The sequence below is a fragment of the Ursus maritimus genome, unplaced genomic scaffold (genome assembly GCF_017311325.1).
Source record: "Ursus maritimus isolate PB19 unplaced genomic scaffold, ASM1731132v1 scaffold_10, whole genome shotgun sequence".
Lineage (NCBI taxonomy): Eukaryota > Metazoa > Chordata > Mammalia > Carnivora > Ursidae > Ursus > Ursus maritimus.
In genome coordinates, this window is record NW_024423344.1 from 2,947,010 (window position 1) to 2,999,375 (window position 52,366).

General features: G+C 39.7%; 3 protein-coding genes across 6 annotated transcripts; 2 read left to right on the top strand and 1 right to left on the bottom strand.

Annotated features, from left to right (window-relative positions):
- The first annotated feature begins 18,818 nt into the window (after positions 1–18,818).
- SAP18 (Sin3A associated protein 18) lies at positions 18,819–26,065 on the top strand. 3 transcript variants are annotated; one of them, XM_040621332.1, is made up of 4 exons: positions 18,819–19,067; positions 19,231–19,340; positions 25,273–25,395; positions 25,652–26,065. In XM_040621332.1, exons 1-4 carry the CDS (start codon positions 18,846–18,848, stop codon positions 25,806–25,808), a joined length of 612 nt encoding a protein of 203 aa, XP_040477266.1. In that variant the 5' UTR covers positions 18,819–18,845; the 3' UTR covers positions 25,809–26,065. The 3 variants fall into 3 exon arrangements, with proteins under 3 accessions (XP_040477266.1, XP_040477270.1, XP_008690349.1); XM_040621336.1 differs by having other exon boundaries at positions 18,819–19,061; XM_008692127.2 differs by having other exon boundaries at positions 18,882–19,042.
- A 6,270-nt stretch (positions 26,066–32,335) lies between these two features.
- On the bottom strand, positions 32,336–50,867 carry SKA3 (spindle and kinetochore associated complex subunit 3). The gene is made up of 9 exons (XM_008692128.2): positions 50,640–50,867; positions 47,665–47,726; positions 47,388–47,553; positions 43,821–44,232; positions 40,539–40,618; positions 36,057–36,142; positions 34,476–34,679; positions 33,032–33,162; positions 32,336–32,477 (listed from the first exon to the last, which is right to left on the bottom strand). The coding sequence occupies exons 1-8, from the start codon at positions 50,740–50,742 to the stop codon at positions 33,034–33,036; spliced, it is 1,242 nt and encodes a 413-aa protein (XP_008690350.1). The 5' UTR covers positions 50,743–50,867; the 3' UTR covers positions 32,336–32,477; positions 33,032–33,033.
- A 1-nt stretch (position 50,868) lies between these two features.
- Positions 50,869–51,989, top strand: MRPL57 (mitochondrial ribosomal protein L57). 2 transcript variants are annotated; one of them, XM_008692129.2, is made up of 2 exons: positions 50,869–50,985; positions 51,185–51,989. In XM_008692129.2, exon 2 carries the CDS (start codon positions 51,193–51,195, stop codon positions 51,499–51,501), a length of 309 nt encoding a protein of 102 aa, XP_008690351.2. In that variant the 5' UTR covers positions 50,869–50,985; positions 51,185–51,192; the 3' UTR covers positions 51,502–51,989. The 2 variants fall into 2 exon arrangements, with proteins under 2 accessions (XP_008690351.2, XP_008690352.2); XM_008692130.2 differs by having other exon boundaries at positions 50,884–50,985; positions 51,188–51,989.
- The last annotated feature ends 377 nt before the right edge of the window (positions 51,990–52,366 follow it).

The following is a 52,366-nucleotide window of genomic DNA, read 5'->3' on the forward strand; positions in this document are numbered from 1 at the left end:
TGATAAACAATTGAGCTAAATCCCAAGTAAAGTCTCAGTTTACTCAGTGAGCCTTGTTTTGCTTGTTTATCTAAAAATTTATTTATTTCTTGAGTGGTTAATGATTCGTGTTAACAGGAGTTTGGAAGAGATTGGTTCCCACCCTCACGGAGGATTTGGAGGGGTCCAGGGCATCAGTAAAGGTGATCACTGCAGGGGTGGAGAAAATAGCAAGAGAACTGGGGTTAGAAGTGGGGCGAGACGATGGGACCTCAGTGCTGTGATCTCATGATCAGACTTGAACGATGCGGAGCTGCTTCTCGTGGATGAGCAAAGAAAACGGTTTCTTGAGATGGAATCCGCTCCTGGTGAAGATGCCGTGAGGATTATTGCAATGACCACAAAGGATTTAGAATCTTACATCAACTTAGCTGATAAAGCAGCAGCAGGGTTTGAGAGGCCTGACTCCAGTTTCGAAAGACGTTCTACTGTGGGTAAAATGCTATCAAACAGCATCGCACGGTACAGAGAAATCATTCATGAAAGGAAGAGTCACTCGGTGTGGCAAACTTCATTGTTCTCTTACCACAAGAAACTGGCGCAGCCACCCCCGCCTTCAGAGCCACCACCCTGCTCAGTCAGTAGCCACCGACACAGAGACAGGGAGGCTGGACCCTCCATCAGCAAAAAGATGTCAGCTTGCAGAAAACTCCTATGATACTTAGCATTTAATAATACAGTATTTTAAAATTAAGGTGCATACATTGTTTTTTATACATAATGCTATTGCACACTTAACAGACTACAATATAGTATAAACATAACTTATATGCACTGGGAAACCAAAAAACACCAAACATTTGACCCAAGTTACTGTGATATTTGCTTTATTGTAGTGGTCTGGAACTGAACCTATAATATCTCTGATGTCTACCTCTATATTTACTTGTTTGTCACCATTTCTTCCTTCAAAAGACCATAAGCTTCACTGGGACAGACTTTTTTTCCTGGTTTATTGAACACGCTCAGTCTATACAGAGCCTGAAACACAGTAAATGTTCATTAATGTTTATTGAATAGATGAACTTAATTTTTGTTTTCTATCAGAATTTTCTTATGAATTCTTCACATAGTTAAGATATTAACCCTTTGTCAATATGCTATAAATATTTTCTTAGAATATTTGTCTCCAGTTTTCTTTATGCATTTTCTTACACTATTGATAATATATTTTGCATACTATATTATAGACTTTTCTAGCTAATCATGACCATAGACGTTTTCCCATATCTTTAAAAGATCCTTTGAAATCAGGGCTCCCAGTTCATAGAAGCAGAAATCTGCTATGTCTGGGCGTGTCTTGTGACCCAGAAGAATGTGCTGGCAGATATGTATGAGAGAATGGGAACTTCCTGGGAAACAAGGAATTCTGGGGGCGCCTGGCTGGCTCAGTCGGTGGAGTGTGCAACTCTTGATCTCAGGGTTGTGAGTTTGAGCCCCACGTTGGGCATAGAGATTGTTTAAATAAATACAACTTCAAAACAAAACAAAACAAGGAATTCTGAATAGAGGAGCCAGGTCCAAGGAGCTTGATTTACTATTTTCCACCCATTCTAAGACATGTTTCTTTTCTTTCATTTTAACACTCTGGATCAGGATGTATCTTATAATTGCTGACATCTTACAATTACAGTTGGCAATGTTTTCTCCCTTTTAGTGGCACATAGAATAACAATGTTCCTCATACCGGGTGAGTATTAGGTTTGACGAAATACAAAAGGAAGTCCGGGTCACCTAAGGAGAGTGAGATTGACACCAGGGCAAGCAGTTCACCCCTCCCCCTAGCTGTCTCTTAGCTCAGTGCCCCTGGAATCATTTTTATTTTATTTTATTTTATTTTATTATTTTATTTTTTAAAAATATTTTATTTATTTATTTGACAGAGAGACAGCCAGCGAGAGAGGGAACATAAGCAGGGGGAGTGGGAGAGAAAGAAGCAGGCTCCCAGTGGAGGAGCCTGATGTGGGGCTCAATCCCAGGACTCTGGGATCACACCCTGAGCCAAAGGCAGACGCTTAACGATGGAGCCACCCAGGCACCCCCCTGGAATCATTTTTTAATTCAATGGTGAGCAGGGAGTGGGGATTAAGAAGTTAAAATGAAGGAAGTGTTCCAAGTACAAGGAAACGACTGGCGCACAAGAGGGACTGGATTCCCTTATACTATGGCGTGACATCTGGGGGGCGGGGGGCAGGCTGCACCTTGGCCTGGAACCTTCCTACACCTTGGCCTACAGGTGGTCAGGGGCATTGGTGATGCTTGGCCAAGCAGACCTGCTTACGAGAGTGTTGGAGACCTTCTCTGGAAGGACTTGGGAGATTGTAAATGGTACCAGGTTCCCACCACCATCTTGTTGTCCCCTCAGTGAATAGATCTCTCTCCTTCCCTGGGTCAGATTTGAACCTGATCCATGGAGGCTGCTGACTTTGATTACAGTCTGGAGAAAATGAGGAGATGGGTTAGATCTTGAGGAGAACCAACATTCCCTTAAAATGTATTAGCTTGAGAAGAGATTATTCAGAGCTTCAAGCAAGGTGAGGTGAGTCTCCTCAGACATATAGGAAGGCTGCTTCTCCTGGCAAGAAATAACCAGTGGGTTGAGAGGTTCAGAGCATTCACAGCCATCCAAGTGCACCCAATGCCCTCATTACAATGCACGGGATACCTCCCTTTTCCCATCAAGTCCCGCAAATTTATAGACCATCTAGCAAGGCTATGGATTCAACGTGTGTTGTAATTCTGCAATCCACAGGTTTGACCTTTGGGCCTTTTGGGGGCAGTTTATTGGCCCTGCAGCCATAAAAAACAAGAGTTTCTTTTAGAGCAGTTATTGAAAATCTCTGGTTTCCTAACTGTGTCTTCAGTTGAAAACATAAGTCCTAAACATGAAGTTTGAAGTTTTATTTATTTATTTGAGAAAAAGAGAGAGAGAGAAAGGTTGGGTGGGGAGAGGTAGAGGGTAGAGGGAGAGAGAGAGAGTCTTAAGCAGACTCCCCCGAGCACAGAACCCGACTCCGGGCTCAATCCCATGACCTGAGCTGAAATCAAGAGTCAGTTGCTTAACCGACTGAGCCTCCCAGGCACCCCTGAAGTTTTCTTTTTATAAGCATTCCATGAAGCCACTCTGCAGTCCTTGCAAGCACCATTCTCATCACTGTGCCTCTCGCAGTGGCCACGGGCACTCAAACCATCACCTTCATTCCTGACACCTGTGTTTACTGACTGAAATACCCCCTGCAGGTGCAGAGCACCCGTGACCGATGAAATGAGGCTGTCACTGGCTTCCAACTCACCTAGCTTGGACAATGAATCCCAGATCCCCACCTTTGAGGGTCATTTCCTGGAGCCACCTCTGGCACCAAATACTTCATCAGCCAGTGTTCTATCGAAAAACAGAACTATTTCAGATATTTTTTGAAAGAGTTATTTATTTATTTGAGAGAGAGAGAGAGAGTGCACACAAGCATACATGAACGGGTGGGGGAGGGACAGGAGAGGCAGAGGGAGAGAATCTCAAGCAGACCCCCCACCGAGCATGGAGTCCAATGCGGAGTTCCATCACACAGCCCTGAGATCACGACCTGAGCGGAAATCAAGAGTCAGGTGCTTAACCGAATGAGCCACCCAGGCGCCCCCATTCCAGACATTTTAAGCAGAAAGGGATTTAATTTATGGAATCAGATACTAAAAAAACTGATGGAAGTTCTAAAAGGGAAAAAGTCAAGGGAAACAGACATTCGTTTCCAGATTCATCATGCCAGCTGTGGGGCAGAGACTTGGGAATCTGTCACTATTTGTTCCTGATTAGGAAACTCCACCGAAGGTGAGGCTGGACACCTAGCAGCAGGAGGGGACCTTGCAAAGGAGCCTGGTAGCTATGCAGCACCCTGGCTGTTCCATGGTCCACACATCAGCCCACTGCTTCTGGGTCCCTTTGCCTTTCAAATAATGCATGTGTGCCTGTTGTGGGGAGAATGTAAATCCTAGAACCCAGAAGGCCAGGGTTTCTGGGAAATACAGTTCCCAGGCTTCCATGGAAGGCGGTGGCAATAAACTGGGTTAAAGATAAAAAGAGGGAGAGAAAGCCTCAGAACTCACTGACCATGTGTCCATCCAGGTCCCAAGAGCACTCTGCTTACCCAGAGTGGGCACAGGCTCTGTCCAGAGTGGCAACTTGTGTTGTCAGAAGCAGGTGGGGACAGTCCACCCACTGGAGGCATCCTAGGCTGGCCCAGCCTCCCCCTAAGCCCCAGGGCGTGTGTCTGAGTACAAAACAGGAAGTTCCCTTTGTCCTGAAGAATGATAAGTAGTCCACTGTAGCGTTCCAATTGCTACCCAATCACACCCAACCCACATCCTCAGTAGAAATGATAAATTTACAGCTCCTTACCTTTATACCTTAGCAGAGAATAAAATTATGCTGAATTATAAAGCAGATGGATATTAAAATTCTAAAGATGATGGATATGAAGACAAATATATCATTATAAATACTCAAGACTTAACCATTTTTTCTTTTAAGCACAGGCAAAAATTTAAGTCTGTAAAGAACAACAACAACAAAAACAGAGGCAAGTTATCTTGTCCACCAAAGTAGATGGAGCAAAGATTGTATCTGGGACTATGTCTTAAAAGTTCTTTGAATTTAGAACTGTATACATAACAAAGAGGATCTGAGATGCTGGTGGCCTTGCACAGAAATTCCCCAGCCTCTTGAACTTCAGAGCTTGTGCTTTCCAAGTCTTCCAAGAAGCATGAAGCTTGAGTAGTGATTCCCAATCCTGGCTGCACATCGCAATCCCCTGGGGAGGTGGTAGAGGTACTGAGGCCCAGGACTTTCCCTGGAGATTGTGATTTCAGTGTGTGTGTGTGTGTGTTGGGCTTTTTGTTTTTTTGTTTTGTTTTGTTTTAAGTCTCCAAAGTGATTCTAATGTGTAGCCAGGATTGGAAACTTCCGGTTTAGAGGTTTTAAAAATACCACCTACATGTCACATGCTTGTCACCACTGTTGCAATGATACGGAGTCTCAATTGTTTTCATGGTACTACTCCACCGTTAAAGCACGGCCAGGAACTTTCTGCTATTTCCGGTCCTACAACGGTATTGCCCTGGACGGATGCCAGTGAAAGTTGTCTTCACCTGGCCTGTCACCAACTCCCTGTTTGCCTCCTTTCGGAAGCCTGGGATTATGGCTGATCCTTGTTCCTGAAAGGCAGTGACTTGCCCTGGACAAACCCACGTGTGCACACTCCTTCCTGTCTTCTCTCTTGGCCAGTCATTTTGAAATACCTTCTGCATGCAAGACGAGCTTACCCCTTTGCTTTTTCTCTCTTTTCCTTGCTCAGAATTTAGGATTTTGAAAGAAAGTAAAATATATATTCTCAGGAACTTGAATTGGTTGCCAAGAATGTGAGTCACACCCGCCATGAGAAGGATTCTCAGCAGTGAAAATTTTCCTCCTTCATGGTGACTTCCTTTAACAGAAAACATTACCATTGCAATAGGTAAGCAAATGCTTCTATTTTGAATTTATGCCTCAATCCCGTGACATCTCATACTTTATAGTATGTCATAACATTTAGTCTTGGAATAAGACAATGTTATAACCATCAGTGTGATATTTGTGATGTGGGTATGAACAAGAACACCCAAAGCTGTTTTCTTTCTTGTTCAGAAGAAGGAATACGAAGTGGATAATTAACTCAGGTGGTCAGTGAGTAATGCCTGGCCTAGTGCAGTTGTTGTCAACGCTTAAAATGCCCCAGGAGTTCATTCGTGCAGACACCACATTTTTGGCAACCCTATGTTTGGAGCCTCTTTCTATATTCCCTCCATCACAGGCTACCAGGACCCATTTAGAGGCACTGCCCTGGACACCAGTCTGGGGCTGCAGGTGGTGTGGAGGCAAGCCTGCTGGGCCCACTCTGGTGGCAGCAGCCATGGTCCTCCGCACTAGTTCTAGGAGATGGTCCTGCCTATTCTGCCCACCTGCTCGCCTCACTGAGCAGTTGCCCATTTTCCAAACCTGACTCATCAGGCTTCTTGGTGGTCCTGTGAGATTTCCAACTTCTTTTCAGTCAATTCCTTTTCTTCAGTTGGCTGGAGTCTTTTTTTTTTTTAGTTGCATAAGACTCCCAACCACTATGGTTTCCCATTCCAATTAAAATAAATTCAAACTCTTGTGGTGGCCTCCAACAGGTGACTCGGCTCCTGCCTATCTCCTTGGCCTCGTCTGATTCCTTTCTCTGCTCTGTCCTCCCTGCTGCAGCCATCCTCGCTTCTTTTCGGTCTCAGCCCCATCCCAGAGCTCATCTGCCTGGAACCCCATTTTCCAGACCTTCATCTGGCTGCTCCCTTTGCCTCAATCAGTGGAACTTCACAACACATTGCCCTATGTATTTCTCTGTGAAGGCGTGTGTGTGAGTGTGTGTGCGTGCTCGCGTGTGAATGTGTGGCGTCTCTGTTGGTATTCATTTATTTTCAGTCTTCTCTACCCTAGGGTCCCTGTTCACGAAAGCAGGGAAGTTGTCCTTCTTCACCACTGTGTGCTCAGCACCTAGGAGAGTGGTAAGCATGTCAAGCGGGGAGTGCTCAGTAAATAGCTGTTTACATAAGTGAATTGGTTTCCAGTGTCGCACTACTTTTATTTGATTTTCACAATAATTCTGTGAAGCAAATGCGTGTCCTAGTGTATCCACTGTTCAGGGAGGCCATGAGCCTTGCAACAATCAGCAACTAAAAGGGGGGACGACTGGGCTCCTATTTGTTTCGATTTCATTACTTTTTAATACCCTTATGGAAAACATCTGATATTCTTTACACCATACCATACTTTACAAACATCTTTAAAACCCAGTGAAAAGATATTACTCTTTCTTTCAAAATGCAAACTTCTTAGTAAAATACCTAAGCACCAAATCCACTCATCCCAATGTCTATAAAAACAATGCCAATTGTACAAGCCATATGTTTTGGGACCTGCCCGATCATTAGATTAAAATAACGACAGCAGATATGGAAAGAAGTAAAAGGATTTGAAAACGAAGGGCAGGACCAACATGGCTTGCTGATAGGTTGCACACAGAAGATGAAAGAGAGGCATCCAGGCGATCCTAACTAGGGAGAGTTAGTATCTGTTCCTTGGCAGTAATTTGGGACTTTGGTCTGAATCATGACTTGGCAGACTCCTGGTGTTTGTTTGTTTGTTTTTTCATGACAGTAGATAAACTCTCAGCTCTGCCCTTGTGATCCTAATATTTGCAGTGTAGGAGAGATCTCATATCAAATGCTTAGTTGCAAAAACAGGTAAGTGGAGGCTTTATATTAAAGCAAAGAAATAGTTTTGCCTAATGACTTCAGATTTTAATGGTGGTGGTAGTATTGACTTCATTTTAAATTGAGTGTCATTTAATAAAATGCAGATACTGGCATTATGATTATATAGGAGAGAAAATAAATTCTGAGATACTTACAACATTTTAAAAATACATGTAAATCACAGCAAACATGCATGACTTTCTTACTGTACAACTCTTGTCTGAAAACCAAAAATGGAATTGTGACAAGTGCTAGCAGTTAAATTTCACAATTATTTAATGAAATTCGCAATATAAATTGTACTTCATGTAATATTTAGTAAAGAAATTTGATTCAGAACATATACTGGTGAATAACCTGAATGTTTATGATTTCTTACCCCTTATAAGATTGAAACTGCTTGGAAAGATATAAAACGAGCAGTTTCTGTTTCAGTACTTTTTATATGCTTTATAAAAAATTTCAGAAATTTTCTGCCCTTGGGGCACCTGGCATGCGACTCTTGATCTCAGAATTGTCCATGGATTACCTAAGAATAGCTGCAACACTCAAGCAGGTGTGTTTTTATAGAGAAAATGACAATCCACATCAGTGAATTCCAGTTGCAAATTCTGGCCACCGTTCTTAAGTTTATAACTTTGTAATTCTTGGTTTGTCAGCCTACTGGGAAAAAGCACTCACTAGTTTGCCTGATCATGTGATTTTAAGGTATGATATTGAGTCTGCCTTTAGTGGACTTTGAGGCTCTGTATCAGGTTCTCCATGAGTGAAGAAGGCAGTTAGTGCCATGACTCCTTTAAGCTATTGGAGACTATTTAGGAACCAGTTAGTAAACTGTATAGGCTGAAACATTGAGATGTTTGCCTAGACATCTAACTAATTACCAGGATCTAGATCAGACATCAAGTAGAGCTTAGTTAACTTAGGGTGTTTGAAAGTAGAACAAAATAAAACTAAAAATTAGAGATTTACTTTTTTAAAATAATAATTACAATTTTTTGTTAATCGATTTTCTTTTTTTCCAGGGAGTTGAAAACTCTTTATCTGAATGGAATAGCTATATTAATTTAAGAAACAATTAACGACCAAAAATATAATTTCCTACAAGTGGTCCTCACCAGTTTGCAGGCTGCTTTACCATTAGTGAAATTATCAGGGTAAGATCTGAGATGTTCCACATTAGAATGGTGAAAAATGGGAAAAATATTGAGATATGAAAATTATCAAATATACACGATGATGGACATATAAATGAAAATAAAACTTCAAGGGAATAATGTAAATACTAACTTTTCACCCAATGATGAGATTCATGACTTTGAAAACCTCACTAAATATTTTTAGTAGACTTTATTTTTTAGAGCAGTTTTAGGTTCACTGCAAAATTGAGCAGAAAATACAGTTTCCATATTTCCCCATCCCCACCTACGCATAACCTCCTCCACGGTCAACACCTCCCACCAGAGTGGTACGTTTGTTACAACCGATGAAACTACATTGACATAACATTTTCACCCAAAGTTTATAGGTTACATGTGGGTTCACTCTTGGGTGTTGTACATTCTATGGGTTCAGACAAATTTATAATAGAATATATCCACCACTATAGCATCATACAAAATAGTCTCGTTGCCCTAAATATCTTCGTGATCTGCCTATTCATTACTTCCCCTCCCAACCCCTGCCAACCATTGACTTTTTTCTGTCTCCCTAGTCTTGCCTTTTCTAGAATGTCATATAGGTGACATCATATAATATGTAGCTTTTCCAGATTGGCTTCTTTCACTTTGTAATATGCATTTAAGTTTCCTCCATGGCTTTTCATGGCTTGATAGCTCTTTTTTTTTTTCACTGAATAATAGTTCATCATCTGGATTTACCCATTCATCTACTGAAGGATATCATGGTTGTTTCCAAGTTTTGGCGATTATGAATAAAACTGCTATAAACATCCATGAGTAGGTTTGTGTGTGGACATAAGTTCTCAACTCCTTTGATAAATACCTATGAGCATGATTGCTGGATCCTATGGAAAGAATATGTTTCATTTTGTAAGAAACTTCCAAACTGTCTTTCAAAGTGGCTGTACCATTTTGATTTCCCACCAGCAGGAATGAGAATTCTCGTTGCTCCACATCCTTGTCAGCATATGGTATTGTCAGTATTTTGGATTTATCTACATAATCAATTATGTCATCTATGAACTAAAACAGTTCTATTTCTTCCAACCCCATCTGCACTTCTATAACTTCCTTTTCTTGTCTTGTTGCGTTAGCTAGGACTTCCAGTATGAAATTGAGTAAGAGTGGTGAGAGGGGACAAGCTTGGCTTATTCCTGATCTTAGTAGAAAAGATTTTATTTTCTCACATTAAGTATAATATGAGCTGTAAGTTTTTTGTAGATGGTCTTTATCAAATTCAGAAGTTCCCCTCTAATCTAGCTTGCTAAAGGTCTTTAACCTGGTAAAGACACATGACCCAGCCAACAGCCAGCACCATCACCTACAGAGGAGGTGAGGTCCTCTTAGAGCATCTTACCCTCTTACCTCCAAGTCGAGTGATCAGATAACTACAGTTGCTTGAAGGAAGCCAGGTGAGACCCAAGAAACTGCCCAGCTGAGCGCAGCCCAAATAAAAGGGCTGATGTCTTAAGCTTCTTTGTTTTCAGCCGGTTGTTACATGGCACTAAAAAGATAACATACAGTGATCAATAAATATGAACTGATATTATTACCTTCTGAATCTAAAAGGTGAGAATATGATACTGAGATAGTTACCTAAGCACTTTACAATGTATTTAATCATGTAATACATTTTTAGTGTTCGATATATATAAAGGAGGGCCTTAAATTTTATTTATGCTATGATGGTATCAATACCACAAAGACATCTATTGAATGCATTTCCTAATGCCAAAGAACTAGTAAGTTATTGAAGATCCTTCTTCATGTACAACCTTGGAATCAGGGCAAGAAGAGCCACCTCAAGTCTCCCAAAAATACTACTCCTTCCAGATTTGATAGTTAAATACCTAAGCCAAATACCTTCCATAGCTCCTTTTTTTTTTTTCCAGGTGAATAAACATGCTCTCAGTATTTTGCAGCAATCGAAGATTAGTACATATCTATTTGAATGTACATGATGAGTTGGCAGAAATTTATAATTAATCATGACAACAATGCTATTTTTTAATCGAAATTTTCATGGAATCAGCTATTCTTCAACAATAGAGGGAATTGACATGGAATTAGCCTCTTAATTTTCTCCCTTGCCTCCTCACAAAAGGAGGTGCAGTCTACGTGATGATGATTAAAATTTGTTGAGTGTTTAGTATACAGCAGACACTGTGCCAACTATTTTAGATGGATTTATTCCTCATAAGGGGCTGTTTGGTTTTTTATTATCCTAATTTATGGATCAGGAATCTTAACTGTCTCAGAACAGTTAAGTGATTCAAGATTAACCAGCTAGCAAGTGACGAAGCTAATTTAAATTTAAGATGTATCTAAATTCAAAGCCTAAGATTTTTCAACCATTAATTAAGGTTTTAGTTGCCCTCTACAACTTGCTTCTGGGGAATATGTTGTTGACACTGCAGACTCTTGAGGAAGAGGATGTCTGTTTAAAAACCATTATCAATCTAATCATTCAAATTAAAATAGGGGTTAAAGTGAGAGATATTTCAATGCTGAAAAGCCAGTGGGCTCTTATTCTGTTCCAATGGCTTAAAAAGTACTGTAAATGAGATGATACTCAGAACAACCTGAGACGCTGGTTAAAAAGTGGATTCCTTCTCGTGTATTGAGTTTGGGAAGTTCTTTATAAATCTTGGATACCAGTCTTTTATCTGTAGTGTCATTTGCAAATATCTTCTCCCATTCCGTGGGCTGCCTCTTAGTTGTTTTGACTGTTTCTTTGGCTGTGCAGAAGCTTTTTATCTTGATGAAGTTCCACAATTTCATTTTATCTTTTTTTCTCTTGCCTTTGGAGATGTGTCATGAAAGAAGTTGCTGTGGCCAAGGTCAAAGAGGTTACAGCCTATGTTCTCCTCTATGATTTTGATGGATTTCTCTCTCACATCGAGGTTCTTTCATCCATTTGGAGTTTATCTTTGTGTGTGGTGCAAGAGAGTGGTCAAGTTTCATTCTTTTACATATAGCTGTCCAATTTTCCCAGCACCATTTATTGAAGAGACTGTCTTCTTTCCACTGGATGTTTTTTCCTGCTTTATCAAAGCTTAGTTGCCCAAACAGCTGAGGATCCCTTTCTGGGCTCTCTATTCTGTTCCATTGGTCTATGTGTCTGTTTTTGTGCCAGGACCATACTGTCTTGGCGATCACAGCTTTGTAGTATAGCTTGAAATTCGGCAACGTGATGTCCCCAGCTTTGTTTTTCCTTTTCAACATTTCCTTGGCGATTTGGGGCCTTTTCTGGTTCCACACAAATTTAAGGGCTGTTTGTTCCAGCTCTTTGAAAAATATCATTGGTATTTTGATCGGGATGGCATTGAAAGTGCAGATTGCTCTGGGTAGCATAGACATTTTAACAATGTTTATTCTTCTGATCCATGAGCATGGAATGTTTTTCCATCTTTTTGTGTCTTCTTCAATGTCTTTCAAGAGTGATCTGCAGTTTCTAGAATATAGATCCTTTACCTCTCTGGTTAAGTTAATTCCGAGATTTTGAGTGCTATTGTAAATGGAGTGGATTCCCTAATTTCTCTTTCTTCAGTCTCATTGTTCGTGTATAGAAATGCAACTGATTTCTGAGCATTGATTTTGTATCCTGCCACATTACTGAATTGTTTATAATTTCTAGTAATTTGGGGGTGTCTTTTGGGTTTTCCATATAGAGTATCATGTCATCTGTGAAGAGAGACAAATAATCAAATCAAAAAATGGGGAGAAGATATGAACAGACACTTTTCCAATGAAGACATACAAATGGCTAACAGACACATGAAAAAATGTTCAACATCATTAGCCATCAGGGAAATTCAAATCAAAACCACACTGAGATACCACCTTACACCAGTTAGAATGGCAAAAATTAACAAGGCAAGAAACAACAAATGTTGGAGATAATGTGGAGAAAGGGGAACCCTCTTACACTGTTGGTGGGAATGCAAGTTGGTATAGCCACTTTGGAAAACAGTGTGGAGGTCCCTCAAAAAGTTAAAAATTGAGCTACCCTATGATCCAGCCATTGCACTACTGGGTATTTACCCCAAAGATACAGACGTAGTGAAGAGAAGGGCCATATGCACCCCAATGTTCATAGCAGCATTGTCCACAATAGCTAAATTGTGGAAGGAGCTGAGATGCCCTTCAACAGACAAATGGATAAAGAAGATGTGGTCTATATATACGATGGAATATTACTCAGCCATCAGAAAGGACAATTACCCGACATTTGCAGCAGCATGGATGGGACTGGAGGAGATTATGCTAAGTGAAATAAGTCAAGCAGAGAAAGACAGTTATCATGTGGTCTCACTCATTTATGAAATATAAGAAATAGCAGTGAGATCAGTAGAAGGAAGGGAAGAATGAAGGGGGGGTAAGCAGAAAGGGGAATGAACCATGAGAGACTATGGACTCTGGGAAACAAACTGAGGGCTTCAGAGGGGAGGGAGTGGGGGATTGGGAAAGTCCAGTGATGGGTATTAAGGAGGGCACGTATTGCATGGAGCACTGGGTGTTATACGCAAACAATGAATCATGGAACACTACATCAAAAACTAAGGATGTACTGTATGTTGACTAACACAACATAATAAAAAACTTTTAAAAAAAGTGGATTCCTGGGGAGCCTGGGTGGCTCAGTAGTTAAGCATCTGCCTTCAGCTCAGGTCATGATCCCAGGGTCCTGGGATGGAGCCCCGCATGGGGCTCCCTGCTCAGCGGGAAGCCTGTTTCTTTCTCTCCCACTCTCCCTGCTTGTGTTCCCTCTCTCGCTGCTTGTCTCTCTGTCAAATAAATAAATAAAATCTTTAAAAAAAAAAAAGGTGGATTCCTGGGGCACATGGTTGGCTCAGTCGGTGGAACACGCAACTCTTAATCTTGGGGTTGGGAGTTCGAGTCCCATGCTGGGTGTAAAGATCACTTAAAAAAACCTTTAATTTAAAAAAAAAGTGGATTCCCAAAACCCATACCTTAGAGCACATTTTAGTAGGAACGGCCTTTATCTTTTTTTTTTTCATTTTTTTTTTTTAATAATGATTTTTTATTTTATTATGTTAGTCACCATACAGTACATCCCCAGTTTTCGATGTAAGGCTCGATGATTCATTAGTTGTGTATAACACCCAGTGCACCATGCAATATGTGCCCTCCTTACTACCCATCACCGGTCTATCCCATTCCCCCACCCCCCTCCCCTCTGTAGCCCTCAGTTTGTTTCTCATAGTCCATAGTCTCTCATGTTTCATTCCCCCTTCTGATTACCCCCCCTTTCTTTATCCCTTTCTTCCCCTACTGATCATTCTAGTTCTTATGTTCCATAGATGAGAGAAATCATATGATAGTTGTCTTTCTCTGCTTGACTTATTTCACTAAGCATTATCTCCTCCAGTGCCGTCCATGTTGTAGCAAATGTTGAGAACTCATAGGAACGGCCTTTAAAAACACCACTTCTCTGGCTGTAGTGTGAGGAACAGCTGAAAGGGTAACACAAAGAGACCAGTTGGGAGCGTCAGGATTGGTTCATGGCAGCATTGCTTTCAGTGTTAGTGCCAAACAGGCATGTATGCTCCTTTGAAAAAAATACAGTTTTTAGGGTAACACAAAGCAATGTATCTTCTAAGTAGTAATTATATTGCCCTTAGGCTTAATTTTTCTAGGAATGGTTATGGAAATTCACATTTTTCTACTCTTGGTAATAAGCAGATGGTTTTACTGTGAGTATTTACAGACACTTCTTTCTGAAAAAAGAACCCATAAATATTGTGTTATAAATGCCATACACCTAGTCGCCCACAGATGCACCTGAAGGAATTTGAAAAGGTTTAATAACCCCCCACCAAAATATGCAAATTTACAACCCACGACTTTTGTAAAAGGAGTCATAAAATTCTATGAAAAATATATTCCACTTAATCTTTTCCAGAAACGCAATTTGTACACGTTCATGAATATGGTTTCTTGCTATCAGAAAGCTGTCCTTCTGAATCTCAGCAGAAAAAACCATGGACTTGCAGTGGCTAACTGAAGCATATTCTGTAAAACTTCACATTACATATTTCTGATTGTTTAATTAGGGCAATCTACTTTCCCCTGATGCAAAATGCCAGAACATGTTAAAGAGAGAGAAAAGCACAGGTGGAGAAAGTTTGATGACTTATTTTCACAGTTCACATACCGTAAATGTTCATTCATTTAAAAAATGGTTATTGTGGGGACACCTGGGTGGCTCAGTCAGTAAAGCATCTGCCTTCGGCTCAGGTCATGATCCCAGGGTCCTGGGATGGAGCACCGCATCAGGCTGCCTGCTCAGCGGGGAGCCTGCTTCTCCCTCTCCCTGCCCCCACGTGTGCTCTCTTTTGTTCTCTCTCTCCCTCAAATAAATAAATAAATTTAAAATATCTTTTAAAAAATAAAAAAAATAAAAAATGTTTATTGTGGTAAAATATATACAACATGAAATTTATCACTTTAACCACTTTTAAGTGAACAATTCAGTGGCATTAAGTATATTCACAATGTTGTGCAATCATCATTATTCAGTTCCAGAATTTTTTCATTGTCGCAAATAGAAACTCCATATCATTAAACAAAAATTCCCCATTCCTCTCTTCCCCCCAGGCCCAGGTAACCTCTATCCCACTTACTTTCTGTCTCTTTGAATTTGCTATTATAAGTGCTTCATATAAGTGGAATCATACAATGTTTGCTCTGTTGTATCTGGCTTATTTCACTTGGCATAATGTTTTCAAGGTCTATCCTTGTTGGCATGTATCAGTACTTCATTCTTTTTTAAGGCTGAATAATATTTCATTATATGTGTATCAATTCACTGGTTGAGAGACATTGGGGGTTTTCGCTTTTTGACTATTGTGACTAATGCTGTTACGAACATGAGTGTTCAAATACCTGTTGGAGTTCTTGCTTTCAATTCTTTGGGGCCTATACCTAGAAGTGTAATACTCATGTGTGTAAATTCTAAAGAGAAAAAGAAAGGATGCATATACTTAAATATTATGATTTGTGTTCACGGCTGGACCTAGAAGCCCAGACAGATGGACTGAGGGATGCTGAAGATCTTCCTTAAATACATGTGCAGTTCCACTGCCTCAAGGTGTTGGGACATTTCGTTTTCATGAAGGTTTGTCATTTGGAAAGGTCCAAAGGAGAGCTTATGTGTACGAAACGAAACCTCCCCAATAATAGCAATATCACATTGTGGGGTTCTTCATTTTCCCAGTTTCAATGTTGTCCCTTTAATTGATTGATTAGAGTGCCCTCGTGTGTCTGTATTTTTATGCTATGGAAGTTTTGAGAAAGATTCGGATATTAGAATCGTAGAGGGTGAGGATAGGGGAAATAGGTGGTGGGGAGTAAGGAGTGCACTTGTGATGAGCGCCAGGTAATGTATGGAAGTGTTGAATCACTATATTATATACCTGAAACTAATATTTCATTGTATGTTAACTGGAATTAAAATAAAAGCTTAAATTTAAAATAATTTAATTTAATTTAAAATAAAGAATCATAGAACTGGGGAGGAAATTTAAAAAACTGAATATTGACTACATGCAAAGACCCATCTCTAAGCAGTTAAAAAAGTCTTTTTTAACAAAGATCTAAATCATATACACAAGAGTATTTATAATATAAAGCTACAATGTAGCCAATGAAAAACCACACCATCTCTTTACTGAAGTAAAGAGTACTTACTAGTCCCTTAGAAGATCCCTGGATGCCCTTCATAAATTGAATTACCCCAGCTTACTCTCAGAGGTAACACCATTGCCATGCTTCTCTTTATATTTTTATCACTTAGTGTTTGTTTCCCTAAACGGTATTTGGGGGAAGGGGGAGATAAGGTTCTTATTTTTTAACTTTCCATAAATTGAATCCTATTGTATGTATTGTTCTGTGACTTGCTTTTTTAGTCTACCTTTTTTTTTTTAAATTTTATTTATTTATTTGACAGAGAGACAGCCAGCGAGAGAGGGAACACAGGCAGGGGGAGTGGGAGAGGAAGAAGTAGGCTCCCAGCAGAGGAGCCTGATGTGGGCCTCGATCCCAGGACTCTGGGATCATGCCCTGAGCCAAAGGCAGATGCTTAACGACTGAGCCACCCAGGCACCCCTTAGTCTACCTTTTAAAAAGCATATAGATTCATAGTTTCAGATCTTTATGGAATTTCATTTTATGAATATATTCTTGGTAGACATTCAGATTTTTTCTAGTTATTAAGAATAAATGTTTGAACATTGTTCAACATGTTCCTGGTGTTCACGTGTAACAGTTTCTCTGGGTGTACAAATATGAGTGGAATAGCTGGGTCCTAAGGTGTGCACACAGCCAGTCTCTCTAGGTAACACCAATATTTCCACGGTGGATAAGAATGGTCTATAGGAATTCCATTTTTTCCGTACCCTTGCCCATACTTGTTAGATCTATACATTTTGGCCAATCTGAGTGAAATGTTACCTTGTTGTGGTTTAAATGTGCATTTCTATGATTATTCATGTGATTGGACATCTTTTCATATGTTTATAAGTAATTTGTGCTTTCTCTTCTATGAAATGCCTATCATGACTTGTGCCAACTTTTCTATTGGACTGTTTGTATTTTTTTAATCAATTGATAGACATTCTTAGGGAGGGCATTTTTTTAAATAGCAAGATATAGCATTCATACAGAAGAGTATAAAACATAAACATACTGCTTAAAGAATGATTTAAAATAAAACTGTGTAACCACCACAGAGGTAAAAGAATGTTGCCAACACTCCAGAAACACCTCCTCTGTGCTCCCTCACTCTCATCATGGTCTTCTTTTCTCAGAGGTAATTACCAGTCTTACTTCTATGGTAATTACTTCATTACTTTTTTTAATAGTCTTATCACCTGGGAATGCATCCTGAACAGTATAGTTTAGTATTGCCTGCTTTTGAATGTTATAAAAATGGATTCACATATAAAATTCATGTTGTTTCACATAGTTGTAGCTTCATGTAGCTGTAATTTGTTCATTTTTGTTGCTGTATAGTATTCCATTGCTGTTTGGTACTTTTGTTTCCGTATGATACACCACAATTCACTGAACTCTTGTCCTTGTGTTGGATAATTAGGCTTGTTCCGAGGTTTTTGTTCTTACAAACAATACTGCTAAGAACATTCTTGTGATGTCTCTGGATACACTTGAGCAAGATCTTCTCTAAGGTATTTACCAAGCAGTGGGATTGTTAGATCTAAAGTATACATATCTTCAACTTTACTAAATAATCCTAAACTACTTTCCAAAGTGGGTATAACAGTTTACGCATTCACCACGAGTATTAGAAAATTCTCATTAGTCTACCAACAAATGTTGTCAGTTTCTAATTTTTGCTAAGCTAGTGAGTAGTTTGTTACAAACCAATCAATTAAAGCCAATCACTATGGTTTTAATGCATTCCCTGATTAGTAATGAGTTTGAGCACTTTATATGCTTATCGGTCATTTGGATTTCTTCATTTTAGATGCACTTATTTGATTATTTTACCCATTTTCGATTGGGATATCTTTCCTTTTCTTTATATATCCTGGACACTAGCTTTTGTCAATCACATGCATCATAGATATTTTTTCCCACTCTGTGGTTTATGTGTTTCTTTATGATGTAGTTTGAAGGTCAGGTTTTGTGTTTTTGTTATTGTTTGGTTTTTTTTAATCTAGTCAAATTTATTAATCTTTTCTGGTTAGTGCTTTTTATATCACGTATTCCTTTTTTTTTTATCCTGGGATTTGCTTTTTATTTATTTATTTTTTCTTGGTGCTCCAATCCATTGATCATGAAGATCGTTTATGATGTTATATCCACAAAGTTCTAGTTTTGCTGTTCACATTTAGGTCTTTGCTCCACTGTGACGTGGTACGAGTCCAATTCACTTTTTCCCAGTACAGATCAGTAATTATTTCGTGAGCACTTACTGCAAGGCATTCTGTCTTCCCCTCAGCTTTGCAGAGCCTCTTCTGTCTTCACTCAGGGATCCACTTTGCTAATAAAGTCATGTTTTTGCTTCCTCACTTAACTCCTGTACCACTCTTAAGAGTGGTTAACTTATTCAGTACGTGGGAAAAAATGCCACAACAAGCTCATTTGGTCTGTGAACATTTCAGGCCATCATTTCTTAGGCCACCAAAGGCCCACCAAAGACAGCATCCCTCAGAAGCTCCGCCCCGCGGACGCCAACGCCCGCCTTTTTCTGGGGACGCAACACGCAGACGCGGCCGGCCCGGGCTCACGCGCCAGCACAGTAAAGTGCGCCTGCGCCAGCAAATGCCCCGCCCCTCACCCCCGGTCTTCTATAAAGCCTCGAGCTTCTCCTCGCGAGAGACTTCGTTCTCATGCTTGCTGCCGGGGTCGGAGGTCAGAGCGAGCGTCTTGCGGGCCGTAGGAGGAAGATGGCGGTGGAGTCGCGCGTTACCCAGGAGGAAATTAAGAAGGAACCGGAGAAACCGATCGATCGGGAGAAAGTATGGGGTCCGGAAAGAGGTGGAGGTGGGCCCAGCGGGGCGGAGAGCGCGCCATGTGTGCGAAAGGCGGCGGTATTTTCCTCCCCGGGCGGTTCGGAGGCCGCGGCGTCTCCCGAGGGGAAGCGAGCACCGGACTCGCAGCCGCTTTCTTTAACTTCTGCCCTTCCTTTTCCTCCTCTCGGTCTCAGACGTGCCCGCTGCTGCTGCGTGTTTTCACCACCAATAACGGTCGCCACCACCGAATGGACGAGTTTTCCCGCGGAAACGTACCGTCCAGCGAGCTGCAGATCTACACTTGGTGAGAGCGCAGGGGGGCGCGGGGGCGGGTCAGTCGGGAGTGGGGGTGTCACGCCTTAACATTAAGTAATTCCCTCTCCCAGTGTAGACATATCCTTCTTGGTTTTGCTTTCTCTCGGGGTCTTTGGGCCTAGGTCTCAGAAAGTTAGAGGTTTTAGCTGTTAGGTAAAAAGGGATTCGCCCATCTTGTAATACTGTTAGTTTTAACGTTCAAAGTTTTGGGTTGTGAAGAATTGACACACCCAGGATTGCTATCACTGTTGTGGCGGCTTGGTACAAAAATAATATATATATATAAATAAAATGCAGTAGGTGCCATTAAGGGGCTCATTGTCAAATAAATGGTACGAGAATAACGTAGTAAAGGGGAATCATGGGATATTTATCCTCAAGAGCATTTCTGTGTAATATTAAGCCTTGGGTGCTAAAATATTAAAAAATCAAAAAAACCAATTGATTTCTGACCTGGTGCTTAATGGAAAAGCTTTTGATGTGTGTTTCGTGAAGACTGTCCCTGAATGTTTATCTCTTAACGTGTATCTTGTATACCCCCAAGTCTGTATAGAGCCATTACATAGTGCAATTATATCTTTAGAGCTGCGTACATTTCCTTAGTTTGACATCACAATGGCTGTTTAGTAGCAGTGAAAGGTTAATAAGTTTTAAAAAAATGTCTTGTGGTAAAGATATATAAAATGTTACATTTGCTATTGTGATGTCTTAAGTCTGTGATTCAGTTGCATCAATTATATTCACATTGTGCAGCCATTACCTATTACCAAAACTTCCCCCCGCCCGCAAAAGTTCTGTACCCAATACGCAATAACTCCCCATTCCTTTCTTCCCCCGATAGACTCTAATCTAGTTTATCTCTATATGAATTTGCCTATTCTAGATATTTGTGTCCACTCGTGTAGTGGACTCATTACAATATTTGTTGTGTCTGGCTTATTTCACTTAGTATAATATTTACAAGGTTCATCCATGTTGTAGCACGTAACACAACTTCATTCTTTTTTATGGCTGAATTTTCAATGTATCAATACACCACATTTTGTCTATCCACTTTTCTGTTGATAGGTACTTGAGTTTCCGTTTTTTGGCTTTGTGAATAACGCTGCTATGAACCTGGGTATACAAGTTATCTGTTTTGACTCCTTGGTTTCAGTTCTTTTGGGTGTATATCTAGAAGTGGGATTGCTAGATCGTATCGTTGTTATATGTTTAACTTTCTGAGGAACTGCCAAACTGGTTTTCACAGTAGCTGCACCATTTTACAGTCCCAGAAAGGTGTGTAATTTTAAACTGTCAGCCCAGCATAATAGAACTCGATTCTTTAAAGATTGGGACCTTATTTGTCTTTTGTAGGTACTTGTTAAATTTATGTAGTATGATTTTAGTTCAGTATCATTCCAGGATAAAGTTCCAGGAAGGTCGATTTAACTTATGGGGAAGAACTGTTACTCGTGTATTGATGAAAACCTCTGTTTGGAGATTAAAATGTATACTTCTTACAGCAGTAAAAGTTCCTATTTGCCAGGTGCTGTGCTTAGATTCTGAGGGTATGAAGTAAAAAAGGTACTGCAGTAAGCTCAGTCTAATGGAGAAAGCAGATGAATAAGTACTAATTAGGTAAGACTTTAGGGTGAAAATGGCAGAGTGAGATTGTTCCAGAGATCCTCTACTCCTAATCCAGAAAAAAAATTGCAGAAAAATTCTGCCCTAAATTGTCCTATCCCTAAACTACAACCAAATAAGGAAAGACAACCTTATATTATACCTCAAAATGATGGCCAAAGACAAAGATTCTAAAAGACTGAGTGGTTGGTGTGACAGCACAGAGCCCTGCCCCCTTTTCCAGAAGTATTGAAGGAAGATTAGTCAACAAATCTTGGGAATTTTCTGTTTGTAGAAGTAGACTGAGGGACTAAATAGGCAGCCCTAAGATAAGTCAGAAAAAGGAGTGAAGTCCAGAGGACCATAGCAGAAACAAGTTGAGGTTGCCAAAGTTTAGGGCACTGTGTGGAGTTGGGGAAACAAGCCAGACACCACAGGAGTGGTCAGTCTCCTGTGCTTGGGTGGTCATTAAACAGGTTATTGAAAGAGAAGTACCTAGGTAGCTGTATCAGGGTTCAGCTAAAAAAACGGAACCAGTAGATCTATATGAAGAGATTTATTGCAGAGAATTGGCTTACATAATTCTGAGGGCTGCCTAGACACCTTTAAGTCCCTAGTCTATGGGGCGAGCTCTAAGGAAGGGCCAGGCTGGAATTCTTAAGCAAGAGCTAAGACTGCCCACAGCAGCCTGAATTTCTTCTTCAGGGAAGCCTCTGCTCCGCTTGTAAGGCCTTTTCAACTAATTGAATCAGGCCTACTCAAATGGATTGTATGAGGCTTTCTCAGATTATCTGGGATAATTTAAAGTTAACGGGTTATAGACTTTGACTACATACACAAAGTACCTTCTGGTAACACCTTCGTTAGTATGATTGAATAACTGAGTTTGTAGCTTTGCCAAACTGACACACAAAACAGCCTCACAGTCATACAGCAAAGACTTCAGCCACAAGACAGCTCTTGCGTTCCTCATCCATGTACTCAAGTTTTGGACTAGTGGTCAGAATGTAACACTTGGCATTCCCAACTGTTGGTCTAGGGAGATGGTCCTCAGGTTGGAAGCTTGTAGGAGATTCATTGTCAGAACTGATAATAGATGTAAACGAAATTCAGTAAGTTTGTTAGGAACAAGATGACAATATGGAAAGTGTTTTTAGAAAGGAAGAGAGAACCCTTTCTTGTACACATCGTAAGTATGTAAGGTGTACCAGGGAATAACTGATACAGAATAATTAACATCAGGAGATCAGATTAAGAAAAATCAGTGTTGCCTCAGACTTCATGGGGACAGAGTTAAAACAGCCAGGGAAGTGTTGCAGAATAGAATAGGACTCTGACAGAGTAAATAAAAAGTTACAAAATTAGGAGGTGATAAGGGTAACCGAATCTTTATTTGAAATTTTATAATTCCTTCAATCTTGTTTTTTCTTCTGTTAAACTCAAGTAAACGTGAGTTTTATTAAAAATACATATAATATGAAGCATGAATTACAGTTTTGTGTTATAACCTCAGTATGTATAATATGCTTGATAATCTTAAGATTTTTTTTCTGTAGCATCATGTATACAGTAAAAAAAAGATGCCTACAATGATGTTAACATCACTGGTTATTTCTGGTTGTTGAGATTTGAGATGTAATTTATTACATTTTTGCATATGGCTTTTACCCCTCTTTAAATAACATGAACATGTGTCAAGTGGAGAAAGGCAGTCATGTACAGCTTCTCACGCCTTCCTTGCATGGCCACATAAGAGTGACCTGGGGCTAGAAGGGTGTTTTTGGTTTGGTTTGGTTTTTTTTTTTGCAAAGAGATAAAGAGCCCTTGCAGCCTGTGCTGGGCCAGTGTGTTTGGGAGTATCTTTCCCTGTTCTGGGTTTGATGTGTTCTTTGTTCTGCCCGTGTGCCACTGTATGGCACCTGACCTGCAGTGTCTGTTCTCAGGGGTCTTTTACCTGCAGCACAAGAAGGGTGCATGCAGACTATCTGGGCATCAGCTATAGGGTGGCACCTGCTGGCTGTGGGGGACCCACACTCTTAGGAAGCAGGTCTTGTGCTCTTTTCTCAGTGCTAGTAAAGCATTGTTCCCTTTGAGTTGTGTCTGTCTTGGCAACCCCAGCACCTGCAAACTAATGCAGTAGGTTGATATCCTGGGATTGCTGCTTCTGGTGGAAAAGCATTGTGCTCTTTGCTATTTTCCCGGTGCTTGGTCTCCTACCCTGGTGGTGGGAACAGGAGTCGCTTGTGTGACAAAAGTTTTATACAGAAACTTTTAAAAACTGAGATGGAGATGAGTCAAAGGCAGTTAAATGAGGTAGAAATCAGTAATGGTGGGGAATAGAGAAAACAATATGATCTATATTTAGGAGATAGAAACAACAGATGGAGATGGGAAGAACTTAACAGTGCTTTCAGGTTTATGGCCTGAGCAGTGAAGTGGGTGACGGTAGGGTATTTTTTGTTAAATTTTTTAAGTAGGCTTCACACCCAGTGTGGAGCCCAATGCAGAGCTTGAACTCAAGACCCTGAGATCAAGAGTCAGATGCTCAACTGACTGAGGCACCCAGACGCCACAGTGATGGCAGTTTTGGTTGTACTAGGAGAGAGCTAGGGCATGTTTTGGGGGGAATGCTCTTCAAGAGTATCTGGTGTCCCTTATTTTAATTTTATAGCCCCCTGTAGGCAAAGTTGTTTCAGTTCCTCATCATCCATTTCATTCTTCCTGTTGTCATGAAAGAAAAGTATAAAAATTTATACTATTCTAGTTTGTTTCTGTTTCCAAGATGCTAATATTTCGAAAGATTTTTCCAGATTGTGCCATAGTAACTCAAAGGACTGTTTCAAGTTCTGAGTTCACATAAATATTTGCAGGGCAAGAATATGTATTGTGAAAAGAACCTATGCTTAGTCCTAAAGAAAATTTCGTGTTTCATTGGTTTTATGGCTGTATCTACTGTAAAACTCTTAAGATTCCACCTTAGAAAGAAAAAAATACTACATCTTTATGAAAATGCTTTCCTATCATTGATTCTAAGATGCATTCCAACTTTAGACATGATGAAATGTGGAAAAGTACATGCTTTAGAAATAAGGAAGTACAATTATTTTAATTGTTTTGATTAATTTGGGCTAGTTACTCTTAAAGAAGTAAATCACTAGGCCAATAAGATGTTACATAGCAACAAAAGAGAGCAGATGTAATCCCTGAAGTCCCCCCCCCTTTTTTTTTGGATTGGTGTATTTCTTTTTTCTTTTTATTTTTTTAAATTATTGGCATATAATGTATTATTTGTTTCAGGGGTACAGGTCTGTGATTCATCAGTCTTCTACAACACACAGCACTCACCACAGTACATACCCTGCCCAATCACCCAGCTACTCCATCCCCCAACCCCCCTCCCCTCCAGCAACCCTCACTTTGTTTCCTAATATTAAGAGTCTCTTATAGTTTGTCTCCCTCTCTGGTTTCATCTTGTTTCATTTTTTCCTCTCTTCCCCTATGATCCTCTGCCTTGTTTCTTAAATTCTGCATAGCAGTGAGATCATACGATAATTGTCTTTCTCTGATTGACTTATTTCACTTAGCATAATACCCTCTAGGCCATCCACGTTGTTGCAGATGGCAAGATTTCGCCTTTTTTGATGGCTGCATAATATTCCATTGTGTATGTATACGACATCTTTATCCGTTCATCTGTCAGTGGACACCTGGGCTCTTTCCATAGTTTGGCTATTGTGGACATTGCTGCTGTAAACTTTGGGTGCAGGTGCCCCATCAGATCACTACATCTGTATCTTTGGGGTAATACCCAGTAGTGCAATTGCTGGGTCGTAGAGTAGCTCTGTTTTTAACTTTCAAGCTCCATACTGTTTTCCAGAGTCTCTGCACCAGCTTACATTCCCATCCCTGAAGTCCCTTTTAGCACTAATAATAGCCTGACTTTAATTCATCAACATTTCAATCATTGAGGCTGGTAACGGGAGTTTATGGGGGCAAATAGGATTATTAGCTGCTTTAAAATCAAATATGGGGTGCCTGGCTGGCTCAGGTAGAGCATGCGACTGGACCTTAGTGTTGGGAGTATGAGCCGCATGTTGTGTGTTGGATTACTTTAAAATAAACTCTATAAATAAATAAAATAATAAAATAATAATATAAAATAAAATAACTCAAGTATTAAGACCTTGACAGCCACAGTCATTAACAGGTCACAATTCAGATACACATAATTAACCCATTATATGTCAGTATTCTTGTTATATTATCACTATACTGTTGATTAATCAAATGTAATGTTTTCTTTTAAAAAAATTCAGGATGGATGCAACTTTGAAAGAACTGACTAGTTTAGTAAAAGAAGTCTACCCAGAAGCTAGAAAAAAGGGCACACACTTCAATTTTGCAATTGTTTTTACAGATCCTAAAAGGCCTGGCTATCGGTAGGTAACTTTTAATTTTTAATTCCTATAATCTCTTTGGTTTTTATATGTTTTAATTAATAGGGATAACCCCTTTTAATGAACCTCTTTGGTGGGGGGGAATATAAATTTCATTAGTATCTGGTTTAGCTTAATGTAATTAATTTTTAACTGTGCCGTAAGTTAATGGAGCAAATCCAGTCCCATGTTTACTTTCAGTGCATATTTAGTTTCATTGACTTGTGATCCGTTAACAGTTGGGTCTCCTTTTCTGCAGAGTAAAGGAGATTGGCAGCACCATGTCTGGGAGGAAGGGGACTGATGACTCCATGACCCTGCAGTCGCAGAAGTTCCAAATAGGAGACTATCTGGACATAGCAATCACACCTCCAAATCGGGCACCACCTACTTCAGGGCGCATGAGACCATATTAAATTTTATTTACTATTTCTTGACTTATTTTTCATTCAGTTATGTAAAATAAATTCTTTTTCCTCCCCTCATCATTGCCGTTAAGCCTTTAAAGTCTAAACAAATTGTAACGCGTCTATTTAGGAATTTGATTTGGCTGTGCTATGGTATGGATATTAATAGAAGGTCCGTATGTTTCTGGTCATTCCGTAAAATATGAAGAAAAGTGCTCTTAGCATCCTTTGTAAAACTGTATTGTTAAATATATGTGTGCAATCAACTGGAGTGTGAAAATTCATGAAGGCATGGGAACAGGGTTTAATGTAGTATTTGGGGTTTATGCTGAATAGTGGAGGATGGTGTATTTAAGCCAAAATGGGGCAGAGTGAGAAAGCCCTGGGGTTAAATAGAGGGCGAGTTTGTGGCCTGGACTGTTGCCTGCAGTTAGAACAAGGATGAGGTGGCATTTGGGAATAGCATGAGCTGAGGCAAGTTGAAGAAGCCATGTGTGCTGAGGAGATGGGCCTGCCTAAAGCAAGTTACCACGATGTAAAAAGTTAGAATGGGTGCCACGGTGAGGGCTTTTTATGTTCGAAAAATGGGGAGAATAGGGCATTTTGAAGTGTAGAGGAAACAAGGGTTAGCACTTAGGGTAAAGGTGGAAAGGTTTACCTTGAAAGTCTGAAAATGGAAGGACGAAAGAGGAATTTTAAGACCCAGGAGCAGAGCCAGGGTTGAGGTGAAGTTGAGGAAACAGAGGCTGTTGGCACACAGTGTTACCAGTGCCGGGGACTGGCTCGTGTCTGAGTATCTGGAGAGTCGTAAGCGTCGTGGTTAAGACCAGCTGGGCTAAACAGTTTTGCACCAGGAGCTCTGCAGTCTTGGGCAAGTTACTTGAATCTGTTTGTTTTTATTTGTAAAATGGAGAGGACAGCCCATGGGATTGTGGTGATTAAGTATTTCCAGAGGCCTGACCTATAAGAAACAGTAAATACTAGCTATTAGCCATAAAGTAGTCAAAGCTGGAGCCATATCTTCTGTGGCTCCATTACATTCCCAATTTGAAGTTTCTAGAGTGTGGCCAGTGTGTAGTGAGCCTAAATTACCATAGTCTGGTACAGTAGGAAATGGAAAATGTATTTCAAAATGAAAAACTAGATGCTAGCAGTGATTCAGTCAGATTACAGTCCTTTTATCTTGTACATACAGAAGCAGCCTTTTAAATGAAATGGTTCTGTGGAATTGGTGTCCCTGTTGCAAAGCCCATCACCGGGCCGCAGAGACCAGCCCAGAACCTAGACCTAGTGCCTCTTCTCTGAAGTTTACCCCAAACCCTTAGATTTTTTTTATTTCGGACTAGATAGACTTGAGTTCTGCCAGTCATAAAAGTAATTTAAATCTTTTTTTTTTTTTTTTTTTTGGAGAAGAGGAGCCATGGTTACCTTCCTATTTGTGGGGAAGAAACTGATTTACTATGCGGAGAAGGCGGCAGGAACTAAATACAGGACCTTCGTAAGCCAGTTTTTCATATGGCGTGAACTACGATGAGGGCTCTCCTGTAGTTCCAGGTTATTCTCCCAGTAGTTTTAAAGCTACTGGTTGGTTCCAGGTTGCTTGGTTCCAACATGGCATTTTTCCTTTAAAGATTTTAGTCTTCTACCAAAAGTACAGTTAAAGACTGCCTGATGGATTTATTACTGACTATAATGCTAAGAATCAGACGACTTGTACTTAGTCCTTATTTACCTCTGGCTTTGGTAAGTATGGCTTATGGGTAAGTAACTGAGCTGTTTCCTCAAATATAAAATAGAAATAAATGGTCACCATGACAGTGCCGTGCTCAGTCCTTAGTATCCTGACTGCCTCACTTGCTCCTAAGAATTTCTGGAGTTGAAATTTTCCCTTTGGAATATGTATTCTAGCTCCTGAGTTGCCTATGATTTCCCTGTCTTTTGAGTTTCCTCACTGTGTACGTGAACTTGGTATTTTGAGTTATTTACCAGATTTTCAACAGGGAGTCTCGGTTACGTTTATGTTCAGATATTACAAAACGTGACTGGGACCATTACACCCACAGTAATCACTGGCTCAGGTGATGTTTGAGATAACGGTGGTGTGTGCATGTGTGCGCAAGCGTGGGTATGCATGTGAGGGGGAGAGAGCTATTACACTGTTAGCTTAGGTTTAAAATTCTAAAACTTAAACTGTTATTCTTCAATAAAGACCTGAACTCAGCCTGCCTCTTTCTATTCAATCAAGTTCCAGACTTCAGTACTTCTTAGACTCTGAGAAAGCCACACCCTAAAACAGCTTATCAGAATTACAATAGTGCAGGGCTGTGCTGGCCGGGAGAACTTGACTGTGTATCTCCTCATTGAACCTTCCCAACCGAGCTGCAGAGACTCTTTCCCATTTAGAGTTGATGTTGAAGCTTACTTTAACTAACGGGTCGCAAGTGGGTCACATGAACCTAGGGACCAAACATGTTGAAATATACATTTCCGAAAATAGTGTTCTTTCAGGTTTACTTTATCCTCAACTCTGCACCTTGGCTTCCCCCCACACCACTGGATTACTGTTCGTTCAGGGAAGTTATTCTCCGCAACGGATTTCTGCCAACGTGGTGTAGTCTCGAGTATGGACCGGTTTCAGGTTTGTTTTTTTAAGATTTTATTTATTCTACAGAGAGCAAGTGTGCACAAGCAGGGGGAGGGGGAGAAGCAGGCTTTTATACAAACCAGGAAGCCTATCTTAAATGGTACAGTCCCAGCTTCCATTTGGGGGTTCTGAGCAGCCGAACAAGGACTGTGTGTTCCGAGTTGTGTTCTAGTGATTGGATACACGTGGTTTTGTCGACAGCTGTAATTTCGTGGGAGTCTGCAGTGGAACAAGCCTGAAGGAAGTATGTTTATTCGTGGATTTTCTTACCCCTATAGGAAGAGAATAAGCTAAAGTCTAAAAAGCAATTTTAGTATTAAATACTAAAAGATAATTTTGCTAAGCAAAAATCATTACTGTAGAAAGGTGTTCTCATTACTACCAGCCTGGAAAGCTTGTTGGGAGGAGCCAATGAAATGGTGCTGAGTGTGCTTGAAGGTGAATATTCAGCGAAGAGCCATTTACGAAGAAGAAAAAAAAGGGGGTTGTCCCCTTGCTTTGTGCCTTCGGCTGTCAGAATCTCCTGTCCAGGCTAGCAGTTCCTAAGAAAATTTCAGAGAGGAGTTGATGAGATGAAAGCAATTTCCATTGTGAATGAGGTGAACCTCCTGAGGCATTTTCAAAATGTGTAGAGTGACTATTGGGAGCTGTCAGAATTTGTAGTATTCCTGATTAACTCCTCTCACTTTCCAGTACTGTGCCAGGAGATAAGATACATTTTGAAAGTGCCTACCTGATAGTAGCTGCTGTGAGCCTGGCGGTACACAGATAAATCTGACCCAGATACGGATCCTTCTCGGAAAGGTCTTACAGTCTAGTCATGGAAGTGTAAATACGATGAAAGGTGGAGGGGAAAGTGTCATGACAAAGACAGTCACTACTGAAGATGGCATTTAAGGCTGTCCAACACCTCAGGTTGGAGTTCTACTCCAGATAACTGGATCTAGCGTGAACAAAGGCACGAACATGATAAAGGAACAGTCAATAGAGCACTGAAGTACTGTTGACTGGAGTTCAGGATAAAAAGGAATGTCCGATGCTGCTGCACTAATCTAGGGGAGAACTGCAGTAAGTGGCAGAGGGGACAAGTCCCAGATCTAAGAATTGGTTCACAAATGTATTTAGAACTGTGCCTAGCATAGTGAGATCTCAGTGTTTGTTGTTATCACAAATTCATTCAGGAACTTGAGTTGCTAAGTATCTGCGTAATGAACAAAAGCAAACAAGATCCTTGCCTTTCAGTTTATGGTCCAATAGTAGAGCTAAAAATTAAATCTACACTCAAATATTTTCTTACAAATTACCAAGTACTGTGAAGGATGACAATGGTGCTCAGAACTACAGGAGGACCTTTGGGACTGGGAAGGTAAAATGACATTTAACCTGAGACCTGAAACAGATCAACCGAAACTCAGATAACAAGGAAACTCCAGCCAGCATAGCACAGTTTATGAAGCATTTAACAGAAAAGTCCCGGGCTAGAGCGAGCTGGCTGTGGGCCCAGCTGGATGATGAGGTTCCAAGTTGTCACACCTCTGCTCTCTCTTGCTCGGGCTCCCTTCCTGTCACGGTGAGAAGATGGTGGCCAGGAGTTCCAGGTGTGCGTCTCTGCACATCCAGAAAAGAAGTGTTTCCCAGCAGTTCCCCAAGTCTTAGACTTGGCTCTCGCTGACTTCACAGTTCATATGCCTATCACTGACCACGCCGGTCAGGGATTGTGATACTGCTTGGTTGAAGCTGGAGCTGGACTGTGAGTTCTTCCAGGAAAATCAGAATATTGCTCTCCTTTAAAGGGCCAGTGGTGGTGCACAAACATCAGGCATCTAGGGCAGATGGATGAGAGGGTGTTAGCTAAGCAGAGCGGGTAGGGGAAAGTAGCACTGTGCGTGAGGCCCTGCGGCAGGAAAGAAGAAAAGGAAAGTTGGCCTGTGTGGCTGAGCACAAGTTGCAAGAGAACACGGAGAGTAACCTAAATGTCAGACTACATAGGGTCTTGTAGGCCATATTAAGGATCTTGGATTTCATTTTGAGAGCAATGTGGAGACACTACGAGGGTTTTAAGCAAGGAACAGGCTTGCAAGATGCTGACACTTGAAGCTTGATAATCTGGAAGCATATAGTTCTAAGTCACAGAAACTAGGATCATAGTAGAAAAGCAGGAAGGGTCAGGGAAAGAAAGTTTTGGGGGGCCATCACAAAACAAGTTGGGGATACTAGCAGGCAACCAGAAATGTTTACTACAACAGTCTTTACTTCCCATCTTACAACACCCTTTGCTCCTCACCCCACCTCTCTTCTCTTCAGTGCACTGCAGAGCTCTGTTCCTAGGCCCCCTTCAAAATTAATCAGTGCTGTCAATACCATCAATTTCACCAAGTCCAATGGTCTGTTCTCTTTCCACTTAGATTCTCAGCAATACTGACAGAATCAATCACTCTCTGTGACATATTTTCTTCCTGCTTCACTGGCCTCTTCTCAACCTCCTTTGCTACACTGCTCTGCCTCTTTCCGTCTTCCAAAGTTAGGAGAACTCTAGGGTTCAGTCCCAAATTCACTTTGAATCTACCCCTCCCTCCTCACGCCATCTCATCCACTCTGTGGATCTCTGTGTGTGTAGCTGTGGAAAACAGCCAACAAGAGTTTGACAGCAATTTGGGAGTCGTCGTATATAAAGTTGACCAGAGCTTTACCTTGAAAATAACTTTATACCATCCTTGACAAATATTATAACCACACAGTAATTCCTAGAAGAAGAGTTTTGTTTTAGTGATGATTTTCTGACAAGATGAAAAGAGCACAATGTGACGGGTCTTCACAACGGACTTCTAAGGCGCTAGCATAAAAGAGGGTAGTCTTTACTGCATCAGATTTCCCAAACCTAAGCCTTGGAAGCACCTTGTCATGATACTTGCAAACTGTTTCTTTTCAGACTTTTAACTGGTCTCTCTGCAATAGGCTAGGTCCTTATTTTCCCTTTGGCTGCAATCTGGAGTTCCCCAACATACTTGCATGAATTTAGAACTACTTCGCGCTTATACTTAAATGGGAAGGATCCTGGGCTCGATGGACAGGACAGCCTGAAGCTATCAGAGGGCTCAAGAGGCAAGGGTCGGTCTCCTGCCTCCTGGGCTCTCAGGTGACAGCCCACAGAAGGGCACCGGACCCAGGAAGAGGCATCGGAACCTTCCAGGTAGAGGCTCTGGGTCTGTTGGATGGCCATGCTGGAGAGGACACTTGGAGAGGTCAGCAGCCATGGGGTGGAAAGAGCTGATCTAAGAGGATAAAAGCTGACACGAAGTAAAACGCTGGGAGTAAAAGCAAGAAAAACACACACCCTGACAGGTGAGTCCTGTTTCCAACTGTCTGAGACCTGCTGTACAGCTACCCCGACCTGCAGATTCCTCTTTTCCTCAAGTTATTTAAGCTGTCGTTTGTACACAACAAGAGTCTTAAAAGCACTGCTGACATAAACGGTGTGAAAGGCTCTGGGACAGTTGTGAGAGGAGACAGGACAAGGGCAGAGCCAGAATCAGGGGAGAAGCCCAGCTCCAGCCGACAGCAACGCCACCTCACCATAAGATCAGGGTGGCCTTACTTGAGTAACAAACATTTAAACATTTTAAATTATTTACCGTTTCCTAAACTCAGCCATTCTGTTAGGTTCCGCAGGGTAAATGTGAAATTGGTGAAATAGTAATGGTCTTTAAAAACTAAATAACTGATTAAGACTGAGGTTAAACGAAATCAAATCTTAATAAAAAGCATATTATAACAGGGGCACCTGGCTGGCTTAGTCAGTAGAGCATGCCGCTCTTGTTCTCAGGGTCGTGAGTTCAAGCCCCACAATGGGCATGGAGCATACTTAAAAAAAAAAACAAACAAAACTATGTTGTGACTTCTGTCCGTGTTCATCTTTAATATGGGTTGGTTTTTTAAAAGGGGGAAGATGCAGGGCAATGTGAATAACAAAGTAAGTTCAACTCTGCTTTCATCTTTCTGTTCAGTTTCTACCATGGATGGATCCACTAGAATTTCTGCAAAAAGATAAAAAATTTTTTTAAAAATCAAGCATAATTAATAAACACCAACAAAACAAATGACAGAATACTGTGGCTATAGGGGCGCCTGGGTGGCACAAGTTGTTAAGTGTCTGCCTTCGGCTCAGGGCGTGATCCCGGCGTTCCGGGATCGAGCCCCACATCAGGCTCCTCCGCTGGGAGCCTGCTTCTTCCTCTCCCATTCCCCCTGCTTGTGTTCCCTCTCACTGGCTGTCTATCTGTCACATAAATAAATAAAATCTTAAAAAAATATATATATATTGTGGCTATATATTTTTACAATCATAAAATAATGGGGTATAGATTCCCAACAATGTCATTCAACTTGCTCGTGTGAGAGTCTGAATTCCAGGGATAACAAGCTCTATATCAAAAGAGAGAGAGGCTGTTAACCTAAGCTGGCAAATGTCAATTAATTTTTTACTACCTCCCCCCAAAAAAATTAAAAATTTTTTTACTACTGTATGAACGTTAATTTTTAAATGTTCTCCTCAAATAACACAGGTAATTTCTTTAGATATGTAACATACCTTCACCAGTTTTCTTTGTTTCCAACACCTCGGATGTTTAGTCCTTCGTATTTAGTGAGGAATCCTTTGCTGGGTGGCACGGCTTTCACTGCTACTGGAGTTGCTAGGTTTGAGTTGTATTTTGATAAAATCTGAAACAAAACATTCCTTTTTATCAAGTCATTGGAACAACATAACAAATTTGGAAGGTCTTACAAAACATTCAGGAAAAGCCAAGGAAAATTTAAAGATATGAGTTATTTGAAACAGTAATAATTTTTCAGCAGCACAGACAAACATTCAACAGCAAAGAAAAGATGGAGTTACTAGAAATTGAATTTGGAGACTGATTTCTAAAGCCTTCTAAAATGTACTCTAAGATGAATGGGAATAAGCAGCAACGCATCCCTGAGAGCAAATGAAGCCTTTACAAAGTTGTTAGGGAAAATGTATATAGGAAAGAGGCAAGACACATGCTCAAAAGGGATCATCAGCTATTAAAGATTATAAAAAGAAGAGTCTGAAATATGTTATGATTTTTTTCATATATAGGTGATACATTAAATACAAGGTTTCCCCTCTTTCATGTAGAAATGAAAAGAGAAGGATCAACCACAGCAAAGTGGAAACTCTAGGTAACTCCTATAAAAGACAGAAGATGCTCACTCCACTTCTTATAATGCCCAGGAAAACAAGACAAAAAAGGGTAACAAATACTTTCTTGATTATCACAGGATGAGTCTGCTCTAATGGCATTTAGGTATCCTTCCAAGTAGTTTCACCCTTCGCACAGCTCTCCACAAGCTAGGTCAGTTGCTAGAACGGTTCTTAATTCCACTTGCCTAAGCCATTCCACCGCGCACTCTTCCATTGGGGGGGAGGGTGACTGGTGGTTATTTAGTAGAGCTGGCAGTCGGTATACAGATCAGGAGTAGACCAGAGGTAAATGATGATGTACTAAAAACTCAGGGTGGCCTTGCCTGAGTATTCTAACATTTAAATCAATGTTTCTCCAACCAAGGTCCAAGATGTCTCAGGTTCAAGAAACACTGATCTAAGCTTATTTATGATGCGCTGCCCTGGAGAACTGTAGGGTAAATGACGTTTCTGACTTTGCCAGCCATACCTCCAATGGAACAATGGTCACATGGCAACTGTAGTTGAACAATTATTACAAAATATTCTAAGAATACATTTCAGAACATGAAGTTAAAGGTAAAGAGAAAATGCAGCACAAGGGCATAAAAGTATGATGAAGTCATGAGCTTGTACTCAGCTCAGAAGAGCCTCGGCCAGGTGCTCTCAGAAGGGCCTATGAGCACAGAATTTAGATCTTCTCGGTACACGAACCAGCACATTAGCGCGGTGAGAAACAGGACAGTTTATTTACAGTTTCAGGTCTTTAATATAAATATCTAATTTTGAAAAGAATGTATCAGAGAAAGAACTAGCTTGGAAAAACAACCTGGAGAATGTCTTCTGGAATGGTAGTTACTTCTGGAGGTGTAGGTGTTCTCAGCAGATTCTCATAAGAAGAAATTACAGGAGAAGAGGGATCCGCAAAACTCTCAAAACACTTGTCTGAATTTAAAACTAACGATGTACAGTCTTTCATTTCCAAATCTTTTGATGAACTATGTGTTTTTGATAATGGATAATCTGTGGATCCCTATTGAACAAAAATAAATCATTAAATTATGATGTTATAAAATACAGTGAACAAAAATCATTAGTCAATTTTAGTTCTGTTGCACAAAACCAACCGAGAAGTAGCAAAAAAATGACCTGTTCTTCCTCAACCGATTACTAAAGAAAATTGAGAAAACAAAGAAATGGCATAGGGAGAACGAAATACCATCCTTCATTACTAATGACGGCTGAGCTACAGCTTAATATGAAAACTAAACGGACTTGACTGAACCAGATTTAGATGGATTCACCCATCCAGTTTCAGGCACCACTGAGCTGGGCCTCATGAGAATAACAGCACGGATGAGCACAAGTGCTACCGCACGCCCGCACTCTCAAGACCAGGACAGCCCGTCTGACGTAAGCTCAGCATGCAATTCGTGCTAAACTCACCAACCCAGCAAATGCCCTCATCTCCCTAGGGTCAGAGTTAATAAAGAGGGAGAGTCACATCAGTGCAGTGCCTTCCACACTGGAGCACAAGGAGTGGATTAGTTTTAAGAGGCAAGTCCTAGCAGCCAATAACCCGAGAGATTCTTCAACTGATACCAATCGCACTTTGTTGGTCTAGAGCTACTGTCCAATACAGTAGCAACAAGCCACGTGGGGCTATTGAATTTTAAATTCATATTTTTAAAAATAAAACGTTAGCTCCTCAGATGTACTAGTCACGTTAATGGACAGCCCGGTCTTCTGCACTGGTTGTCTTAAGTGTTCACAGCAACTTTAAAGAAGGGATGATGTATGCTTCTAGTAAATTTGTTGAGAAATATTTGGAAAAATACTAAAAAATCACCCTTAAATCTATCACCTGGAGATAATCACATCTTGGTGTGTTTCTATCCATTCTTTTACTCTTTTTCCTTGAAAAAAGTATATTGTGTGTGTTTGTATATCCATACACATGTGTGTCATTTTCCATCATTAAATATTTCTTGAAAACATTCTTTTTATGTTCTTATCTGTTCTTTAAAGCATATACTTCAGTGTATTTCACTTCTCTGCTACCACTTGACATTCAGATTTTTCCTGTTTTTTTGCTCTTATAAATAATGCTGTTCCTTCTTCTATAACTTCCTTGTTATAATTCTTTGTGCCAATGTACCTTAGAATAAATCCTGAGATATGGTTAAAGAGTATGAAAAATGTTAAAGCTTTTGCTATATGCTGCTAAATTCCCCTCCAGAAATATGTAAAACTACTCTTAAAGGCTGCATTAATCTAAGTGGTTTTTTTAACTGAAGTACAGTTAACATACAATAGTCTTAAGTTTTTAAAACAGAATGTTTGAGTCTTGAAATAGTGTATATGAGTCATCAGGAAAAAGATTAGAGCTTTCAATGTTATGGAAACGTACCAAAGCTGTACTGTTCTTTGTAGAAGGAATTTTCAAACCAGGAGTGCAAAATGTAGGTGCCAAGGGAGAATCTGTAGAGTCGGCATCTAAAAGACACAAACGATGGCATGAAAATATACATTTGAAAATAAAGTTGAAATGTTTCAACTTTTAGGTTATAATCATAGTCAATATAATTTGTGCACTTTATCTTTAATAACTTAAGAAATAGCTATCGTGTGTGCTTGACTAGACAGGAAGAAACAAAACTTTGTATTTGCTTATCTAGTCTCATCGGCACTAATAAAAGCTCACCAAGGCTGCAAGGTATAAGAGCAATATATAAAAATGAATAGTTCTAGCAGAAGAGGAACAAACGATTAAAAGTATAATTTGAGAAAAGATATTTTGGGGGGCATCTGGGTGGCTCAGTCAGTTAAGCATCTGCCTTCAGCTCAGGTCATGATCCCAGGATTCCTGGGGTCCTGGGATCAAGCCCTATATCGGGCTCCCTGCTCAGTGGAGAGCTTGCTTCTCTGGCTCCCTCTGCCCCTCCCCCTGCTTGTGTGCTCACTCTCACTCTCTAATAAATAAATGAAATCTTAAAAAAAAAGATATATGTTTTTACAACAGCAACAAAGAAGACAAGACACCTACATGTCAATCCATTAAAATCTGTACGATCTTTATGGAGAAAATAAAATTTCTGAAGGAGGAGGAGGAGGAGGAAGAAGGCAAGGAGGTTACCTGCCTTCTAAGACATTAGGATTTATTCTAAAGCCATAATTGACTATAGAACTTTTAGAAAGAGATCCCAGAAACAGAATCACTGGTATACAGTCATTTAATACCTCTAACACATAGTATCATGAAAGCAATCTTAAAAAAAAAAAATCAAAGAGGGGCAGCTGGGTGGCTCAGTCGGTTAAGCAGCTGACCCTTGGTTTTGGCTCAGGTCATGATCTCATGGTCATGAGATCAAGCCCCATATCGGACTCTGAACTCAGTGTGGGTAGTCTGCTTGAGATTCTCTCCCTCCGCCCCTCCCCCACTCATACTCTCTCTAAAATAAATGAATAAAACCTTTAAAAAAATGAAAGAGAAAAAAAAATGTTAGAAAAATTATCAGACTGGCAACATTTTATGAAGTCAAAAATCATCAAGTGCTGGAAAAGATGGAGAAACAGGAATGTAAACACTGCTGGAGAGAATCAGGACAGCCACTCTCGGGTGGCAAGTTAGCATTTTCTAGAATACTGGAAGATGTGCATCCCCGCTGATGTAGAAACTCCACTCCTAGATGTGAGTAACATGTGTACAAGGAACAATTTCATTAGAGCACTGCCTGTAATAGTAAAGAACAGCTACTCCTTAATAAGCAAGTGAGTAAATAAAATATGGCTTATTCATACAATGCTTAACAATTAAAATGGATGAACTGGATTTACATGGATTGAGTGAAAAAACCAAGTGGCAGAAGAAAACAAACTGTATGTTGCAACTTAAATGAAATCTTCAAACAACACAACTCTAGAATAATCATCACTTTAGGGGAGGAAGGGAAAGAGAGTAACAGTGGGGATTTAGCTTCATGTATAACATGAAGAGAAAGATCTGGAGCAAATTCAGTAAGATGCTAACATGTACTTAATATGAAATTTCCATGTATACACCCAAACACCTGGGATTCTAGGACAAGCACAGACAGAAGTTAAGGGCACAGGCTCCAACCTAGGAGGCACTGAAACAAAGCGCAGTGCATCAAGCCGAGAGCCTGCAAGAGCAGTGAGGTGTGTGAAGCAGAAACTGGAAAACACCTGCCCACTGGCGCCGGCTCCAGGGGAACGGCTCCTAGTCAGCTAGGCTAAAGGTTAAATCTTCAGAAAAAAACTGAAAATCAAAGTATCAACTCCACACGGTGCAGCGTTGGGGGTTCTGAGTTTACCCTATGAGCCCAGTGTAGGCATCCTGAGTCAAGCAGTTCACTAAAAACCTGTGTGTACTGGTAAACCATGGGGCCTTGGCTGGGGTGAGCATGAAACAGCTCCACAGGACAACCCGTGGCTTCCAGAACTTCCACTGAAAACAGCGTCATCTGAAGAAGAGTTCACAGTTAAAAATTAAAAGTCTGTGAGAAGAAATACCTCCAAGGAAGAGAATCAGAGCAATAAAAAGTATCAATACCTTAACCAGTCTTCCAGACACATATGTTTAAAACGTTCAAAGAGATAAAGGAAGGCACAGAAATCATGGGGCAAGAGAACAGTATTATGGAAGGGAAAAAAAGAACAGTCACACTTGAAAGAAAAATGCATAAAACAGAAAATGTAGTCACTGGAGTAAAAATTCAATAGATTAAAATAATAATTTAGACTCAACGTAAGAGAAAAATAGCAAAGTGGAAGAAAGTTCTAACTAAAGCACGAGGTAGCATAGAGAAAAGGAAGGAAAATATCAAAGGGAAGTTAACCAAGGAGACTGAAGGATAACATCCCAAAATATAGCTTACAGGAATTCCAGGAGACAAAACTTGAGGAATTAGGGAAGGTAATTTTATTAAAGAGATAATCTCAGAGTATTTTCCAAAATTGATGACATGGGTCCTTAGTTTGAAAATCATACCAAATTCTAAACATAATAAATAAAAACAAACATATTTTAAAATTACAGAGAAATGTAGAATATCAAAGATAATAACAAAAATCTTACTGACTACCAGGAAGAAAAGACCAAAAATCTACAAAGGAAAGCAAATCAGACCCACAGCATTCTGCTCATCAGCAATGGACACCAGATGACAATGAAATAATTTCTTTATAAAATATTGAAGAAAGTCATTTATCAACCTATTGTCTATATCCAGTTGAATTATTGTTCAAAAATGAATAAATGAGAAAGAAAGACGTCTTCAGACACAAAACCAGAGAGCACTTCTCACAGACTAGAAATAACATCTCTGAAAGAACTGCTAAAGAATGTGCTTTAACAAGAAGAAAACTAAACCCAGAAGGAATGAGTAGGATAGAAGAAGCAACAGTAAAGAAAATGGTAAACAAGTTACTAAATTTTCCTAAGTATGGACTATAATGATGGTAGTTTGGTGGCATAAGAATAGGGTCAAGCTAAAATACAATAGAAACTCTCTTAACAAGCCCCCACTTGACCAAAGTACTAGTGGATAAACCTGAGCATGCCATTCCTTTCATAAAATACACGGCCTGTGATGTCTACTGAAGGCTTTAAGTCAGAAAGCTCTTCTTTAAAAAATTCATCCCAGTTCAGAAGTTATATATATAGATATTCTCCTCCTTCATCATTTTCTAAAAAGTTTATGCTCCCCCGGGAATTAACTCTGGGTATGTACGATGTGGTGGTCCACTCTCTCCCTCTTTGGCACAGACAGGCTCTTTCCTACAAGCTGAGCTCTACGTTTACCAGAAGTCATTTTTATTTTTTCACTTCTGTTTATGCCAGAAGCAGCTTGATAATTTAATGACATAATTTAATAATATATGTCAGTGAAATTAGTACAAAAGAATTTTTCTGAAAATATGTTCATAAATTTGGAAACAACTGATAGTCTAGTTACTTTAAAAAATATGCCAATAGATTTGATATAGATTAGACAATTATAAATAATTAATCAGAAAAACCCACAAACTCTAGAATTGTTTATATTTTTGTGAAAACTAATGTTTTCATGTTTGGTGGGAGAAACATGAAAACACTACATGAAAATTTTCTTTAAGTTCTTGCAGTATTCTAAAAAAACAGAATTTGAAATGGTAGCTAATGTACTCTGAATGTGGTTTATGTAAGAAAAATAATGTAGAATTCTAATCAATAGGCTGAAGCTAAATTTTAAAAAGGTACTATTGGGGGCGCCTGGGTGGCGCAGTCAGTTAAGCATCAGACTCTTGGTTTTGGCTTAGGTCGTAATCTCAGGGTCATGATCTCAGGGTTGTGAGATCAGGCCCTGAATCTGGCTCTGAACTCTGTGTGGAGTCTACTTAAGTTTCTCTCTCCCTCTCTAGTTGCTCCTCACCTCTAAAATAAATAAATAAATCTTAAAAAAAAAAAAGGTACTATTGGCTCTGTATCAAAAGTCTGGTGACTGAATATATATACATACGTGTATATATATATATACACGTATATATATACGCATATATATATACGCGTATATATATATTTACACGTATATATATACGCGTATATATATATATATATATATATATATGTTTTAAGTTAAAATGTTAAAAACAACAAGCTGACAGATAAGGACTATAATCACGAAAAGTAGGAAAACATACCGGAGAATTATATCCTTCTCTAGTATGAAATCATGCTGCACCTGAATGGGATGGTACTTTATATAATTCAGTGTTATGAACTGAAAAGATGTAGAGGGGCTGTGAGAATGTCTAAGATGACAGAACCATTTTTGTACAAAAATAATCTAGAAAGAGGATAGCCGAGAAGTAATGTGATTATTACACTTACCATTTTTTTTCAACTGCTGGAGGCCAGGAGCGGCAAAGAAATTATCACTGGTCATTGGTTCTGGTTCTATGGCCTCTTCACTGGTGTGATTCATAAGGAAATTATAAGATTTTAAAAAGTTAATATTGAACCTCTGGGAAAAAATTCAATTATATATCATGAAGTCTAGACAAACTTTCAATTCTGTTTTATAGAACAGAAGTCTCATGGAACTAACCTTTTTTTTTTTTTTTTAATGTATACCCATGGCTCAAAAAAGGCTATACACCATTTTGTGTTGACAGGTGACTTAGACGCAAGTTAAGAAGCTCTGACTTAAGGGTAAGCCATAAGTTTAACTCATTAGTTCAAATATAGAAATTATATATCTCATGGTTTCAAAACCATCAAGTGGAATTAATTTGCAACCAGTTTACAGATAGAGATTAAGAACTTGTCATTTTTTTGGACTAGAAAGACTGATCTATCATCTAGTTACTGAGGGTATTCTAGCCAATTACCCAGATGTCTGAAATATAGTTATAAAGAGGAGGGTCATCAAATAACTACAAGCTGGTTCAATTAACCAACTGTCCTAGCATAATTTTTTTTAAAGATTTTATTTATTTATTTGTCAGAGAGAGAGACAGAATAAGCAGGGGGAGTAGCAGGCAGAGGGAAAAGCAGGCTCCCCGCTGAGTACGGAGCCCGACGCGGGGCTCAATCCCAGGACCCGGGGCCTGAGCTGAAGGCAGACACTTAACTGACTGAGCCACCCAGGCGTTCCTGTCCTAGCATAATCTACTGAACATTCTTACTTCAAAAACACCTTCTTATATAAATTAGAGTTGGTTTCTGGGCTATTCTATTCCAGTTATAAATCTATTCTGGGACAGTTTTATACTGTTTTACTTATTGTAGCTTTATATATTTTAATATTAGTAGGTCAAATTCCCTCATTACTGTTATTTTTCATTTTTTTAGCCACTCCTACTTTCTATTTCTATTCCAAATAAATTTTAGGATCATTTTACAAATACCCCTTTCTCCACCATGAAAAAAATTCTATTGAGGCCTTGTAAATGCATGACATCTATAAATTAATTTGTTGTGATTAAACATCTTAGCAATATTCAGTCCATCTATCTGGATAAAGAAAAACATTACATTCCCTAATTTCCCCTTTATGTAATTCAGAAATGTTTTATGGTTTTTATCACATAGACCTTTTACCTATGACTGATGTTGGCATTTTACTTTTTCGTTGCAAATATGAATGGTTTTTTCCACTTTCAGAAATCATTTCATTTATTTTTTAAAGATTTTATTTATTTGAGAGAGAGAGAGAGCACAAGTAGGGGGAGCAGCAGGCAGAGGGAGAGAGGGAGAAGCAGGCTCCCTACCAAGCAGGGAGCCTGATGCAGGGCTCAATCCCAGGACCCTGGGTACGTGACCTGAGCCAAAGGCAGTTTAACCGACTGAGCCACCCAAGGGCCTCTCAGTTTGTGAGTTTTTTAACTGGGATTTTACATCCATGTTCATAAATTAGATCGGCTATAGTTTCCTTTTGTGTGCTTTGTCAGTGCTTATATCAAGGGTATGTCAATCTCATAAACTCAACTGCAGCGTTTCTCTGTCTTATTCTGCTTTTAGAAAAAGAACTTTTTTTTGTCTGTGCTCCAATAAACCTTTACCAAAAATAGGCAGCAGGCTGGATTTGGCCTGTGGCAGTAGTCTGTAGACCCCTGATAACGACAGTTCTTTTTAAAGGTCATTATTTTCATAGTATCTCATTCTTAAGGCAATTTATAACTTTGTTATCCATTACACTCCAGTGACTCTGTGTGGTAAGCAGGATGGATATGGTTATATACATTTTACTAGTGAGGAAATGGAAAACAGACGTTTTATGAGTCTGAAGAGTCCAGGTAAGGTGCTGGGACCCACGACAGAATGTATTTCCCCTTCTCAGAAAAATAACTTTTTATATAAGATGAAAAATATATATTCTATGAAATTATGAAAGGATTCATCCAGAAAACCATCTGTGCTCAGAGCTTTTTGGAGTTAGTTCTCTGATAGCTTTTTCGGTTTTCTTCTCTGACTTCTGGCCTATACAGGTTTTCTACTTCAAGCTGATTTTGATAACTGTGTACTATTTTCAAAAACTTTTCATTTATCTGAACTTTCCAAATTTCCCAATACTATGCCCTATAGTATTTCTAATAGCTTAATAATTATAGCCCTTCGTTCCTAATTTTGTCATCTGCATTTACATTTATCTAAGAACCAGTTCTTAGATTTATCAACTCTACTCTTCTAAAGATCTTTTGTAATGACATTTTACTTTATCTTTGGTGTTTACTCCCTTCTCTTTGCCCCACAATTGTGGGGTTTTTACTTGACTCCTTAAGTTGAATGCTTATTCTCCTTCTTTAATAATTAGTTCTTAAAGATATGGATTTATCTTTAGCTCTTGCTTGGCTGCTTTAATACAGGGTATTTTCATTTTCATTGTAACTCCTTAAGTACCACTTCCACACTATTCACTACCAATCTCTTTAGTCCAGGACAAAAACTGGTCACTGAGCTTCCAATTCATATTAAAATACCTACAAGTGGGGCGCCTGGGTGGCTCAGTCATTAAGCGTCTGCCTTCGGCTCAGGGCGTGATCCCAGAGTCCTGGGATCCAGCCCCACATCAGGCTCCTCCGCTGGGAGCCTGCTTCTTCCTCTCCCACTCCCCCTGCCTGTGTTCCCTCTCTCACTGACTATCTCTCTCTCTGTCAAATAAATAAATATAAAATGTCTTTTAAAAAACTCAAAAAACCTGAATGTTTTAAAATACCTACACGCAAGAGCACTTCTACTGGGACCTCTAAATCAACATGGAAATGCATCCACCTTTAGCCCAAGCTGTGGGTTTTCCTGTCTTGTTTTCCCAAGCATCATAACAGGTAACAAAACAGAAGTCTTTGATTTATCCTGGATCCCCAAGTCTTCTCCTCCCACATCTCCGTGCAAAATCATTCACAGGTTCTTACTGATTCTACCCCTTCTCTATCCCGCCAAACACCAAACTCCATCAGGCCTATATTACTCCTACAGCATTTAACCGGAAATCCAAGAGCTCACACTTTACTCATGGAATTCGTGATTCAGGGAAGTTTGAAATGTGAAATATCTGAAATCCATTCGAAGGAAAGTTACTGTCTGAAATATCATATCTCTTCTAGGAAAAATCAATAAATACGAAAGATTTAGAAAATTAGATAAAATGTGCCTTTTATGAATGTGGCTTACCTTTTATTCTCCTTTATATTTTTAAGTCCCATCGTGTAACCTTCATTTAAACATGCACCATAGTCAGAGATACCAAAGTGTTCTAATTTAGGAGTTACACACTCAAAATCATCCATCTTTAGAGCACATTTTGGAGTTTTTAGTACTTTAACTACTGACTGTTTAGAAGACGGAGTTAAATTTTTTGGCTCTTCCTCATGGTCGTTTACTGCCTGTGGAGGGTTTGGTGGAACTTGGGATACCATGTACCGCTCAAGTCCAAAATCGGAAAGCTGTGGACTCCGTGGAGACTTCTCAGAACCAGAAGTGCTCGGAACAGCAGGATCAGACAGACTGTCCTTCACATCAGGTATGTGAAAATCTTCATGCTTTGTGGACTCTGATTCAGAGTCAATGATTTCTTGTTCATCCACTGTGAGGAAGAACCAAGGAGGTCATATTTTGGTCAAACATCAAACCACAAAATTCCATGTACTAAAACCATACAAAACAGCTCCGTGTGAAATGTCCCAAATCGGCAAAAGTCCTGATTCCCTCCTTAGTCTCTAAAGTTTTATTTCAATTGTCCCTTCAGGAAATTCCTGACATGTGCCTCTTGTGTAGCCATATCCCATTTTCGATGACACATTTAAGAAGTAAACTAACATGTTAAAGGATGAAAAATCAATGCAAATAAAAGTCCAATATCCTCAGTTACTTTGATTTACCATCTCTCTTAATAGATTGTAGAACCATTTTACCATTTTATGACATTAAGCACAGGGCAGAATTAAATATGATCTAGATTTAACACAAAGAATACTATTATTTTAGGTTTTTCATTTACAGATGTTTAAGTAAAAAGGAAACACTGTTACACCAAGATAAATTTTTATCCTCAGTCTGGAACACCTGTATTAAAAGCCTGGTTGAGGAAAATAACAGGAGAGCATTAGAAAGACATATAGTTTCTCAACCCTGAGTAGGTTATATCTGGCTCCAGACCCTGCACGCCTAACCACCACACTGAGCATTTCAGACTAAATAATTGAGCAACAACTGTGCTCTTCCCCACATCCTTTGACATTTCCTGCATACATTAATGGTTAATGAATTTGATGTGGGACCCAAGCTGCAGTTAAAAGGTCCGGGATGGTACTATGATGCCAAGAAAGAGTTTAAGAAGGAGAAATACTAGATTTTAGTGTGAGACAACAGAAAGTCAAAGAAGATAACCAGAAAGAAGATAAGTGGATTTGACCAGGAACTGGGCAGAGATTAACTTAATAAGTGACAGGGCTTCAGTGAGATAACAAGGTATGGAGAATGGAACGGGTGTAAGAAAATGCTGGAGGACAGATGTAAAATTTGTAGCATGCTGTGGAGAAGAAAAGTGAACCACTAATTAGAAAGGGTCCCGGAAAGGAAGAGAAAATGGAGAGGGTGAGATGAAGGAAGACAAATGAAAATGTGTTTAGAATTCCCCCTGGGACAAGCATTTTAATGTTTCACTCCATTTAATTTTCGTATTAACTGTTTCAAGCATGAAATATCTTAGGATATTTTTTCCTCATTTTTATAAATAAAGGTACCAAACAACATTTTGGAAAACACTCAGCTGATTAAAATTTAAAGAGGGAAGACTTGAACCCACATCCTTTGATTCCAAACACTACCATTTGTTTAAGAATAAGGAGGGAGGGAGTTAATACAAAGATCTGTTTTAGATGACCTTGAATAGGTACCATTTGGTTGCCAAATTGGAAATATGAATTGTAAACAATTGCACATATTGAAAGAAATGGGAAAAAGTTTCTCCAAAATCTGTTTCTTGCATTCTTTTTTTTTTTTAAAGATTTATTTATTTATTCATTTGACAGAGACAGAGACAGCCAGCGAGAGAGGGAACACAAGCAGGGGGAGTGGGAGAGGAAGAAGCAGGCTCATCGCGGAGGAGCTTGATGTGGGGCTCGATCCCAGAACGCCGGGATCACGCCCCGAGCCGAAGGCAGACGCTTAATGACTGCACCACCCAGGCGCCCGTTTCTTGCATTCTTTTAAAGAAAAAAGTATTTGTACTTTTCTTGTTATGAATTGGAATATATTTTTGTAAGTATGATAATGACCTTTTTTGTTCACTTCATCTTTTAAAGGAAAGTCTATAGTTAAAATGGGGTGAGGCGCTGGTACAGATCCCTGCCAGAATCTTTTAGATCCAAAGGAAGAGGAAAGGGATAAATTTAGGTTGTACATTTCCCGGGCCAGCTAAGAGATCCAACAGACTGGAGGAAGTGAAGAGGAGCACATTGTTTTCTCTGAAGGCCGTATTTTCTTTGTTTTGACTGGGAACAGGAAATGAATTAGGATAGGGTACTATTTTTGCATGCATGATAAACCAGGATGTATTATATATGGAGTATGTACCACATCAAAAAAAAAAAAGTTACAGACTTTGGTTTCAAGACTTTTGGCCCTTGGAAGAGCTGCTGATTCAGAGTTCTGTTTAGGCATTGTGCTTTCTGTTAATTTGGAGAAATGTTATAAAGGCTACCAAAAACCTATTCTCTTATTTATCACAAGGCTATCACTGAAGAGATTAATAAAATCATCACCATATCACTGCCTCATAGAGAGGTATTATCATTCCTATTTTGCAAGTGAGGAAAAAGCAATTCAGAGAAATTATCCAAGGTCACACACATGTAGTAACTGGTGGAGCCAGTACTTGAATCCATAGCTTGTTCACACTAAAGTCAACTGAATGCTTTCCGTTGTACCATGCAGACTATTTAATTTATCCTCCACACATATCCTCAAGATACATTTGTTGAATTTAATTAATGGTTTACTTATGTACAAAGATCATTCTCTTCACAGAAACAAAGACAATGAAGCATATGAAAATTAGCCACTCACAGGTATGGGCCTAATAGTAGTTAACACTGGGTGATTAACATGCCAGGTGCTGTTCTAAACAAATTTTATCTCATTCAATCCTTCTACAACCTCAGACGTAGATACTATTAAACATCTCCACTTTACAGAGGAGACACTGAGGTACACCGTTAAGTAACTGGTCAAAGATAATACAGCTAATAAATGGTGGAATTAGAGATTTGCATTCAGATAATTTGGCTCTAAATTCTAAACCACCATGCTATACTAACCTTCATTAAAACTGGAGAATTTAAAAAGGCCTTTATCAGTGTATAATGCCCAAAATTTCTCATTCTACAGACGAGAAAATTGATTAGCCTCTCAGCTATTTATTGGCAGAGCTGACTAGAAACCGACTATCCTAAAAAAATAAATAAATAAATAAATAAAAGAAACCAACTATCCTAAAATCTTGAAGATTTATATCTTGTACTCTTCTTTTACCTAGCATTTTGGAAAGGAGAGCAAGACCACCAATCAGCACTGCACCCAGCACAGTGTTTGATGAATAATGATGATCACACATGACAGTTACATAACGGCAGAGCCAAAACCAGAAACCATGGCCAAGCCCAGAGCAGTCATATTTAATCATGCTGCCTTCCTTCTTTAATACTAAAACAAATACCGTAAAATACAAGTTGTCCACACCTGAATCTTTCTTGGCACGTGGATTATATCCATACTTCTGGAAAAACTCTCTTATTTTCATGATATCCACTGAATTTTTTTTCATCAGTACTTTTGTTGCCTTTATGAAACCAATACTTTCTTGACTTTCCAAACTTGCTTGATCAAGAAGAATACTGACATCATCCTTTTATAAGGAAAAAAAGTACATTATAATTTCTCTATCTTTTGACTAAGTCTACTTAGATTTTAAAAATTATGACACAAAGATGATACATTAATACTGTAGAAGTGATACCTTTAGAGTCTGGACTTCTGAATGAAGGTCATATAAAATTCTCATTGGGTAATCTTCACAGTCTTCAATATGAATAGAGAGGAAAAAGTGCAATAAGGAAAAGGAGGAAAAAGAATAGAAAATATAATTTAGTATTCTTTCTTAGAATTATGAAATCCTTGTCTATTTATTCATAATTTATTTCTTGCCAATTACAAAAAAAAGTGTGAAGGCCTTTCTTTTAAAATTGATGAAATTATACATACAGAAAAGTACAAAAGTCCTAAGTATATAGCTTCATGAACTTTGAAAGTAAACATACCGTACATAATCAGTACTCAGATCAAGAAGGGAAGAAGGGAGGGAGAGGAGAAAATGTAATCTGACTTAGCAATTTTTTTATGGTGAGCACCTTCTGGTTCCTAGTTTTAAAATCTTTGTCAATGACAACACTTACATTATCTTCTAAGTGCTTTATTGTTTGCCTTTTGAATTGAGAGCTACAGTCTACCTGGAATTGATTTTTTTTTTTTAATACGGTAAGAGGTAAGGATCAAGATCCATTCTTACTTGCCATAGGAGCGTCCAACTGACCTGGCACCATTTATTGAAAAGACATCCTTCACCCACTGTACTGTCAACTTTCTTATTAATCAGTTGCAATATGTCTAATATACATCATGTAAAGGCAGTTTTTTAAATAATTATATTTTTCTTTCTGAAACATGCGTCCTTTGAAGATGTCCTTTCACCTGTTAAAAGCTGACCAATTTTCATTTAGGAAGTGCAAGTCATCACAACAGTGATACTTCATACCCACTAGAATGACTATATTCAAAAAGACAAATAATAAATGATGAGGATGTGGAGCAACTGCAACCTTCATTCATTGCTGGTGGAAATGTACAATGGTACATCCACTTTGGAAAACAATTTGGCAGCTCTTCAAAAGTTAAACATAGAGTTATCATATCATATCATTCTACCTGTAAGCACATGCTAAACAGAACTGAAAACATTGTGTTCACCCAAAACTCACCCACAGATGTTTACATACATTCATAATAGCTAAAAAGTGGAAACAACCCAAATGTTCATCAACTGATGAATAAACACAACGCGGTATATACGTACAATGGAATATTATTCAGCAATACAATGGAATGAAGTACTGATACATGCTTATGACATGAATAAACCTTGCAACATTATGCTAAAATAAATCACAAAAGCCTACTAATTGTATGACTCCTTTTATCTGAAATACGCAGAATAGGCAAATTTATACAGACAGGAAATAGATTAGTGGTTGCATAAGGCTAGTGTGGTAGGAGGGAGTGGGATTGTGGGGAGTGGATACTAACAGTCACAAGGGTTTCTTTTGAGGGTGATGAAAATCTAAATTTACTATAATGGTTGCACAACTCTGTGAATATATCAAAAACCATTGAATTGAATCCTTTATTTTTATAAAGATTTATTTATTTATTTATTTGAGAGAAAGAGAGAGAGAAAGAGTGCATGCAGGGGGAAGGGGCAGAGGGAGAAAGAGAATCCCCAGCAGACTCCCTGCTGATGAGATTTTTTGGTGATCATTTTCTCTACCACAATTCCATATTTTCTGTAATACATATTGGCTGCAAATAGAAAAGTTATTTCAACTTTTACTTATAAAACCAGAAGAAAATGCAAAATTTGTGTACACAGTTAATACACTGGTAAGAAGGCAAATTAGCACAAGCTTTGTCAATTCAGCTACATATCAAGTGTCCAAAGAGGCACCTAGCTGGCTCAGACCCTCTTGATCTCAGGGTCATGAGTTCAAGCCCCACATTAGGCGTAGAGCTCACCAAAAAAAAAAAAAAAAAAAAAAAAAAATAGAGAAAACAGAAAATAATAAAATACTAATAGTGGTGTCTTTGAATGGTTGAGTTACAGGAAATATTTATTTTCCTCTTTTTCCTTTTCCACATCTCAAATTTTTTGCCAGTTACATGTACTGTTTTACAGTCAAAAGAATAAACATTTTCAAATGGCTGGGACACTACTCATAATATAAAGTAAAAGGAGTCTGTCTACAGGGCACAATATTTTAAGGCAAATTACAATTATGACATTTATAAAATAATCTCAAAATCTGAACTACTCTTAAAACAATGTTTTAAAAAATTTCTAATCTAAAGAGTAGTGGTGAAGAATTCTGCTATATTTATTTTTTTAAAGAGCAGTATGCTGGGGTGCCTGGCTGGCTTAGTGGCAAGAGCATGCGACTCTGGATCGTGAGTTTGAGCCCCACACTGGGTGTAGAGATTACTTAAGAAAGAAAAGAAAAGAAAAAAGAAAAGAAAAGAGGACGGGAGGGGAGAGAAAAAAGCAGCACTGAGTACTGATGTCTGTGCCGGCAACACAGTTTGCTGGGAAAAACAAAGGCATTTCCTGCAACTGTGGACCAGTTGGGTGAGACAAAGTTACTATGCATGTAAAGAACCCTGCTAAATAACTGCATTTTGTTTAATTTTAATTATATTGTATTTTATTGATAAATACCCATTATGTGACTTGAAAGCATATTACGTATAAATTATTGTATGCATTATGAGCTCAATCTGTTAATTTACATTCTTATTCTGCGCTGTTTCTCTCAACACAGTAATAGCGCTATTTCATTATTTGAGGAGAGCAAACGTGGTCGTACATAGAATTGAAAACAGCCACAACATACTTGAGGGGGCATAAGAATAAATGAAAAGGTGGCACTTGTCACCTCGGGACTCTGCTAACGACAAACACCGAGCATTTTGATGGGTGTATCACCCCCATTCCGTATCTCTTTCGAAGTACTCTTCACCACTGTAGATAAATAACCTTTCTGCAGGTGTGTGTGTTTTTACTTGTTAAGGCCCTTCTGACATGCCGCACTCCTGGCTGGCCGCGGGCGGCTGTGCGAGTCGTAGTAGTAGCCACGATCCCCCCAAACGCCCGCCCGCTTCACTCACCACTCTCCTCTCCGTCCAGCGCTCGCTGCAGCCGAGCCGTCTCGCTGTCTAGGGTGATGGCCAGAGACCGTAGCTTCGCGTGGAAGCTTCGGATCAGATCCATGGGTAAGCACTCCTCGGCAGTACACTAGACGCAAGGAGAGTCCACCGCTCCGTTAGCGCCCGCCAGTAGTTTGAATCTCTTTGAGCCGGAAGCGTCCCTGGCTCCGCGGCGTCGTAAAACTCCTCTCTCGCGAGAACTGAAGTCTCACGCGAAGGGGCAAGGAGGCTCCGAGTGACGGGCGCACTTCCGGGGTTGTGTCCGCTGGCGTGCGGAAGGCCTGGGGTCTTCTCCGGCTTGCGGTCGGTGAGTTGATTGGCTTATTTCGTTGTTTCACGAATCCCCTTCTTTTCCCTGTCGCGGCTAATTGGGCTCCCCACTTCATTTGGGGTGCGGTGTGAGTTCTCGTGGGTGGCCGAGTGGCGAGAGAGGCGGTGTCGCGCGCGTCGCTGCTTCCCGCGTCCGAACGCGTCGCCAGTTCTTGCGGTCTTCTGCCCTGTCTTAGTAGGTACCATGTTCCTGACTGCCCTCCTCCGCCGCAATCGCCTTCCTGGCAGGCAGTGGATCGGGAAGCACCGGCGGCCGCGGACCGTTTCTTTCCACGCGAAGCAGAACATGATCCGCCGCCTGGAGACAGAGGCAGAGAACCATTACTGGCTGAGCATGCCTTACCTCACCGCGGAGCAAGAGTACGGCCACGCCGCGGAGCGCAGGGCGGCGGCCTTCGAGGCCATCAAGGCAGCCAGCATGTCCAAGTTCCCCCCCCACAGATTCGTGGCAGACCAGCTCGACCATCTCAATGTCACGAAGATGTGGTCCTAACCCAGAGCCACCATCTTTCAGCTGGACGGATCACAGGGCTGCTACCTCTCAACCCGATTCTGGAACCGAACACCTGTGACCTCTGGGGAAAAATGAGACTTTGGATCAATCTTATTGAACAGCAAACATGAGTGTAGTGGTCTGCATATAGAATATCTGGGGCTCCAAACTCTTTAATACTTCATAGTCCAATCTCTGCCATATTGTTTCCTGTTCTGTTACCCTGTTGGGAAGGTACAAGAGATTTCCTAGGTCACAGAGGATATAAAATGTATTTTGGATGAAAGCTTCAAAAAAAGCTACAAAGTATGGTTTGGAATCTGTCCTTAAGTATGAGATACTTGATGGGGGCTTACCTTTTGTCAAAAGAATAATTGCCTAAAGATAAGTGAAAATTGAGTTTTTTCAGTTAAACATACGCCTAAAAATAGCATTTTCTTCAGGGATTGCTACTAAAAGACATTTAAGTGAAGTAAAGGTGTTCATCAGAACTTCTACCTGAAGTTGTATTTTAAAAACCTCTTTTGAGGTACATGGGTGGCACAGTCTGTTAAGCCGTCTAACTCTTGGTTTCCTCTGAGGTGGTGATGTCAGGGTGGTGAGATCCAGCCCTGCACAGGGCTCCATGCTGGGGGTGGGGTGGGGGAGGTGTGGCTCTGCTTAAGATTCTCTGTCCCTCTGCCCCTCCCCCTACCTCAAATAAATAAATCTTTAAAAATAAAAAAAAACTTCAAAAAATAAAAACCTTTCTGGGATGTAATTAATGAACCTTACAGTCCACCAGTTGATGTTTGTTTTTTCAAATTACCTTTTTCAGAATATAATAGTCAAGTGCTTTACAGATGTTACCAAATAGTAATCCTAT

What these genes read in the sequence shown, in the direction of transcription:
- SAP18 (XM_040621332.1), top strand. Translation starts at nt 18,846, where the DNA reads ATGCCCCGCCCCTCACCCCCGGTCTTCTATAAAGCCTCGAGCTTCTCC. An exon ending in GAGCTGCAGATCTACACTTG is followed by an intron (nt 19,341 to 25,272) that starts GTGAGAGCGCAG and finishes AAAAAAATTCAG; the next exon opens with GATGGATGCAACTTTGAAAG. An exon ending in CCTAAAAGGCCTGGCTATCG is followed by an intron (nt 25,396 to 25,651) that starts GTAGGTAACTTT and finishes CCTTTTCTGCAG; the next exon opens with AGTAAAGGAGATTGGCAGCA.
- SKA3 (XM_008692128.2), bottom strand. Translation starts at nt 50,742, where the DNA reads ATGGATCTGATCCGAAGCTTCCACGCGAAGCTACGGTCTCTGGCCATC. An exon ending in CCAGCAGTTGAAAAAAAATG is followed by an intron (nt 36,143 to 40,538) that starts GTAAGTGTAATA and finishes TGTGTCTTTTAG; the next exon opens with ATGCCGACTCTACAGATTCT. An exon ending in CAAAGAACAGTACAGCTTTG is followed by an intron (nt 34,680 to 36,056) that starts GTACGTTTCCAT and finishes TTTGTTCAATAG; the next exon opens with GGATCCACAGATTATCCATT.
- MRPL57 (XM_008692129.2), top strand. Translation starts at nt 51,193, where the DNA reads ATGTTCCTGACTGCCCTCCTCCGCCGCAATCGCCTTCCTGGCAGGCAG.